Raw genomic sequence first — 69,139 nt, forward strand, 5'->3', positions numbered from 1 at the left:
ACTTTTGTCTTGAATCTTTCAGATCTGAATATTCATATCACAAGTAAGAAGAATTACATTGAAATTATGCCAACTAGCATTCCACATCAAAAATTATCATTTTTTATCATTTACCTACTCGAGGACGAGCAGGAATTAAACTTGGGGATGCTTGATACGTCTCCAACGTATCTATAATTTTTGATTGCTCCATGCTATATTATCTACTGTTTTGGGCAATATTGGGATTTATTTTCCACTTTTATATTATTTTGGGAATAACCTATTAACCGGAGGCCCAGCCTAGATTTTGTTTTATGCCTATTTCAGTGTTTCGAAGAAAAGGAATATCAACGGAGTCGAAACGGACGAAATCAATTGAGAAGTTATTTTTGGAAGAAAGCCACCAGATAGACTTGGACTCCACGTCAGGAGATACGGGAGGTGCTCACAAGGGTGGGGGCGCCCCCCCCCCAATAGGGCACGCCCCCCTGCCTCATGGGGCCCCCGTAGCTCCTCCTGACGTGCTTCCTGCACCCATATATAAGTCGTCATACCCTAAAACTTCCATAACAAAGATTAGATCGGGAGTTCCGCCGCCAGAAGCCTCTGTAGCCACCGAAAACCAATCTAGACCCGTTCCGGCCCCTGCCGGAGGGGGCAATCCTTCTCCGGTGGCCATCTTCATCATCCCAGTGCTCTCCATGACGAGGAGGGAGTAGTCTCCCTCGGGGCTGAGGGTATGTACCAGTAGCTATGTGTTTGATCTCTCTCTCTTGTGTTCTTGAGGTGATACGATCTTGATGTATCGCGAGCTTTGCTATTATAGTTGGATCTATGTTTCTCCTCCCCCTCTCTCTCTTGTAATGAATTGAGTTTCCCCTTTGGAGTTATCTTATCGGATTGAGTCTTTAAAGATTTGAGAACACTTGATGTATGTCTTGCCGTGGTATCTGTGGTGACAATGGGATATCACATGATTCACTTGATGTATGTTTTGGTGATCAACTTGCGGGTTCCGCCCATGAACCTATGCATAGGGGTTGGACAAATGTTTTCGTCGTGATTCTCCGGTGGGAACTTTGGGGCACTCTTTGAGGTCCTTTGTGTTGGTTGAATAGATGAATCTGAGATTGTGTGATGCATATCGTATAATCCATACCCACGGATACTTGAGGTGACATTGGAGTATCTAGTGACATTAGGGTTTTGGTTGATTTGTGTCTTAAGGTGTTATTCTAGTACGAACTCTAGGGCTGTTGTTTGACACTTATAGGAATAGCCCAACGGATTGATTGGAAAGAATAACTTTGAGGTGGTTTCGTACCCTACCATAATCTCTTCGTTCGTTCTCCGCTATTAGTGACTTTGGAGTGACTCTTTGTTGCATGTTGAGGGATAGTTTTATGATCCAATTATGTTAGTATTGTTGAGGGAACTTACACTAGCGAAAGTATGAACCCTAGGCCTTGTTTCCTATCATTGCAATACCGTTTACGCTCACTTTTATCATTCGTTACCTTGCTTGTTTTTATATTTTCAGATTACAAAAACCTTTATCTACTATCCATATACCACTTGTATCACCATCTCTTCGCCGAACTAGTGCACCTATACAATTTACCATTGTATTGGGTGTGTTGGGGACACAAGAGACTCTTTGTTATTTGGTTGCAGGGTTGCTTGAGAGAGACCATCTTCATCCTATGCCTCCTACGGATTGATAAACCTTAGGTCATCCACTTGAGGGAAATTTGCTACTTCCTACAAACCTCTGCACTTGGAGGCCCAACAACGTTACAAGAAGAAGGTTGTGTAGTAGACATCAATCGACGCCCAATCGGATTCGCTAGGAATGGGCGCAGGCGGTTTGGAGTCTGTGGCTGGAGAGGGATCCGGCAGTCTGATAACACGGCTCTTGTGCAGGGTAAGGTTGATGTTCGGCTCGATCGCCGCTGATGGTAAGGCCTCGTGGCGGGGTCTATCCATCCATCCATGGATGGCGCAACTGGCTCCGAATTGAGGGTCGGAGCGGCTGCCGGTGCGATCTCCCGGACGCTGTCTGATGGTAGAGCTAAATCGTACTCATCGTGACCGCGTGACGCACAAGGCAGAGGCTCGAATCCGTCGAAGATCAAGTCTCCGCGATATCGGTTGTGTAGTTTAAGCTTCCAAACCTGAACCTGGTGGCCAGGGGCGTAACTTTCGATCTACTCCAGATGGCCAAGCGAGTTTGGCCCGCAGTGCAAAGCTGCCGAATACAAAAATCTGTCCGGGGAGAAAATTCTCACCCTAGACCGCATCGCTAACGATGACCGAAGGAGCCATCAAGCCTAACGGCGATGACACAGAGGAACTCTCAATGAAAGCACCAATGTCGGTGTCAAAACCGGCGGATCTCGGGTAGGGGGTCTCGAACTGTGCGTCTAAGGCGGATGGTAACAGGAAGCAGGGGAAACGATGTTTTTACCCAGGTTCGGGCCCTCTTGATGGATGTAAAACCCTACGTCCTGCTTGATTAATATTGATGATATGGGTAGTACAAGAGTAGATCTACCACATTAATATTGATGATATGGGTAGTACAAGAGTAGATCTACCACAAGATCAAAGAGGCTAAACCCTAGAAGCTAGCCTATGGTATGATTGTATGTTATTGTGTGTTGTCCTACGGACTAAAACCCTCTGGTTTATATAGACATCGGAGGGGGCTAGGGTTACACGGAGTCGGTTACAAGGAAGGAGATCTACACATCCGTATTGCCAAGCTTGCCTTCCACGCCAAGGAGAGTCCCATCCAGACACGGGACGAAGTCCTCAATCTTGCATCTTCATAGTCCAATAGTCCGGCGAAAGGATATAATCCGGCTGTCCAGAGACCCCCTAATCCAGGACTCCCTCAAATACCCCTCTGATCTTGAGCATGATATTCTTTGTGAGTAGTTACCTTTGTTCTTGAGGTCACGGGAGAAATCATGTTGCAAGTAATCATGTGAATTTTATATGTGCTTGATATTTTGATAGTATGTATGTTGTGATTCCCTTAGTGGTGTCATGTGAACATCGAATACATGCCACTTCACCATATTTGGGCCTAAGGGAATGCATTGTGGAGTAGCAATTAGATGATGGGCTGCGAGAGTGAAAGAAGCTTAAAACCCAGTTTATGCGCTATTCCGTAAGGGACCGATTGGATCCAAAAGTTTAATGTTATGGTTAGAATTTATTCTTAATACTTTTCTCGTAGTTGCGGATGCTTGCGGGAGGGTTAATCATAAGTAGGAGGATTGTTCAAGTAAGAACAGCACCTAAGCACTGGTCCACCAACATATCAAATTATCAAAGTAGCGAACACGAATTAAACCAACATGATGTAAGTGACTAGATGAAATTCCAGTGTACCCTCAAGAACACTTTGCTTATCATAAGAGACCATTTTGGCCTGTCCTTTGCCTTGAAAGGATTGGGCTACCTTGCTGCACTTTTTTACTATTATCATTACTTGCTCGTTACAAACTATCTTGCTATCAAACTACTCTGCTACTTACAATTTCAGCACTTGCATACATTACCTTATTGAAAACCACTTTTCATTTCCTTCTGCTCCTCGTTGGGTTCGACACTCTTACTTATCGAAAAGAGCTACAATTGATCCCCTATACTTGTGGGTTATTAGTGACAAGGACATTGCTGATGACGGGCGAGCAAAGCATCACGAGGGCGCCGACAGTTGCCGCGCACTTGAGCTGGTCGGACGAGCTGAAGGTGATGGTGCACTTGGACCACCTGAGCGGATGTGTGGCCTTGAGCCTGGGGAGGACCGCGTTCACCGCGCGAGCGAACTGCTTGAAGATGGGCTGAGAGGCTGGGGCTTGAGCTCCGCCCAAGATGCAAGCAATGGCATGTGGCTCCTAGAAGCCCCCAGCCCCCTCGTCCTGGTGGTGGTGGTCGTTCCTTCTTGGTGGCTGTGGTAGTGGAGGGAGGTCGACGTTGCCCTGAGGACGGTCCTCACGAGGCTGGTCTCTCTAGGCGCCCTCGCGAGGCTGGCCCTACCAGCGGTCCTCACGAGGCAGATCTCGCCAGTCCTGGCGGGGGCCGCGGCGTCCCAGCGTCCTCCACTTTGACCTCCTCGACTGTAGTAGCCTCGATCGTTGCACTCGGGGCATCGACCGAGGCGCCCGTCGCGTATGGCCCTGAGCTCCTGACAGTCATTGGTGTTGTGGTTGTGTACCTTGTGGAAGACGCAGAACAGACGACTGCCCTTGGATGACTCTAGGTGGTCACAGCCGCGCTTCATCTCTGGTTCAGCCGCGAGCACAGCCGCCCCTTCGTGCTTCACATCCTTAGCCTTGGCCTTCTTGTCTTTTGGGTCACCTGCTGGGAGCTCGAGGAGGGAGAGGCGCCCTTCCTCAGCTCCCGCACACTTGGTTGCCATGTTGAACATCTTCAGACCCGTGCATAGGTCCTCATGGATGGCGAGCTCCTCCTTTATCTTGACATCACGGACGCCATTGGAGAACGTCGAGATGATAGCCTCGTCTGAAACCTTGGGGATCTTGAGGTGGACATTGTTGAAGCGTTGGATGTACTTCTGCAGGGTTTCCCCTGGCTGCTGCTTGATGTGTCGTAGGTCACCCGCGGCAGGCGGGCGGTCGCGAGTTCCCTGGTAGTTGGCGACGAAACGCTCGCGCATCTCGCCCCAGGAGGAGATCGATCCCACGGGCAGGTTCAGGAGCCACGAGCCTGTGCCATCCTTGAGAGCCATGGGAAACCAGTTCGCCATGACCCTCTCGTCGCCGTTGGCCACCTCGATGCTCAGCTCATAGAGCTGCAGGAACTCCGCAGGGTCGGGGGTGCCGTCGTAGCATGGAGGCAGGTCGGGCTTGAACTTGCCCGGTTAGACAACGCTGCATAGCTCGGGAGTGAAGGCTCGACAGCCCGCGGTGGTCACGGGAGCCCGTCGTGGAGGTGGAGCCTGGTCTTGGCGCTCATGCGCTGCCACCGCAGGCGGCGCGCTGTCTTGACGCGGTGGTGCAGGGAGCGCTGGAGCACCTTCTTGTGGCCGCTGGACCTCCTGGCAGCTTTCTCCTTCGCGTGTGGGTGCCCTTCCCGGGGGGTCACGCCATGGGGCCATGCGTCTTGGACCGAGGGCAATGTCCTGACGGGGAGCTAGCGGAGGTGCTCCATGGGCTACGTCGCCCGCAGTGGGCGGCGGGCTAGGCAGTGAGAGGGATGGCGCTGGGGCACCCCCAGCCGCGCTGACAAGCTTGGTGATGTGGCCAAGCTAGTCCTCATAGAAGTCGTCGACGGGGCGGTAACGCAGGAGCTCGTGCGTGATGAGCAATGCAGCCTGCGCGTCTGTTAGCCCACGACGAGCGTGAGACGACAAGCCAGCCGGAGTCAGTGACGGGGTGGCGATGAGGGCGGCTTGACGCTCGGCACGGGCTCGACAGGCATCAGCCATGGAGGCGGTGGAGCGGCGGCGGGTGGACCGACGAAAGAGAGGCTTCGACGCACCCCTACCTAGTGCGCCAAATGTCGGATTCAGGGTTCCGCATACCCTTGAGAGGTTCGAACACTTGGGTGCGTGCGAAGAACTCTCCCCTCCTAGTTTTCATGCTCAATGATTCCACGGCCTAGCTCGACGAACCCAAGGGACAAGAGACACAACATTTTATCCTGGTTTGGGCCACCTTGCAGTTTAATACCCTACTCCAGCTTTGTGGTGGATTGCCTCGAGGGGCTGAGGATGAACTAGTACAGTGGTGGAACAGCCTCAGGAGGCGAGGTGTTCTTGAGCTCGATGAGCTCGTGGATGAGAGGATGATCTCAATGACCCCCCTCTCTATGGTGGTGGCTAAGTCCTATTTATAGTGACCTTGGTCCTCTTCCCAAATGTTGGCGGGAAGGGATCCCACAATGGCAAAATTTAAAGGGGGTCAACTAGTACAAGCTATCCTGACAAAAGTAGTCTTCGCCTGCAAAAGGCTCTGGTGGTGATGCTACGGTGGAATCCGCGATAACCTCCGTCCTGGCGGCCTGGTGGCCTTCGTCTTGTTGCACTAATATGGAAACCTTTGCTTGATCCCTTGGGACTACGCGCACGCGCTTGCCTCCTTGGCACCAAAGGGGGAACTGGTACGCTGCGCCCGCTGGCACCTGCCTGGCCTTGGTCGTCATGGCTCACATCATGTGAACCTCGCGAGGTGCACCTTGCCTTGATATCTCCGCTCCTCGGGAGCCAGCCTAGCGAGGCCGCCCCCCAGGAAGGTCTTGGTGTCGTCCGCCTCACGAGGCTTAGCCCCTCGCGAGGGTCTTGAGTTGTTCTTATCGAAGCTGGGCCGTACCGGGCCATTGAAGGAGCCACGCCGTGGGCCGCAGGCAGGCAAGTCTGGGTACCCCCGTTCCCAGGACGCCGACATCACCCTCCCTCAGCTTCCCCTCAGTCGCGCACATTCGTTATTTCTCTTTAGGTCATTCACCCACGGTGTGTGTAGGCCTCCCGGCTCCTTCTTTCCGGCACACACCGGTCGATATACCTCTCTAGCCAAGTGTGCCTACCACAAACACACACTTCCCCTCTTCTCTTCTCACCGTCCATGCCCCCTATATGCAATACGGTTCCACGCGGGTGCACACTCCCACCCCTCTTTTCATTGATCCCATACTCGCACACTCCTCCCCCTCGACATAGTAGGCCTCTCGCACCACCTCCTAGCCGCACCCCTCTCCCCATGTCTGTCTCTCCGGACCTTATTTTCTTCTAACACATGCATGCATGTATACGTACCGATCTCCCTACATATAGCTAGGTCGACTATAATTCTTTTCCCCCATGCACCGACCGACTTACCTCACTAGTTATGTCTCTCCCTTTCTCGGACATACAACGATTGATATTCCTATGTAGTTACATCTACTTACCACAACCATATCATCCCCCCCTCATCATCCTTGCATACCTCCCGACCTGTCTCTCACATGCACGTGCGTAGATAGGCATACATCCCCTCTCATATTGATATTGCACTCGTACCCTCCGTTTGTCTAGCATGCATCTCCCACCATTTGTGAGAAGTAACTCCACCACCAACCCTCCGACACTCTACCTTTGTCTTTCTCCCAACCTTATTCGTCTGCTACACATATGCATGGTGTCGGTCCAACAAACCCTGGGTCTGTTGCCCAGACTGTGCACAGGCACGGGAACGAGATCACAACACCAACTCGTGCCATAGTACAAGAAACCAAGATCTTCGAAGGACCAACATTCAACTTAGAGGACCAAGCTCAAGCCAGAGAAGCGAGATGCCACCAGGAGTAAAGCCTCCCTTGCCGGGCAGGCGAGCTCAGTGAGGACGGGGTCACCCCCGAAAGAAAGCATCCAAGACGTACCGGCAAAGCCTGCCGGGACTCACAAAGGCAGAAACCACCTCACCAATTACTCCGCCACGACCCACGTCATCAATCAGTGCGGTGTCAAGCCACAAAGTGACTGAGTGGCAGCCATTCGCCACATAGCGGCCTTTCTCTACAGGAAATACCTACGAATGACACTCGTCCTGCAACGTGTCAAGCGAGCATGTGCGAAGATAGCAATACAAGCCTGACAAGGCTTGGTAGGCAAGCGACGACGTGATGTTGAGCGGTGCATTTAATGCGCCCCTGTCAGCCTGTAGAGTTAGGTATGATAGCACTATTTGCGATCTTATCAGTGCATAATGATCACTTTGCCATTGTGGTGACCCCTTAATATATAAAAGGAGGCCCATGGCAACCATAGAAAGGGTTATAAGGTTGGACACCACACACTGATACGTGTGTAGCCACTCTCGCTCCGAGGCACCCCTGCCAGGCAAGTGTACTGCACTGCACCACCATTCTTCCATCATCAATCCACCAAAGCAAGAGTAGGGTTTTACGCCTTGCGGCGGCCTGAACCTGGGTAAAATTGCTTGTGTGATCTCTGCTGCCCTGCCCCACACTCGTCTGCTCTTTGTGCAACGTGACGCCCCCCCCTGACGAACCAGCAAGGGGCCCTTGGTCCCATAGGTGGCCGTGGTTTCCCACAAAACATGGATGTCGTTCGATCTCCCTCAACACATAGCTAGGTCTCTCTCCTTCTCCACACATATAGTCAATCTACCTCTCTATAGTTAGGTCTCTGCCCCCTCCCCCCTCCCCCCCACACACTGATAGTCGAACATTGTAGGTAGGTATCCATACCACAGAGAAAAACTGCACCTCTGCCCTCTCACATTCCAGTAGGCCAGCCGCCCTGTATCTTTGACGTGGGCAAACATAATTTTGATGGTACTCTTTATCGATCGCGCACCCACACACTTCATCCATGTTTTCGATTCTATCAATATCTCACGCTGATGATCCCTCCACTCTCTTCACGTGGATCACTCCCTGTATATATGATATATCCATGACTCTGTTTCACACACATTGCATATGTTATATTTTTTGTTTGAGATATCATCGACACATTGCCTCTATTTTGCACAAACCATCTCTCTCACACCCACCCACGTACATACCTGCACCAAAAGAGGAGGTGCACGCACAACGCACGTACTCACGTCTCGTGCCCGGCCACACCCGCATGGGTACACGTTGGAGTTCATTTTTGTATGAAAAGGCAGCCCGCGTGATAATTTGATGCTCGTAGCGGTTGTTTACTCGAAGGAGGGTTGTGTACCACACCTAGACGGAACAAAGTTCGACTTGACGTGTTAGTATTAAATAAAGTTATATTCCTCAATGGCACGTACAGAATATAAAACGATTGTTGTCGGGAAAAAAGAAAAAATCCGCTCCACTATATACAATGGAGCCTGCCTGCCGGGGTTTGTCTCTCGTCACACTATCTCACACATGGCGGCGGTGGCCTCTCTCTCTCACCGTTTGTCACTGATTCGGCCGCATCCCGTCCGCCGACGGAATGGGAGGATGTGCATCCTTTCTCCGTTCAACGGTGTTTAGGCAGCATGTCCTGATCTGCAGTACCCGTCGTTCTCTCTGACGAAGCTTCGACGCATTAGGGCCTTCGCCACTTGCTCACTGTCGCAGTATGGGTAGATCCCGACCGCCGCCGCCCTCCTAGTAACATCCCGACAACCCTCAGGTACAGCTTCCTCCGGCCTTGCTCCACTGCCCATCTTCCCACGTTGCTGCATGTGGAAAATCTTGCATGTGGATCTTCTTTAGTTGTTTTCTTAAAACGTATCTCGGCCGGCGTATTTTCCATCTTGCAATCTCGTCCTCAAACCGTTTTTGATAAACCACCATGCTGCTATATTTCCCTTATTACATGGAATATGCTTCTTTTTTGTCGGCGTATGTGTCTTCAACTCGTGTTATTGGGCAGTAATTGTTTCCTTTCTACCTCCTTTTGCAAACAGGGCTATCCATTTCACCTTGTTGCTATTGCGACCTTTTGGTGAACTGCACAAATCACTTCTTTCTTAAGAGTGTTTTGTGCAGTTTCGCCAAAATGTCACATGGGCAACATTTTTACATTTCTATGGGACTGCTGAAAGGGAGATTGGTCTTGCTATCCTCCTCATCCAACTCTGTGCCTAATCTTCTCCAACAAGTAGTTAGTCCTAAAGAGAGATCGCAGAGGTGATCGACTTCTATTTGTGTGTGTTATGTTTCATCATCTAGTTCCACTATTATTGTAATCACATTGACTGGATATCTTTGCAAACAGGGATGATCATCTCGATTTTAGCGGAGCTGCACAAAATGATCGGATTGTGATGTCCTCCATACACCTCTTTTTTGGCTATAGAGCTAGGTGAAACTAGCTAACAACCAATGAACACTGTGCCCAGGAAATGGAGCCATGCCTACGAACAACATCGATCAATTATATATTTTTCTTTATTTGTACACCATCTCACAACTTTTGTCTTCAGTTGTGATGGAATATTGGCGCTGATCTGCGAACCATTGAGATGCATTAGCAGCCATGGTAGTTTCATTTGTATTTGATGGAATGTTGTAACGAGACAATCTTGAGGCAAGAGGACATATGAATCCTAAGTTGAAACCTTTTTTTCCTGCGTGAACCGAAGTTGAAACCTTCATAGCATCACCGTACAATTTCATTATGCTGGAAAATTATGCTTACATATAAACAAATCCTAAAGGATTGATAGCAATGCCAGAAACAATTCAACTTCGTTTCGCCGACATGTGGGACATCCTTCATCCGGCTCCACCTGCCATGCAGAAATATTGAGTGCACAACTGCAGGGAAGATACACCCGCCGTTGCGCCGCAGTAATAACAACTAGTGAGCAGTCAAATCATAGAGCCCCACCTTCGCCATAGTAAGTTGCTCGGATGAAGCAACCATCATTATCTCTTCGTTGAATCCACTGGTATTCCAATATTCCCAAAGTAATAAGTTGCTCGGGTGAAGCAACCATCACTTCACCTTTCCCACAGTAAGTACTACCTTCTTTTTTAGTCTAGAAACAACCATACGTGAATATTGGATGGTAGCAGCACAACAACTGAATCAAAAATCAAAACCAACAAATGAACTACTACTAATGGTGAGCGTTTGCTAGTATCATATACTCCGTCCGTCCATGTATATAGGACTTAATGCGTTCTCCGAGACTAACTTTGGCCCTGTTTGGATCGATGGGTTAGAGTTAGTTTGAGCTAGTTAGGGCTCAAATAGCCCTAAAGTATCCAAACATGAGGGTTAAATTGGAGCAAGTTGCACCAAACCCAGCAAAAAAACTATCCCACCCAAGAGGTGCTAATTGGAGATAGTTCTCATTGGGCCCACAGAAAAAATCACTTTTCTCTCTCTATCCCGCCAGCCAAGTGGTGCTAATTGGAGCTAGTTCTCGTGGGGCTCACTGAAAAATCACTTTTCTCTCTCCATCAAGTGCATTTATTGTCAATCTAACCCTGTCATCCAAAACACCTCTTTGGCTAGAGTACGTTCAGGGTTAGTCATGAGTTAGGCTAACCTCTAGCTAAGTTAGAGTATCCAAACAGGAGCAGTATAGGACATGCAAGTTGCTCAAAGCATACCATCAAATTCGTACGTGAAAGGATCTTTTTTTTGAAACGGAACGTGAAAGGATCTTCGAATGATATAATTTTCAAATTATATAAAATCTTATCAATAGTCAAAGGCAACCTCGAAGAATACATTAGGCCCTACTATAAAATCTTATCAATAGTCAAAACCAAGTGTTACTACTACACCAAACAAGTTGAAAACGAGAAACTGGACCCACTCACGGCATGGCACGTCTGTCTCATTTGGTCTGTCGGTCAAAGCGCTTCCTCTTCTTGGCATAACAATAGAGTACAGTCATCTTTTTTGGAATGCTCTCGGCATGTCGCTAACATGTGGGAGCGAGTGATGAGTTAACCGACCTCGATAGACGGCAAAATCGCTAGCCCGCTGCACTTTGAGAGAGACGAGGAGCGAGAAGCGTTATGGGCAAGTGGATTAGTAGAGCTAGGTGTCGCACGGAGGCCAAGAAATATGGTGATAGCGTGGGTTGGCCATGTATGATGTAACTACACTGGGCTGTTGTGTTTCAGACTCTTTCGGTCTATTGTGGAGAAGATTGGGTAGATTTTATATTGCCGAATAAAAATATTAAGTAGTCCAGATGCTCCACCATAAGGTTTCTTGCTCCTTATCGGTCATCGGAAAGCGTTCTTCTAAGTTTTGCCGACACGTGGGACATCCAACATCCAGATCCATGTGTCATGGAAGAAAATGGAGTGAAGTATAGTAGGAGATACTCACCAACGGTCTTGAACGTAGGTGGAGTATGTGGACGAATCACCCGAAAAAAGGAATATGAGCACGAAGAGAAGAGGTGCAGGCACTGACGCAGGTACTCTTTGCCTCTTTCCCTAATACTCATGCGCGAGTACACGGTGAGCTCATTTCTGTATGAAGAGGCAGCTCACCAGATAATTTGGCGAGTGTAGTAGTTGTTCATGGGAACCACGCGTGGATGAATCAAAGTTCGATCATGACGCGGTGTCACATTTTTTATAAATTAAGTTATTCTATTCGATGGCACGTATGCAACAGTATTTTCTCAATGGAACATGAATCGTGCATGCACTGAATGATGGAGCACGGGATGTAGCCATGCACATGGTCAACCCTTTTTGGAGACTAATACACTACTTTTGATGTGCCCCGTCAACTCACAAACGAGGAGAAGCTTTGCTTACTATGACTAGCCATAGTGGAGAGTAAGACTAGTCACAGTGGGGAGTAACTTAGAGTAGTAACATGCATATGTTACTAGTCTATGTTACCACCTTCACAATGGGTAGTAACATATGTGTTGTGTCATGCATCACTTTATTTATTAGGTTGTAGACTCATCTTTTCTTGATATGTGTGATGTTACAATAACTAACCATGTTACCACATGCATCTCTTTCTTCATTAATTGCATGCCACATCATCTATTTTTCCTAGATATGTGTCATGTTACCACCTATGTTACTCCCACTGTGGGTAGTCTAACATACACTAGTAACATACACATATTCCTAGACTATGTTACTACCTTCATAGTGGGTAGTGACATAAGTGTGGTGTCATGCCAAGGTGCATTTATTAGGTTATAGGCTAAGATACCCAAACTAGCTAAGATACCCAAACTACCTCTCTCCTCATTGACTCACTGCCACATAAGAAAATTTGCTAAGTTGGACTCGATGTTACTGCGGAAGTTACTCCCACTGTGGCTAGTCTACTATTATGACATCTCCCTCGCTCACACGCGCGCGCGGTGGCTCGTGGGACGAGGAGAAGCTTTTGCTTTACGATAGTGCGCTTAATACAGGCGGTGGACGTGCAGCAGTTCATTCGGTGTCAGATTGCCAGAAGTATCTATACTCTAGTACCATCATCATTGTTCAACTTACGGAAGAGGCGAAGAGTCAAGCGCATGGTCACCTACTCATAGTATAACCAGCCGTGTTTGCATGAAAATTTTAACGTAGGACAATCTGAGTGGATTGCTCTAGTGGTCATCATACATGAGCCAATCGATTCACACCCTTCCGCGCTCCATTTTGTCTTGTGTTCCTTCCTCCGTCCAGCATGCTGACAAGTCGGCCCCGTGCTCATGTGTGCCAACGTGGTAGTCAATTATTTTGCCAGAGTCAACTATCACACCCTTTTGATGCCACGTTAAAGTACCCACTAAAAACAAGTTAGACTTGTTCGGTTCAACCGCCTCCCTAGATGTTTGGAGAGGAATTGGCTGGCGTGAGGTGGTTCTATAGGTGGGCAGGTGCCAAAAACAGGGGGAAACGCGCGAACCAGCTAGACGAGAGATTTGGTTAATTTTATATCGCTGAATAATATAAAATATTATGAGTGCAGATGCTCCACCGTGAGGTTCCTTGCTCCTTCTCAGTCGTCGGGAATCTATGTTCTTCCACTTTTTTCGATGTGAGCTTTGTTCATCCTTTTTCCAACACGCGGGACATCTAGCATCAAGGTGCACGTGTCATGCAAGAAAATGGAGATAAGCAGTGCGTACGTGAGTCATGCACTTCGATGGGACCTAGTAATGCGCAATATTTTTCTCCTCGATGGCACATGAATAGTGCACATACTCAATGACGGAGCACGGGATGGTAGCCATGGACATGGTCGGCCCTTTTTGGAGAGGGTACGAAATAACTTGATGTGTCCCTTCAACTCACAGAACAACGAGAAGCTTGCTTACTATGCCTTCTCCCTCGCCAACGCGTGCGTGGTGGCTCGCAGCATGAGGAGAAACTTTTGCTTACAAGTGGTGGACATACGTGCAGCAGTTCATTTGGTGTCAGATTGCTAGAAGTAGTACTATTGTAGTACCATCATTATTGTTCGACTTCCGGAAGAGGCGAAGAGCCAAGCGCAAGGTCACCTACTAACCTAGTACAGTATAATATAGCCAAAGCTGGTCCACCTTTTTAGAGCATGGTTAATTAATATAGGCGGCTCTTGTAGCGGCACATCATTTAGAGCAAGTACTCTCTTTGTAGGAACTTAAAATGCATGAATAGGAAAATTATGAGGGGGTGTCTCCAACAGTGTTCCTGAGCTCGCAACAAGAATCATGGTGGTCGAACTTGGACTCATTCATCTGGTACACATGGCATCTCAGATTTGGACACAAGGTGACATTAAAAGTGCGTTATATCGATTAGAGGGGGTTCAATAGGCGATTTTTACAAATTCGTCACTTACGAAATTTAAGGTGAGGAACTTCCTTAGTCACGAACAACTAGAAGCGGAATAAGTACTCAGATGCAAGCGTAACAGAGTAATAACAGGGTCATCATGATGAAATGAAAACAAGCATACAATACAAGTAGCGTGTAAACCGGATAAGCAGGCCGAAGACAAAGTGACTGAAGAAATTGAATTCAGGAAATTGATAAAGTCTTCAGTCAAAGTCTTCGAACAGTAACGATCAAGTTCATCAACACATTAATTAAGAAATGAAAGGGTTTAGGAAATAAAACCAGGAGCTTGGTGAAGACGATGATTTGGTAGACTAGTTACAACTGCTATGACAGTTGTACGTCTGGTTGGAGCGGCTAGGTATTTAAACCTGAGGACACACAGTCCGCACCGTATACTCCTTGAGCTAAGATCACACTTACCTCGCCCAATCACCCGTGGTAAGTCTTCAGGTGACTTCTGAACCTTCACAGATTCGGCCACTCGGTGATCCACAATTTCCTCTTGGATGCTCTAGACCATGACGCCTAACCGTCTGGAGGATACACAGTCCTCAAGGGTAACAAGCATCGGTTCCACATAGGAACAATCTCTTCAGTGATGCTCAATCACTTTAGGTTTGTAGGTGTTTGGGTTTGGGTTTTTCCTCACTTGATGATTTTCGCTCAAAGTCCTCGGAGGATGGGATGCTCTCAATGACAAGTGTCAATTTCTCTCAGAGCAGCCAACCAACTGGTAGTTGTAGGGGGCCGCTATTTATAGCCTAGGGAGCAGCCTGACATGATAAGACATAAATGCCCTTCAATAATATGACCGTTAGGTGGGTAGATATTTTGGGACAGCTGGCGCATAGCACATCAACGGTCGGAAATTTGAGTATTAAATTCCTCAGGGCTATCATGCTCCTCACTTTTAGGCAATCCACACTGGCGAATTCCTAACTCCTTAGTCAGAACAAATTCCCCAGAGGCTAGAAGATCTTCGTCTCTGTCACTTAAGAAATTGACCGAACTATATGAGATTTCTAATGGTTTCACTCGAAAGGATTGGGTATGTGTAGGCTTTGAGATGAGCATCACTTGGAAACTTTTCCTTAGTTTTACCTCGACCCCCTTTAACAGTACAGTGTTTCCTATGACTCAAGAAAGAGAAAGCGAAACTACGAAAATAGAAGTCTTCACGCTTCATATTCCTCGCATGAATATCAAGTCTTCATGGTCACACAAATTTCTTCACTTTCAAAGTCTTCAGCTGAAGACATTCATTTTTAGGGGTCGAATTTCATCATAAATATCAAACTCCTCATAGACTTATAGACCTATTCACAAACACATTGGTCCCTTAACCTATAAGTCTTCAATACACCAAAATCACTAAGGGGCACTAGATGCACTTACAATCTCCCCCTTCTTTGGTGATTGATGACAATATAGGTTAAGTTTTCAATGGGGATAAACATATGAAGTGTAAATACTATTATTGAGGAATTTGATTGCAAGATATAGAAGAACTCCCCCTGAAGATGTGCATATGTGAGGAATTTGCTTTGAATAGCAAATGCACAATGTAGAGTAGAATCATGGAGATCTCCCCCTATATCTTATAATTCATACACGCATTTAACATATGATATGAAGAATTTGAAATGCATGATGAAATATGGTGTCTGATGAAATTTAGCATGCATACATAAACAAACTGGAGGAAATTGCATGCAGAGAACAAAGCAAAAGTATCAGACCACCATAGGACTTAAGTTTACAACTCGGTCAACAAACACTTTAGAAGAGGAGAGTTGTAACTTAACCAAAAAACGCCCATATATAGAGACCCGCTTGAAGACTAACTCAAATTTCTCCCCCTTTGTCATTGAATGACCAAAAGGGACAAAAAATGAGGACTAACGCCCCTGAAGAATATCATCATGATGTCTATGGAGGAGCGCCAGCGTTGTTGGGGTCGTCCGTTGGAGTATGGTCTGCCGCTGTGTCGTTCAAGTCTTCGGCTTCATCCGTCTCGTGCGATGAAGAATATGAGCTGGCAACTAAGTGAGGAACTTTGACCTTCTTGAATTTCTTCGAAGGTGGCTGAGACCAGTCAAAGTCCTGTTGGAAGCCCATATGCTTGAGATCTTCATCACCGTAGAGGTGAGAAAATACGTCCCAAGTGCGATCAAAAACTTCATGCAAGAAGTAATGGTTCTTCTTCACAATGTTTTGCGTGATCGTCATGTTGTGAAGAATTGAACCAAACTGACGCTTGACCCATTTGTGGTTGCGATCGACCTCCCGATGAAGACTGAGGAGAAGCTCATGATCAGTCATCACACGCGGAGCTGTGGCTTGAGGATATTGCTTTGAAGCATTTGCGGCGGTATCATGTGTGGTAGAGTCATCATTGGTGGAATATGATGCAGCTTTGCGAAATTGTCCATCCAATGGATGAGTGCCTTCATCAATGACAGCAGCCTTGCCCTTCTCATCAGGTGAGGAAATGGTCCTTTTGAGGACTTCAATAGGGGGCAAATAGCTGAGATGATTTTGATAACCAGCCTTGTAATGAGCTGAAGACCTTGATCTAATGAATCTCATAATCCAAGGAGCATAAGGCTTCAACTCAAAAGGTGATAGAGCTATGTTGGCGTCCTCGGAACGGGGGTCCCTAGACTTGCCTACCTGTGGACCATGGGGTGGCTTTGCTGGCAGGCCTGCACGGCCCATCTTCATCAACAAGGAATCAAGACCCTCGTGAGGGGCCAAGCCTCGTGAGGCGGACGACACGAAACCCCCTCAGGAGCGGCCTCGCCAGGCTGGCTCGTGAGGGGCGGAGGGTTCAAGGTTAGGAAAACCTCGCGAGGTTTCTCGTGACATAAGCCATGGCGATCGAGACCAGGCGGGCGCCAGCGCGCGTAGCGTCCTTGTTTCCTCCTTGGTGCTTAGGGGGCAAGCGCAGGCGCGGAGTACCGAGGCATCAAGCAAAGGTTTCCATATTGGTGCAATGAGACCAAGACCAGAAGGACGGCAAGACGGAGGTCACCACGGAGCCCAGGACGGCGTCACCACGAGAAGATTTGGCAGGGGAAGACCACCTTTTGTCAGGATAGCTTGTACTAGTTGTCCCCTTGCAAATTTGCCATTGTTGGCTCCCTTCCCGCTCAATATTTGGGGAGAGGACCAGGGCCTCTATAAATAGGACTAGCCACCACCTTAGGCAGGGAGAGAGGAACTAGGTGATCCCCAGCCACACAAGTGCACCAAGCACAAGAACACCTCAACCTCAGGAGGCTGTTCTTCCCCTTGTACTGTTCATCTTCAGCCCAAGAGGCAATCCACCACCACCACATTGGAGTAGGGTATTACACCACAACGGTGGCCTGAACCATTATAAATCTTGTGTCCCTTGTGTTGCAAGTTCATCGAGTTAGTTCGTGAGATCCAGGCTAAGTAAGGACACGGATCGATAGGGGGGAGATCTTCGCACGAACCCCGGTGTTTGAACCTTAAGGGTTTTGCCAGAACCCGTGATCCGACATTTGGCGTGTCAGGTAGGGGTGCGCCGAAGCTTCTCATCCATCGCTTCGCGTCACGTCGCTTCATCATCTCCATGGCGGACGCGCGTCGCGCCCGTGCCGAGCGCCGGGCTGCCCTCACCACCCGTGTTGCTCAGACGGCCCCCGTCGGCGGGCCACCCCATCGCTCTCCGTCGCCTACCACCAACGCCGCCACCGGCCCAATGGGGAACGAGCAACAAGCATCCTCACTTCACCCCTCGGTGCGGCAGGACGGCCACACCGCCACTCCATCGCTAACTCCTGCTGGTTTGTCGTCTCACGCTCGTCGCATTCCCACGGATGCACGGGCCGCGCTCCTCATGGCGCAAGAGCTTCTGCGCTACCGCCCAGTCAACGACCTCTAAGAGGACTAGCTTGACCGCATCGCCGAGCTTGTCCGCGCCGCAGGGGGCTCCCCTGCGCCGTCCCACTGTCTGCCTCGCCCTCCGCCAGCCACGGGCGACGCAGCTCATGAAGCGCCTCCACCACCTCTGCCCCAAGACGGCGCCCTAGCGCCAAGGCACGCAGCTCCACAGCGCGGCCCCTTTGCGTCCGGCGCCTGCGCGTGAAGAAAGAAGTTGTCAAGAAGTCCCTCGACCGCAGGCGAATGCTCCGCCACTCCTCGCTCCGCCGCGCCAGGATCGTTTGCTGCGACAAGGCCCCGCACCACTGGCCGTAGTGGCGCGCGGGTGTCAAGGCCAAGCTCCACCTCCAAGGCAGGCACCGGTGACCATGGCCGGCTACCGCACCTTCACCCCCGAGCTGCGCAGCGTTGCCTGGCTGGGCAAATTCAAGCCAGATCTGCCTCCTCGCTACGATGGCACCCCCGACCCCGCGGAGTTCCTGCATCTCTACGAGCTGAGCATCGAGGGGGCCAATGGTGACGAGAAAGTCATGGCGAACTGGTTTCCCATAGCTCTCAAGGATGGCCCCCGCTCCTGGCTCCTGAACCTGCATCCAGGCTCAATTTCCTCCTGGGACGAAATGCGCAACCGCTTGCCAACTTCCAGGGCACTCGCGACCGCCCCCCGGTCACAGGCGACCTGTGCCGCATCAAGTAACAACCAGGACAGACCCTACAGAAGTACATTTAGCGCTTCAACAATGCATGGATCAAGATCCCCAAGGTGACCGACGAGGCCATCATCTCAGCATTCTCCGACGGTGTCCGCGACGTCAAGATGGAGGAGCTCGCCATCCATGAAGAGTTGTGCATGACCCTGGAGCTGGTCAACATCACGACCAAGTGTGCTAGAGCTTAGGACGGGCGCCTCTCCCTCCTCGAGCTCCCTACTGCGGACCCAGAGGAGAAGAAGACCAAGGCCAAGGATGTGAAGCGCAAGGGAGTAGCCGTGCTCGCGGCGGAGCCAGACACCAAGCGTGGCAGAGACCAGCCTGAATCATGCAAGGGCAGCCACCTGTTCTACGCCTTCCATAACCTGCATACCCACAACACCAGCGACTGTCAAGAGCTCAGAGCCATTCGAGAAGGACGCTTCGGTCGACGCCCTAAGCGCAGTGACCAGGGCTACGGCCGAGGAGGAGGAAGACGTGGTGGCGGAGACTGGGACGACTGTGGCCCGCGCCAGGAGTGGCACGACCGGCCTCGTGAGGACCGCTCACAGGATCAGCCTCGCGACGGAGCTTGGAGGGACCAGCCTCGTGAGGCTCGTCCTTAAGGCAACACAGGCCTTCCTCCACTACCGCCACCACCCAGAAGGAATGACGACCACCATCAAGATGAGGGGGCTGGTGGCTTCTAGGAGCCACGCGCTATCGCCTGCATCTTGGGTGGAGCTCAAGCCCCAGCCTCGCATCGTATCTTTAAACAGTTTTCCCGTGAAGTGAATGCAGTTCTCCCCAAGCTCGACGCCGCATGCCCACTCAGATGGTCCAGGTGCCCCCATCACGTTCAGTTCGGCAGATCAGCTCAAGTGCGTGGCCATTGCTGGCGTCCTCCCAATGCTCTGTTCGCTAGTCATCAGCAACGTGCAAGTTACCAAGACCCTCATTGACGGCGGAGCAGGGCACAATGTCCTATCCTTCGACACGTTCGACAACCTCCAAGTTCCATATGACCAGCTTCAGCCTACCAAGCCTTTCTGAGGAGTGACCGACGGCTCTACTACCCCGATCGGGCAGGTTCGCCTCCGTGTTACCTTCGGAGAATGCAACAACTACCGCACCGAACTCATCGACTTTGACGTCGCCTACATCCACCTGCCATACAAAGCCATCCTCGGGTATCCTGGCCTGGCCAAGTTCATGGCGGTGACCCATCACGGCTACAATGTGCTCAAGATGCCGGGAAGCAGCGGAATCATCACGGTCCCGTGCGAAGAAAGAGACACGGTGTGCTCCCTTGAGCATGCCTTCCAAGCTGCAGCAATCGACAACCCCGACAGTCAGGGCGAGCGCCCTCCTAAGGCCACCCCTAAGAAGAAGAAGCAACTGCGTGACGCAGGGCCTCAGGAAAGCGGCGCCTCGTCAGGATCGGCGTCTGCGCCAGGGGTGCCTCCCTCCATCGCATAGGAAGGCGCGCCCAGCGCCCCTCTCGGGCAGGGCTCGAGGGCTCTCTTTTGGAGGGCCTCAGACTTTGCCAGCATCACGAGAGAGGCGCTTGTGCACCACTTGGAGGCGTGCTTTGCGGCACGCTTTCCTCAGGAGAACACAGGGCAAGGAGTGCCCACTGCTCAGGAGTTCATCACCAAGACCACTCAGGAACTGCAAGACGCGAAGGCCATGCGCGGCAGCCGCTGCTCACCAGGTGTAGCCCCCCATCCAGGCGAGGATGCAGGGCTGCACATCTGCATCGACATCCCAGGGCTCAATCGGGCTGCTTCTCAGGAGCTTCTCTGGCCTTCACACATGGGACGCTACGAGGGCTCACCTCACAGCTACGTTCGCATGCCTTTTGGCCTGCCGAGCATGGCGGCCGCTTATCAACGCAACCTGCGGAGCATCCTGGCGTCTCAGGAGGCCAGGCACCACGCTATGCTGATAGAGATGAAGACGGTCCTCAGGGAACCCCCTGGACCCCCAGAGCCTCCCGAGGCTCAGGGCCCCGGTGGCTCATGAGGGGCAGCCCTCTCGCCACACACCTTCAGCTACCCCAACTCTCCTTCATCAATAGAACCATGTGGCATTTTCCCAAGTTCATTCAGCTGGGAGCGCCCCCAAGGCTGCGTCATTCCCAGGCCGCATGGGTCCGTCCCTGTGGCATGTATCTTTCCTTTTATGTCTTTAGCTTACCCTGTTGGGGGCGCCCCTCGGGCTGCGTCATCCCCAAGATGCTCGGGTCGGACCCTGTGGCATGCACCTTCCCTGTACTTACCTGAGCAAGGTTGTTTTCCATGCTTAATATATCTATGACTATCGCCTGCTTGATTTTCACCCACCGTGGGAGCCGAGCACCGGCCGTCTTTCTTCAGGACCCTTCGCGTTGTCTAACTATTTTGCAGGACCAAGACAGCGAACGAGAATCAAGACCAGGTGCAGCCCGCCTTGAGGTAGGGCCTCGTTAGTCCCGCCCTGGCTCATGAGTGCCCAGATACACCTCGTCTAGCCCTGCCGTGCAATCCACGTGTCAGGGCGGGGCTGTACATGCCCCGGGGGCTCTCCGCAGTAGGGAGTCCCCACTCACGCACCAGAAGCAAACCAGCAATCACCACGGTGACCGGTGCCTTGTGCTAGCTTGCAGGAACTTCATGAGGGCCATAGCAGGCGGTACCACGGACCCTCTCTCTCTCCCCGCATGCGATTCGCTTGCATGTTAAAAGGGGGGCTCCCGAGCATCGCGCCTCAGGAGCTCTTACTGGCTCTCCAGCCCTCACCCCTGGCCTTGACCATGATACGCGACCTAGCATACCGGCGGCGGCTGAGCTCGCTTGAGGGCCGGGACCTGAGGACGTAGAGCACCAAGAAGGACATGGAGGGGAGGGGGAGGCCTGCACGGGCCAGACCTAGCCACACTACAGCAACCGGCGTGCGAGTCCGGCACGACCCGAGGAGCAGACCCCAGACAGCCAAAGATAAGTTCTTGCTCTGGATCCACTAGTCGCTTGCGGCACGACACCCTCGCTCTCTCCCTTTGCTGCGCTCCTGTGGCAACATTTTCTTCCTTTCCCATCCTAAGATAGCTGCTTGTGCGCTAAGGGGGACCTCTTGAGCATCGCGCCTCAGGAGCTCTTACTGGACCTCGGGCCGCTCACCTCCTGGCCTTGACCACGGCACGCGACCAGGCATACCAGCGACGACTGTAGCCTGCCTGGGGACCGGGACCTATCAGCGCAGAGCACCAAGCTGCAACAGGATTGGAAAGGGGAGGCCGAGCCTCGTCAGGATAAGCGCACACAAGTCTTCATAACGAGGGCTATATTGACAAAAGGCATTACAGATGCTTTACACACCCCCACGGGGTCCGTTTCTTGATTCCTCGCAGGGAACAAAAGGGAAGGAATTCCTAGGGGTTCTATCTACGCGCACCAGGTGTCACCGATGCCATCATTAATTGTGGGCCACGTCAGGATGGTGCCAACCTATCCAGATCAGCGGCGACGGCGGCTGGACACCGCGGCCCTGCTCCGGGCTCAACGGTAGCTCGGGGCACATAACTTTCATCGCTTGTCTCCGGAGACTCCAAGAGCTTAGGAGAGTCGTTGGACCACTAGGAGTCGCCGCTGTCGCTGGAGGGGCTGCAGCTGAGACCGGTGGCGAGCCCTGCGCCCCCCGCAACGTTGCCCTGGCGACCTCCTTCAGGGCAGCACTCCAGGCGGTGGCCTTCCTCGTCGAAGACCTTTAAGAACATCACAGAGGCGCCGTCATACTCGAAGTGGATCGCGAGGGCGCCCTACACGTGGCAGACTCGGGCAATCTTACCCCAGCGTCGGGTCATGAAGATCTTCCCAGAAGCGATGGTTCCAATCTCCACTCTAGTCGTCGGGGCGTCGTAGTCTGCATGCTGCAGCCAAAGTTCGCGACGGCCCCTCGGCGACATCTCGGCAGTGAAGAACGGCGCGACGCATATCCAGGTCCTCGGGGACATCGCCGCCCACAGCACGAACTCGCATGAAGAGTCTGTAGCATGGACCCCTCGGGCGACGGCGTGCGCCTCTGCGGCACGGCGACCACGGCCCTGGCGCGGGCGGCGCCGCTCACCACTCCTCCCTCCGGAATCGTCAGCGTGAGCGTACAAGGGCAGTGGCTACCCAGGAGGCGGCCTCTCATACCAAGGCCTCGACACCACCGGCCTCACGACCACCGCGCGGTGATGAGACCTCCTTTTCTTCGGCGGGAGCAGCCCGGGCACGTTGAGGGGAGCCTTACCCTTCTTTGCGGCCGAGAACCTCCAGATCGGCGCCATGTCTACACAAGAAAGAAGTGGAGCTAGGAAGAAGAAGAAGCAGGAGAGGCAGAGGAAAGATGGGCGACGGGGGCTCCGCCGCCTCCCATTTATACTAGGAGAAGGCCAACCAGCACCCCCAACGATCACAGGTAATGATGGTCTTCCTTGCATGTCGCAGGGACCCATCACGTCGGGCAGTTGCCGAGGCAGCGTGGGGAAGCGGAGACACCCACGTCCAATTAACCGCCACGCGTCGACCAAGGTCGCTGGCTATTGGGGCCCGCGGCGCTCCGCACTTGACACTTGGCTTCGCCTCAAAGCCAAGCCCGAGCGCGCCTTGGGCCCGGGGGCTACTGTCGGCGTCCTGGGAACGAGGGTCCCCATACTTGCCTGCCTACGGCCCACAGCGTGGCTTTGCTGGCAGGCCTGTACAACCCATCTTCATGAACAAGGAATCAAGACCCTCACGAGGGGCCAAGCCTCGCGAGGCGGACAACACTAAACCCCCTCAGGAGCGGCCTCGCCAGGTTGGCTCGTGAGGGGCAGAGAGTTCAAGGTCGGGCAAACCTCACGAGGTTTCTGATGATGTAAGCCATGACGATCGAGACCAGGCAGACGCCAGCGCGTGCAGCGTCCTTGTTTCCTCTTTGGTGCTAAGGGGGCAAGCGCAGGCGCGGAGTACCGAGGCATCAAGCAACGGTTTCCATATTGGTGCAACGAGACCAAGACCAGAAGGACGGCAAGACGAAGGTCACCATGGAGCCCAGGACGGCGTCACCACCAGAACCTTTGGCAGGCGAAGACCACCTTTTGTCAGGATAGCTTGTACTAGCTGTCCCCTTTCAAATTGGCCGTTGTTGGCTCCCTTCCCACTCAATATTTGGGGAGAGGACCAGGGCCTCTATAAATAGGACTAGCCACCACCATAGGCAGGGAGAGAGGAACTAGGCTATCCCCAGCCACACAAGTGCACCAAGCACAAGAACACCTCAACCTCAGGAGGCTGTTCTTCCCCTTGTACTGTTCATCTTCAGCCCAAGAGGCAATCCACCACCACCGCACTGGAGTAGGGTATTACACCACAACAGTGGCCCTAACCAGTATAAATCTTGTGTCCCTTGTGTTGCAAGTTCGTCGAGTTAGTTCATGAGATCCAGGCTAAGTAAGGACGCGGATCGATAGGGGGGAGATCTTCGCACGCACCCCAGTGTTTGAACCTTAAGGTTTTGCCGGAACCCGTGATCTGACAAGCTACATTGGCCAAAGTCCTCATGAAGAAATCGTGATAGTTGATAGGAATATCATGGATGATATTGAATAGTAGAGTCTTCATTATGCCAACAACCTCTTCTTCATCAGAGTTGTGCCCCTTGATTGGACTGAGGGTTTTGGTCAAAATGCGGTATATTGTCCTTGGCACATAGAGTAGTTCCTTGACGAAGAATGTGGTCCTTGGAACTTGGCCAGGCTTCAATGGGTTCATCAGCACTTGCATCAGATGATTTGAGAGTTCAGGTTCAGTATAGATGAGCCTTGCACCTTCAGTGGGAGGACTGACTGGGACAACGTGAAGCAATTCAGAGGCTGGAGCTTTGTAGTGAGTGTTTTCAGTCATCCAGTCCAGTACCAATGAATTCACATCTTCAATGTTGCCAGTGATGGGCAGCGTGGCATAGAACTGAAGAATGATTTCTTCATTCCAATTGTAGATGCCCATTCAGAAGTTGAGCAGCCCAGCGTCATGAAGAACACTGAGGACTGGGGTGAAGCACAGAAGAGACTCCATATCCACATGAGGAATTTTCTCATGGTCAAAAATCTTGTCTTTGTCAAACTGCAGTGAGGAATAGAAGTTCATCTGGCTGGCAGTCCAAAAACGCTTGTGACGAAGTCGAGCAGAGTCATATGGATTGTAGTCAGTGAAGAAATGATGCTCAACAAAGAAGTCGTCATCTTTGAACTTCTACTTCTTGGAGTGAGGATTCTGTGGCTTGGGTTGAAGATTTGCAGTTAAAGTCTTCATAGCCTCTTGATGCACAATCTCTAGAGCCACAAGCTGAGGAATTTTAGGAGCAGTTTCATCAGCAGCAGCCTTGGCCTCCATTTCTTCAGCACTAGCGGCTGGAACTTCTTCAAGAATTGAAACAAGTGAGGCTTGATGTCCTTAAGAGCCCGTATGAATTTCTTCACTTTGGACTGGGGACTGAGGAAGTTGTTGCAGAGGTGTAGTCAGAGGTGAATTGGGGTGATGACTTTCCCAATAGTCATCATTCAGAATTGGAGTAGTTGACCCAATGTCCACATCCTCGTCTTCTTCATCAATTTCTTCAATGCCCGCCTCTTCAGCTATGAACTGAGGCATGGGCGATGATACTAGAGTGGTTGAAGGGATATTATCCACTTCAATTTCTTCATCCAACTGCTCTGACAAAGTGGCAGAAGGATTTTCCTCATCACTGTCATTTGGAATGACATATTCCTCACCAAAGGGAACAATCTCCTTTGATGGCATGATTGATATAGGAACAACATCTATTGGGTTTGCATAAGAGCTCGTCAAAATCTTCACTTTCTTAGGAGCTGAAGACACTGATGTTGCATATGCTTTCCTCTTTTTCACTGCAGCCTTCACTGCAACTTTGGTCTTCTTCAATTCTGATGCAGAAGGAAGGTCGATTTTTGTCATCTGTGGTGACTCGGCAGGAGGAGCAGAGGAGATTGGTTTAATTTCTTCAGGCACAACTGATGTAGTTGCCCTGGAAGGTTCAGATTCCAAGAGGTGCAGTAGTAGATGCTTCAACTGGCCTGGCTTGTTCTTCAGGCGCAACATTGGTGGTTGGCCTGGCAGATTATTCAGAGGCTGGAATTTCTTCAGCAGCCTTGGTACTTTCAGAATCATCAACATTCTAATTTTCATCAGCTGTGGTTCCATGTTCTTCAGTTGGCCAAGCAGATGACTCGGCTAGAGGAATTTCATGTTGCGATGAAGCTACAACATTTGATGTAAATCCCTTCGCCATTTTGCCGAATCTAACTTTGGCTCCCATCCAATCTGCATGATATGTGTAAAATTCATCACTGAGTGCTTTGATCTCAGACTGCATAGTCACAAGTTCATCAGGATTCATCTTCACAACATTTTTCTTTAAAAAATACTCCTTCTTGTACTGAGCTTTCTGCAGTTGCCTGGCCTTCTCAAACTTCCATTTTTCTTCACCAATAAAGGCCGTAAACATATTACTTTGGTCAGGAGTGAGATTGAAATCGGGCATAGGAGTGTTAGGGTCCGTGTGCCATAGGTCGATGAAGTCGAGGATCAGCTTTGGATCCAATATCAGTGGCACATTACTGCCTTTGGCTCTAGCATCCCTTTGCTGTCGGTCGCTGATGATTTCAGCTAGTTCTTCATCATCAGCTTCGTCTTCACTATACGGTACTTCAAAAGCAACCTGCTTCTTGTGAGGACTTGGTCTTGTGCCTTTTCCAGTAGTGGCCTTTTTCTTCAGCAAGGTTGGGCCTGTTGAAGACTGTGGAGGAGCTGAAGAACTCGCATATGCTCCTGAAGCAATAGATATACCAGCAGTCCTTTGGCAAGAGGCGAGATGCATTGGTGCCGAGGACTTTGCAGCAGTGGGGGCTGGAGCTGCCTTTGACGAAGTGGCTTGAGGATCAGGCTGAGAGGGCTTTGAGGAGCTCGGCCATGAGGGCATTGTAGAGCTTGGCCGCAAAGGCATTGCAGCTGAGGAACTGGGCTTGTTAGCTAGTTTCTTTGGCATGGCCTTCTTAGGCTTGCTAGCAGAGTCCTCAGCAGCAGCAGAAGCAGAGGCTTCCTTAATTTCTTCATTGCTTCTTTGGCCATTTTGGCCAACTTAGCTTGCCGCATGGCCCATTCTTTTGGAAAATCCTCACCACGCTTGATGCTAGTGGGATCAGCTTCTTGGACTGGTACCAATGGAGGTCTTGGGCATGGAGGGTGTACGGCGAATTTCTTCATGTACTTTGGAGTTACATATCTGCACTCCCTCCATTCTCGTGCCCATCTCCTCTCTATCCTCTGAATGCGCACTATGCGCTTATTCTTCGTCCCCTTGCCATGAATTGCCTCATCAAGAGTATAGTACCCTGCATAGATATCGTCAGGGATCTCGAAAGCAGTATTCACTTATGGTCTGTTGCCTCCCTTCTGAGGTCTTTTACCATCAGCCATATTCTTCACTTGAGGATTTTGAACAATTGAATTTTCAGATGAGGTATGCAATTTGTCTTCAAGGACGCTGCAAATGAGTTAAGTTGATGAGAACCTAGAGATTTAGCAGTGGGACATGTGTACCTGTGAACAAAATATAGGTGCGAAGAATTTGGAGAGGTCATAGGCGTTCTTAGAAGTTTTTTAAAAGAATCAAGTTTGAGGAATTTGACCAGGAGTGTCTTGAGGAATTTCAGTAAGAGTTCTTGACTTAGGTTCCAGAGTTGTATAGATTGAAAATCCACACAACTGAGGAATCTTGAGGAAAAACAGTGCTTAGAGAAACAAATCAAGAACAAATGCAACTGTGGTATTTAAGAGTGTGGAAGTTGAAGAATAAACACCTTTTGAAGATTTTGTGGAAATCATCAGAATCAACAAGGGCACTAAAAATAGATTTTATTTACCCTTGACGAAGAACACGATGAACTGAGAGTAGAAGTTGAGAAGCTCATCCATTTATATCTTCCACGCCCTAACTTGGTGGTGGAAGACAGCTATGGTGGCGGCGGAGTGAAGATTTCCGCGGCCGGCACGAGTACGACAGCAAAGAGGTCAAGGCTGTGAAGCTCTTCCTCACTGGCGACGATGGAAGGTAGCGATGGCGCTAGGTCAGAGAGCTCGAGCGAGGGGAGTGAGATCGAGCGGAGTAAATGAGGTCCGAGGAAGGCGAGGGGTAATTATAGCCGAGGTGAAAAACCGCTCATCCAAGGAAAATGGACGAACGTGCCCCTGACCCTTCCCATCCTAGCGACATGTGTCACCCACGTACTGTGGAGTGGAGATCGTGTTAGATCGTGGGTGAATATATTAATCTCATCGTGGGATGTAGAACGGTTTGAGCGGCAACAGCCGAAAATTCAGGTAAGAATATTTTAAAGTTTCGTTCGCAAATTCTTCAACTGACAAGGACACAGTGAAGATTTTGAACGGGTTTCAAATCGAACGCACATGAAGAATTTGTGAACAGACTGGGTTGAGTTTAGCATAGAGGGGGACGGTCCGATCACATTCACTTAGGTAAATGTCAACTTGAAGAAATAGCAATAAGTGAATACTATAGAGGATAGAAAACTCAAAATATATATAGTTAGTGGAGAACACAGTCGGAAAGAGTGAAGACTTTGCAAAGCTGAAGAATTTGAACAACTGAGGAATTTCAAAAACTAAAGGTAAACTCAAATTGAAGATTTTCAAATTTTGTTGGTGGCGTGACCCACCGTATAAGAATGATGATTTCAAACGCCGCGTACAATTGTCGTAGGGCTGTGAGAATCAAATTCTTTGTTAATTTCTTCACACTTAGATGGTTAGTCTTCCAATACTAGGAAAAGGCCTGTTAGCGGCGCACCTGTTTTGGCCATTAATGGCGCACTATAGGTGCGCCACTATCATCACACCACTAGTAACAAGTACTAATAGCGCACCCCTGGTGCGCCATTAGTATACCAGACAATAGTGGCGCACCTGGCAGTGTGCCATTACTATGTCAAATGGTGCGCCATTACTATGCCTCCTAGGGGGCCATATTTACCTTCACATATGCCCCCAAGTGCGCCATTATTATGCCCCATAATGCGCCACTGGTATTTAGCCCTGATGTGCCACTAATGCTCAACAAGGTGCGCCACTACTATGAATATTAGGATTTTTTTTGCTTTTCTGATATTTGCACAGGTTACAAAATACATTACAACACAGAATATAAACAGCACAACATATAAACAACAGATTTATTGAATACAATAGAAGATTAGTCTCCGAATACAATCCACCATATTAGTCTCTGAATTCAAAAGACCGAACAAAGTTAGAACATTACAAGTCTCGAGACCACGAGTAGCGAGTTTGTCTTCAAATTACAAGTCGATATCTAAACTACCATCACATAGAAGAGAGCTGTGGTCACGATGAGCATCATCGCGATGAAACTGGTCTTCATCCAGTTCCCCCTCCGCTCTCTCCTCTCTCCTTCTAGATAGTGCGCGTATCTAGCTTCCACCTCCGCCCTAGTGGTGTACCCTTTGTAACTGTTACCGCTGAAACGGTGAACCTGTCTCTGACACTCCTCCCAGTCGTCGTAGACTCCGGGAACCTTACCCTTGTACACGACATACGACAGCATCTCTATGCACTAGACAAACAAAATGTTAGTAGAAATTCATAGACAATACATAAGCAATATATAAGTATGCAACAAAAGGATCGGAAGAGAAAAGCAACACATTAATAGCATGATTCATGGTCCTACTAATAAATAGCATCGATTACATATAAGTTGAACGACTATCCAAACCAAAGAGACATACAAGTTCATTAAAGTTTAACTACAACATGAGATAATCGATATTTCAGAACTACATAGCATCACAACTTTCGACTCGACTCAGGGACCGGGGCATGGATGAAGCTGCTGTCTTTCGTGATGGTCATGAAATCACGATCGTTGTCAGCCTGCATTTGTAGTGTTGTTTCTATTTCACTGTTGGACGGTTGATATTTGAGGTAGAACTGCCCCGAGGTACAAAGGACATCTTGATGGATGATTTCCGCAAACTCCGACTGGATGTGAAAGAATTCTTGTCTGAGGTCCACGTCCTGGATTGCCGACAAGCGTGCGGCCCAATCTTTGAGACTATTTGGTAGTAGAAGGTGATTATGGTCCCGTACGATCGCCCGCATGTGATGGAGGGCCTAGTAGGCATCCTTCTGACTGCCAGGCGGCTGCTTGACGCAGGGGAACATCGTTACGTGGGTGAACACGTGCTTGCCGTACCTAAAAATTGGCCTCCTGAAGGTGCCTCCATATTTGGTGTAGCCGGGGAGAACATCATCAAGAACTTTCTTGATATTTTGTAGTCTTTATTCGACTGATGGTCCAAGTCGAAATACGTGGCCATGGAATAGTTCGGGCTTAAGAGGATGAGTGTGCAACGTGTGTCACTGCACAAAACACGGAATGTTAGAAAAGAAAGAACGATTGAAATCTAAGAAATCATATGTTACGGGGCGGTGAGGGGATGACTTAGATGGGAAACTAAGGCACGAGGAAGTTATCCTTTCTGGGTTCGCCAGAATGACACCTTCGAGGTATGAACTCGTGACTTGCCGGTCCCCAGTGCTGCCCAAGATATTGGCACACATGTAGAATGGGTCAACTATCACGATGTCTGGGGTCTTGTCTCTAATGATCTGCATCTCCATACTTAGCGAAAATAGCCGAATGAAGGTGTAGTGCAGCGGATGAAGGTTAAACATAGCGAAGATGTCATCAAACCATAGGACGATCATACCCCTGATGGTGCTATCGACAAAGCCCTTGCCCTCTGGCACGACTGGCGGTGTTGTCTGTGGAGTGGTGTCCCCCGCCCCCAAACGAATCTGGCTCTTCAGCCAAAGCATGCACCAACTTATGCAGGCCCTGAGGGTCATCACATCATCTTCATCGGCCCTAGGGGGTCGATACGGAGGTAACAAGTCATCGCAACTCCGCAGCACCTGAACCAGTTGAACCCTATACACATTGGGTGGCATCGGATTACCATGGAAGAGGCGGTTGCCCGGTTAAACGATTCTGGCTTTGGCGACATTGATCAACTCGCCGTCCACGAAGTGCAGGAGAGTGCATGGAACGTTGGCGGTGCCCTGCCAAAACATGTAGGGCGTCAGGGATGCCCAGTCAAAGTCAAGGAGATGAAGTCATCGGCCAAGAGGCTTAGTTACCGTGATGGCGTCGAGCTCGGCTAATGTCGAGGCACCGCCAACAGCGGGCGTGCAAGTGACGGAGGGGCCGCTTGCTGCCGAGGTGCCGGCCGGCGTATTCTTCCCACACCCGGGCGCATTAAGGCCCAATACCGGCGCCGACGCCGGAGACACCAATGCCGCCTCCGCCGGAGACACCAATGGCGCCGTCGGTACATCGTGTGAGTTGCTGCCCGTGAAGCTGGGAATCGGGGGCGGCCCCTATTGGCCGCCTGCAATCCACGCCTGCAGCCCCTCAAGCAAGGTAGGCATAATGGCGGTGATCGTCGCTCCCAGTTAGTCTCACACTTGCTTTTCGACTATCTCCGGTATCCGCGCCACTTGTGCCTTGAGTTCTTGAACCTCGCGCTCCTGGCTTTCCGAGCTGTTCTTTCTCTCTTTCGCTCAGCGGTATAGTATTTCGACCATTTCATGGACAAGCCTTTGTCGGCCACACGACCAGCTGATGTTGGCTTACTGAGCTTATCCTTGTGTTTCATTACGTTCAATGCCCTATTTAAAGTGGTGTCCCAAGGGGAGCTCTGAGACGACCCTGCTCTACTGCTTTCGGTTTCCTGCGGAAGGAACGTGAACCATTTAGAAAATTGGCTTCATTAATTAGAATGCAACCATATGGAGCTAATTACGTGGGGATGTATTCCTTACCGGAACAAGCTCAAGTGCCTTGGTCTTCGGATCCATGGTAAGCTCCTTGGTTACCGGGTCAATCTTGTACTGGGCCCTGACATAGTTCCTGGTCTGCTTGTCACGGTATTTATCGAAGAGGGGCGGTAGGCCTTGCTCGGCATGCTCCGTGTCCTCCTTGTCCCATATAGGTTCTGCCACTCTGTAACCGCCAGGACCGAGTTTGTGGACCCCTATGTTCAAGTCCCGCATATCTTTCCCCCACTGACTTGATTCCGCGGTTGCGTTGCTCTCGCACTTGATCTTGAACTCCAGGTAGTCAGCTTCGCTGATCGAAGGATTTGTCTCCTTGATCTTCTCATAACTATCACCTTTTTCAATCCTTCTCTTCACCGCGGCTCTCCAAGTAGCCAGGGCTGTGCTCATCTTCCTGAGGGCGGCACTGTTCAATTTATTCCCTGAGAGGCGTGTGTTCGCAAAGTCACCGGGGAACTTGTATCATTCGTGCAACTTCGTGAAGTGGAGGTTGCACAAATTCCCTCGGTCACGATGCCCTAGGTTCTCGGTGTTGATCGAGACGGTGCTCCGGAGAATGCACCCGAGCTGTCCCACATACCCCTTGACTAATTCTTTGGGCGATGTTGGCTGCCCACTGGAGGGCACTTCAGTAAATTCCTCCTTGACGGTGCCGAGCATGTTCGGGCGCCAGTCCTTCTGTTGCCTCTTCGGTTGGCTGCCATCTGTGCGTGCGCTGCCATCATCAGTGGTGGCATCCTCGGCGGCACCATCAGTGGTGTCATCCCCGACGCCACTAGGGGTTGTTTAGTTGGGATCGGTGTCTTCCGCGGCGTCCTCATAGCGGTGAGGTTCTTCCTCCATCTCCTGGGGCAGCTCCCAGAATGCCTTGCCGCCCGAACCGCCAGCCTCATCGTTGTGGGCCATGTTCGCTCTAAATAGGGAAAAAAGATTGGTCAAAAAGTTGGTTATTGTCAAGGAACAAGATCTCTAAGTTGACCAAATAACCTAATTCTCAAGGAATGTCGCCAAAAAGTTGGTTATTGTCAAGGAACAATTGAGAGATGTTTGTGATATTGCCTAGGTATTTTTGGATGGAACCTGTTAGTGTGTTGTTGCTAAGGTCCAAGTCCCTTCCTAACCCCCTTCTTCTTGTCTCCTCTCACTATCTCTCTCACATACATGGCAAGCAAGGGTGTCTGAGTGTGTGAAAAAAAATACTAAACTAATCCAAGGGCTGAAAATTGATCATCTGTTTTAGATTGCAGTTTTCTTTCTTGGGGCTTCGGTGTGCGGTACAAAGCTGAATTTTGGAAATCTACAGAATGAACAAGCTAAGGGCTGCAAATGCCCTGCAAGGCTTTAAGGGTGACGACATAGACGGTTGCGAAGGTATCACCATTAGGAACATTGTTCTGCAACCTTGTGGGCAGTATTGTTGCATGTTTTACTAGTACTGGCAAACCTAGAATAATGGCTCAAATGCTGAACTGTTTGAGCTTCTCAAGTAATTTTTTATACACAATATCTCTCTTGCTTGGCACTTGTAGATGTTGATGAATGCAAAGAGAGGCTCTTCTGCCAGTGCAAGGACTGCAGCTGCGAGAACACATGGGGGAGCTACGAGTGTGGCTGCGGTGGTAGCAACATGTTGTACATGAGAGAGCGTGACACTTGCATCAGTGAGTTGCGCCTAGCCTGAATTTCCTTTTGGACCTCACTATATGATGGTCCAGGTCTCATCATATTTCTAGTTTATCTTTCAAGGGTGTTAATGTGGAATGTGCGAGTAGCACCTTCAAACAGTCCTTCCTTCGTCTACAACAACGCGCTAATTTGGTTAATCCTATCATTTAATCATGATTAGCCCATCATTTTGACCAGAGATTAGTTTTGATGTCAAGATACATGCTGATTAATTTTTGTTTCAGTTGAGAATCGGGCACGTTCTAGGTGAAGAAAATTGGGCATGACCTTTGCTAATTTTCTTGACCTAGGAGTGCCCCATTCTCAACCAAAACGAAAATTAATCAACATTTCAGGAGAAAGGGGTCATTTCAGAAGATCACAAGTAGCAGAAGCATCACAACTTGAAAAAATCACATGTAGCAGCAGCATCACAAGTAGTACAGCAGCAGCATCATCACAAGTAGTACAGCAACAACAACATCATCACAAGTAATAGACATAGCTACCAGTTCAGAAATACAACTAAGATAAGATCATCATCATCATCATCATCATCACGGGAGTAGTTTTGTTAGGAATTGTCTTAGTCAAGAAGTGCTAGCAAATGGCTTAAATGTATCAGGTCCTACTCTAGTTTACTCCAGTTTAGGTTGCAGTAAAAATGCACCACTATGGAGTATCAGGTCCCTAGCAAAAAGGCACTATAGAGAAAGCAATAATGCTACTCCAATTTTCACAGATTAAAGCAATACTGACTGCAAGCAATATTGCAAAATTACATAGAACCAAAATTGCAAAATTTAGTACTCCATAACATTACTGATACTTTACTGTGCTTGGAACTATACTGAAACTTTACTCCATATATATATGATCATTTTTGTTTGCAAAGTTTCATTTAATTTTGTGTGGAGTAGTTTTAATTAAATAAAGTTTTTAACTGCTTGAGATGAGAGAAATGAGAACAAGAGAGAAGGGCTACTGCTTGCAAGCACAGCTGCTTGCAAGTCCTACAGTAAATGGTTTCAGTTAATTAACAAAAAATGCTTGCTGAGATAATTTAAATAACACAAATGGTTTCAGTAAGAGGGAATGGATATTGTCCCATTACCAAAGGTGGTATGTTCCCTATCGAAACCATCATGCTTGTTATGAGAAGCTCTGGTTTGTGAGAAGCTTATACCCGAACCTGCCCCAAATGGGACAAAATTTTCTCCACGGCATGTTGATGCAGCTCCATGATAGCATGCCAAGTTTCATGAATTTCAGACGAGTTTTGTATTTACTAGAATTTAAAAACTAGGCATCTGAACGTTTTGTGGGCAATCAACAGTGCCATGGTGTTTGAATTTCATTCCCATCTCTTGCATGGGACCTAGAAATTCACCCAAGGACACACATGTGATTTTTCAACCAACTTTGGTGCATTGGAGCATGTGCTTGTAGTTCAAATTTGAATTATGCACCTAAAATGCCTAGAAACCACAGTTAATGTATAAAAAAAGGCCAAACGAACCCCGAAAAATTCATTCCCATTTCTTCCATGGGACCTGAGCATGCACTGAAGGGCAGAAATTTGTTTTTTCAACCAATTTGTATGCACCGAAGCATGTGCATGTAGTTTAATTTTGAATTGTGCACCTGAAATGGCTATAAAACCAGTTTAACGTATGAATTGTCCAAACAAACCCTGAATAATTCCAATTCTATTATGACACAAATACAATTGCATGTTCACTGCAGATAAAAGGTCTAGCAATTCAAACACCGTCCATTGCTGATGTGACCCCATTTTGTAATTCAAATCAAGTAGATCCCACACAGTTTATTCTCACCAACCGTGTGAGATGTAGTACAAAATATCTTGCAGCACCGTCGGTGTACAGTACCCCTATGGCTTAGACAAGAAGGTGCACCGGCTACAGTCCACAGTCGGCGTGTGAAGCACACTAGCTCGCTCCCCTAAAACTCCCGCCTCTCCATCCCTCTCTGCTTCAGTCCCTTGATTTAAATTTTTAGTTGCCCCAGCATTTTACTCCCGCCTCTGCATCCCTCTCTACTTCAGTACCTTGTTTTAAATTTTCAGTAGCCCCAGCATTTTACTCCCGCCTCTGCATCCCTCGTAATCTCAAAAATATCTGCTCGCCCTTGATCCAAATTTTCAGTAGCCCCTCCTTGTTACTCCCGCCTAGTAAAATTTTCAGTTGTCGCAGTATTTCCTCAAACACAACCTCCACTCACACAGACAGACACAACCCTTGAAACCATTGGTAAGCAGCCGCCATCGCCGGCGCCTCCATCCTCAACCTCTGCTTGTGTGCTGGGGAGCTCGAGTAGCCAATGGCCAAAAAGAGGTTTATCGCGGCCTTTTCGCCCGACGCCGGTGAGGAGGCCGCCGAGGTGTCCCCGTCGTCCTCCGCGGGCCCGATCCGCCGTCTCCGGTCCCCCGATCTGCCCACCACCGCGCCCCTATGCCGGTTCGAGGACTTCCCCGTCCTCCCCCGGACCCGGCAGCCGACGAAGTCCTACCTTGGGGTCCGGCAGCGGCGGTGGGGGACGTGGGTCGCCGAGATTACAGATTGAGAGACCCACACCCGCCGGTGGCTTAGTAGCTTCCACACGGTCGAGCTCGCGGCCATGGAGTAGGACCGCTAGCAGGTCCGCTACCACGGCGCGGCGGCTAGGCTCAATTTCCCCTTCAGCACACATCCGGTCCACCTCATTCTGCCGGAGCCAGGGGTGGTGAGCTTGGCTATGGCGTGGGAGGACCGCGAGGCGTGGGAGCGTCTCGAGGCCGAGGCCGCCGATGAGGCCTACATGCAAGAGCTCCGCCGGTAGCACCCGGAGCTCGTGGAGGTGGAGCGGGCGATCTTTGCCGGCGCAGAGGGCAGTGAGGTTATCGCGCTCTACTCCGATGATGAGGTCGAAGGCGGCAAGGACGACGACGCGGAGGGCGGCGAGGTTATTGCGCTCTCCTCTGATGACGAGGTCGAAGGAGGCGGCGATGGCGGCACGGAGGGTGTCGAGGTGGGCCTCGAGGACGAGGAGATCAACGTCGACGAGTGGGGGAGTGCCTTCCCCAACAACCCCGACGACGGTACTGGCCCGGACCCAGCTCGCGGCACATCGTACATGACGAGGAAGGATTGGCTCGACCTCTAATTCGACCGAAAGTAGTTTAGCTTAGTTTAAATTTATTTTTTATGTTCGATTATGCAAAACTATCTAATTTATGTTTGAATGCATGCTACTTTCGGTTGAACCTGCTTTGAACTTGATCAAATTGAAGTTTACAACCTTAAGTTTAAGGGATCGACTAGAAAAGGCCAAAAATTGCTGGAGTATATATATATCCACTAAGGGTTTTAGTCCTTCAACTTTTTAAGGATCGCCTAGAGATGTCCTTATGACTTGTTTATTTCAGTTCTTCACAATGTGATGCTCTATATGTGCAACTATTTGCGTTTTCGTTTTTGAATTGTGGTTTAGCAACATGCATTGTACTGAATGACTAAATATGCAATCCTATGCTACATAGCAACAAGGAAGAGTGTTACCTTAATGTTCTGATGATGTCTAGATATACATGTAATAAAATCTTATATAATGGGATGGATGGAGTGTTGTACTACATCATTTTTCAATTGTTGTTTAGATTCTAATATTAACTTGGTGCTTTTAGGTACATATATCTTTGCCAAAGATCCACACTTCGACCCTTCCTGCGTATGGGGCAATGAGATATTCATGAACCAGCATCAAGTGAGGAAACTGATAAAGATTGTTACTAAAATGGGTCAAAAGATGTCAATCGAACTATTTGTTTACACTTTATGCAAGACAACAGTGAACTGCAGGATGGTAAGTAAGAACCCTGTAGCCTTCTTTTTATTGCCCGTAATGAGTTGTGTTAGATGACAATATCTAAATCTTTTTTCTTTTGCAGTGGATCCTGAAGCAGTTTACTAAAGATTAGCTCACAAGGGGTTGGACTAGAGTCCTGCATGCCTTTTGCATCCAGCAGAGCACAATAGGGCCATTCCGCTTGACCTTGTTCAGCAACTGGAATGTCTGTCGCCTCTTCCTTTACCATCTGTAATAGTACAAGTATAGAACCCTGGTACATCATTCTTTATTTGGTGCTTCTGTAATTCTTAAACATATGTACCTGTGAATCGAATAATGCATTGGTTGTTTGAACCTGATGGATATGAATAAAGCTATAGCCTACTTAAAGGTAAAAATTAGGTACAATTTTAAATAGCAACAATTAAATTAGGGCAAAATTACGTTGTGCGGGTCATTACGGCACACACGGTTGAAAAAACACAAACGTTTGCGATATACACCATAATCTAAGATGGTTCACAGAGAGGAAATATGTGCAAGCATGCACACAGTTGCCGTCCGCAAAGCATGTGTGATGTCAGACACTATCACATACGGTGTCGGAAAACTAAATGTGTGTGATTGTCTACCTATCGTACATGGTTTATAATCATAAACCGTTTGGGATGGCCAGGCATCGTAAATCTCCCGTGCCTGGAATCTTCCTAGAATCTGCTTGGAAAGCTCCTGTGCCTAGAATCTTCCTGGTTTTAGGCAGAACCACAAAACTCTGACTGTGATGGCAATGCGAGCAAAAACGAGTCGCAAGGATGAAGCGTCTGGGATATTCGAGATATCAGAAATGGTTGTACAGGGACAACTGTATGCATCAAGGCTCCCTATCCCCGACGGTTTCTGGGTCGTGTGGGAAGGACCCCCCTATCGCCCACACTCACTTGGAGACGGTTCCATATGCCCTCGCGGAAAGGGGTTAAAAACTGTTTGTTTAGGACCGACGCGCACCAGTGACTTGCAGACGTTACCTAACTGAAAACCACCTGCAGACACTCTTACTTATTGAAAAGAGCTACAATTGACCCCCTATACTTGTGGTTCATCAAGGCTATTTTTTGGCTTCGTTGCCGGGGAGTGAAGCACCTTTGGTAAGTGGAATTCGGTAAGGAAACATTTATATAGTGTGCTGAAATTTATTGTCACTTGTTACTATGGAAATCCTTTGAGGGGTTTGTTCGGGTATCTTCACCTTGTCCGGAACCACAATTAGCTACCCCTCAACCTACTACACCTACTGAAAATATAGAATATGGAAGTCCTTCGGGTATGACAGAACAACTGCTAGCTAATCCTTATGCAGGAGATGGAACCGAACATCCTGATATGCACTTGATATATGTAGAACAAATTTGTGGATTGTTTAAGCTTGCAGGTTTACCCGGAGATAAAGTTATGAAGAAGGTTTTCCTTTATCTTTGAAGGGAAAAGCATTGGCATGGTATAGGCTATGCGATGATATTGGATCATGGAATTGGAATCGTTTGAAACTGGAGTTCCACCAAAAAAATTATTCTATGCATCTAGTTCATCGTGATTGGAATTATATATATAATTTTTGGCCTCGTGAAGGATAAAGTATTGCTCTAGCTTGGGGGAGGCTTAATTCAATGTTAGATTCATGCCCCAATAATGAGCTCTCAAGAGAAATTATTATCTAGAATTTTTATGCTCGGCTTTCTCGTAATGATCAAACCATGCTTGATACTTCTTGTGCTGGTTCCTTTATAAAGAAGACTATTGAATTCCGGTGGGATCCTTTGGAAAGAATTAAATGCAACTCTAAAGATTGGGAACTCGACAAAGGTAAAGAGACAGGTATTAAACTTGAATATGATTGTGTTAAATCTTTTATGGATACCGATGCTTTTCAAAAGTTTAGCACTAAATATGGACTTGACTCTGAGATAGTAGCCTCCTTTTGTGAATCATTTCCTACCCATGTTGAACTCCCTAAAGAGAAGTTTTTTAAATACCACCCACCTATTAAAGAAGAAATTAAATAATCGATACCGGTTAAAGAAGAAACTGTACTTTATAATGTTAACGAAAGCTATATTAGAACACCTAAACCTGATGAACAAATTAAAGTTGAACCTAGTATTGCTATGGTTAAAGATCTCTTAGAAAAAGATATGGATGGGCATGTTATTTACTTCTGTGAAGAAGTTGCTAGAATTTCCAAACCCAATACGAAATATAAACATAGACCCATTGTTGGCATGCCTGTTATCTCAGTTAAAATAGGAGATCACTGTTATCATGGTTTATGTGACATGGGTGCCAGTGTGAGTGCTATTCCTTACACTTTATATCAAGAAATTATGAAAGACATAGCACCTGCAGAGTTAGAAGACATAGATGTTACTATCAAACTTGCTAACAGAGACACTGTATCACCATTTGGGATTGTTAGAGATGTTGAAGTCTTGTGTGGGAAAATAAAATACCCTACTGATTTGCTTGTTCATGGTTCCCCACAAGATGACTTTTGTCCCATTATCTTTGGTAGACCTTTCCTGAATACAGTTAATGCTAAGATAGACTATAAGAAACAAACTGTTGGTGTTAGATTTGGTGATGGGTCTCATGAGTTTAATTTTTCCAAGTTTAGTAGAAATCTTCATGAAAAAGAATTGCCTAGTAAAGATGAATTAATTGGTCTTGCTTCTATTATTGTACCACCTACTGATCCTTTAGAACAATATTTTCTAGACCATGAGAATTTTTTTATATGCATGAAAGAAATGAATAGATAAAATTTTCTTTGAACAACGTCCTCTGCTTAAACACAATTTGCCTATTGAAACTCTAGGAGGTCCTCCTCCACCTAAAGGTGATCCTGTGTTTGAATTAAAACAATTACCAAACACTTTGAAATATGCTTATCTTGATGAAAAGAAGATATATCCTGTTATTATTAGTGCTATCCTTACAGAACATGAAGAAGAAAGATTATTGAAATTCTAAGGAAGCACCAAGCTGCTATTGGATATACTCTTGATGATTTAAAGGGCATTAGTCCCACTCAATGTCAGCACAAAATTAATATGGAACCTGATGCTAAACCTATTGTTAATCACCAACGTCGGTTAAACTTGAAGATGAAAGAAGTGGTAAGAACGGAAATATTAAAACTTCTGGAAGCAGGTATAATCTATCCCATAGATGATAGTAGATGGGTAAGTCATGTTCATTGTGTTCCTAAGAAAGGAGGTATAGCTGTTGTTCCTAATGATAAGAATGAACTTATTCCACAAAGAATTGTCACAGGCTATAGAATGGTAATTGATTTTAGAAAATTAAACAAAGAAACTAGAAAAGATCATTACCCTTTGCCTTTTATTGATCAAATGCTCGAAAGATTATCTAAGCACACACACTTTTGCTTCCTTGATGGATATTCTGGTTTTTCACAAATACCTGTTTCTCAACCTGATCAAGAAAAGACCACTTTACTTGTCCCTTTGGAACTTATGCTTATAGACGTATGCCTTTTGGTTTATGTAGTGAACCTTCTACCTTTCAAAGATGTATGACTGCTATATTCTCTGACTTTTGTGAAAATATTGTTGAGGTTTTCATGGATGACTTTTCTGTTTATGGGAAGTCTTTTGATGATTGTTTAAGCAATCTTGATCGAGTTTTGTAGAGATGTGAACAAACAAATCTTGTCTTGAATTGGGAGAAGTGCCACTTTATGGTTAATGAAGGCATTGTCTTGGGTCTTAAAATTTCTGAAAGAGGTTTTGAAGTGGATCAAGCTAAGGTTGATGCAATTGAAAAAATGTTGTGTCCTAAAGATATAAAAGGTATTCGTAGTTTCTTAGGCCCTGCTGGTTTCTATATGAGATTTATCAAAGACTTTTCAAAAATTTCTAGGCCTCTTACTGATCTCTTGCAGAAGGACATTCCTTTTGTTTTTTTATGATGATTGTAGAAGCCTTTGAAACACTTAAGAAAGCTTTAATTTCTACACCTATTGTTCAACCACCTAATTGGAACTTGCCTTTTGAAATTATGTGTGATGCTAGTGGTTATGTTGTTGGTGCTGTTCTAGGACAAAGAGTTGATAAGAAACTCAATGTTATTCATTATGCTAGTAAAACTCTAGACAGTGCTCGACGAAATTATGCTACTACTGAAAGAGAATTCTTAGTAGTTGTGTTTGCTTGTGATAAATTTAGACCTTATATTGTTGATTCCAAAGTAACTGTTCACACAGACCATGCTGCTATTAAATATCTTATGGAAAAGAAAGATGCTAAACCTAGACTTATACGATGGGTTCTCTTGTTACAAGAATTTGATTTACATATCGTTGATAGAAAAGGAGCTGAGAACCCAGTTGCTGATAATTTGTCTAGGCTTGAAAATGTGCTTGATGACCCACTATATTGATGATAGTTTTCCTGATGAGCAATTAGCTGCAATAAATGTTTCTCATAGTACTCCTTGGTATGCTGATTATGCTAATTATATTGTTGCTAAATATTTACCACCTAACTTTATATACCAACAAAAGAAAAAAATTCTTCTATGATTTAAGACATTACTTTTGGGATGACCCACATCTTTATAAAGGATTAGATGGTATTATTAGACGTTGTGTACCTGAGCATGAACAGGGAAAAATCCTACGGAAATGTCACTCCGAGGCTTATGGAGGGAATCATGCTGGAGATAGAACTGCTCACAAGGTATTGCAATCTCGATTTTATTGGCCTACTCTCTTCAAGGATGCCCGTAAGTTCGTCTTATCTTGTGATGAATGTCAAAGAATAGTTAATACCGGTAAGCATCAAGAAATTCCTATGAATTATTCACTTGCTGTTGAACCATTTGATGTTCGAAGATTTGATTACATGCGACCTTTTCCTTGCTCTAATGGGTATACACATATTTTGGTTGCTGTTGATTATGTTACTAAATGGGTAGAAGCTATTCCAACTAGTAGTGCTGATCACAACACCTCTATTAAAATGCTTAAGGAAGTTATTTTCCAAAGGTTTGGAGTCCCTAGATATTTAATGACTAATGGTGGTTCACACTTTATTCATGGTGCTTTCTGTAAAATGCTTGCCATGTATGATGTCAACCATAGAATTGCATTACCTTATCATCCTCAGTCTAGTGGTCAAGCTGAACTTAGCAATAGAGAAATAAAATTAGATTTGCAAAAGACTGTCACTAGGTCTAGGAAGAATTTGTCTAACAAATTAGATGATGCACTTTGGGCTTGTAGAATAGCTTATAAAAATCCTATGGGTATGTCTCCTTATAAAATGGTTTATGGAAAAGCATGTCATTTGCCTCTTGAGTTAGAACATAAAGCATACTGGGCAATCAAAGAACTCAATTATGACTTCAAACTTGATGGTGAAAAGAGCTTATTTGATATTAGCTCATTAGATGAATGGAGAACCCAAGCTTATGAAAATGCAAAATTATTTAAAGAAAAAGTAAAAAGATGGCATGACAAAATAATTCAAAAGCGTGAGTTTAAAGCCGGAGAATATGTTCTTTTGTACAACTACCGTTTCAGATTCTTTGCAGGAAAACTCCTCTCAAAAAGGGAAGGCCCATACGTCGTCGAGGAGGTTTACTGGTCTAGAGCCATCAAAATAAATAATTCTGAAGGTACTAACCCGAAGGTTGTCAATGGGCAACGAATAAAGCATTATATCTCAGGTATGCCTATTAATATTGAAAGTAATATTATCCAAACTATGACATCGGAAGAACACATAAAAGAGTCCTTCTGAAACACTCCAGAATCGTGAAAATAAGGAGGTACATGATACGCTAAGTAAACGGACTCCGAAAATCCGCAAAAATATTTTTTATCAGTTTTCAAATATTTTAGAATTTTGGAAATAAAGAAACTTCCAGGAAGTAGCCTGGCGCGCCCAGGTGGGTTGTGCCCACTTGGGACACCTTGCATACTCTGTTTTTCTACCATATACTTGTCCTCCAAGATAAAAAAATCTATATATACTTCCCAAACCTGTTGATCATCGTATCACGGAGAAATCCTCTGTTATATTTTTCCTTGCTATTTTCTGTCAGGTCCCATCTACCATGGCCTCTTCAAGCTCCTCCAAGGACAAGTTCTTCAAGAACATCATCAAACCATATCTTCGGGAAGTGGTGCAGCACCCTCAGGTCATCCGGATGCATGAGGGGGTGCTTCAGCTCCGCGATGTGCCATGTCCCAAGGGGACGGGAACCGTGGAGGCCAAGCTTGAAGCTGTGGAGCAAGACATCTTCCGGTGCAAAGGGATGGTGGAGCGTGGGCTAAATGCCTATCACCTCATGATCACAGACCTTTCCCGTGATCTCAAGGTGGATGGAAAGCCTGTGAAGGACATCATCTTCACCCTCAACGAGCAAATCAACTTTTTCCAAAGCCAGATCTATGATCTTCAAAACCAAGTCTTTGAATATGAGGCAAGGTTTAAAGGTATGAGTTTGGCTGCTAGTTGCAGGTCTCGTGAGACTCAGTCCTCCTCTTACGATGGTGGACCTCTGCCATGGAAATCCGAAGACAAGATCTCTTCTTCTTCACCAACATCAGCTTCTTCACCACCAAAGGAGAATTGAGTATCGGGTATGGGCACTCCCCTTGGCTTCTGCCAAGCTTGGGGGAGGTTCCCCGGTATCGTATCATCCCACTATCTTTTTACTTTCACTTATTTTAGTTCGACCCTTTTGCTTTAGATGAATAAAAGTTTAGTTCGATCCTTTCTTCTTTGAGAGTTTGCTTAGTGATATATCCTTGTAATCATGTGCAAGTTATATAATAAAGTTTCGTATGAGTTTTGCTTTCTTCACTTTCATGTTCCAAATAAAGAAAAGAAATAAGAAAGGAAACAAATAAAATAAAGGAATTAAATAAAGAAAAGATTATATACTAATCCTATGGTAGGTGATGGCACCACATAAGGAAAGTATAAGTAGAAAATTTTATTAGAGATTGACAAACATAGCATTAGTCAGTGATGCAACTCATGAAAGAATTAATAAGGGAAGAGAAGATTCACATATAAATATACTATCCTAGAAATCTTTTGTGATTGTGAGCCCTCATCAAAATATTATATGCCAAAACTGTTGACGTTGGACAAGGAAGACAACCTAATGATTTATGTTTGTTCATATTCACATAGAAGTCATATTGTCATAGATCCTTTAACATGTGGTGCTTGCCCCTATCTTTGCTAGCCCAAAACTCTGCACTAAGTAGAGATACTACTTGTGCATCCAAAAACCCTTAAACCCCAATCTTATTTTCAAGTGTCCATGATACGACTCCAACGTATCTATAATTTTTGATTGCTCCATGCTATATTATCTTCTGTTTTGGACATTATTGGGCTTTATTATTCACTTTTATATTATTTTTGGGACTAACCTATTAACCGGAGGCCCAGCCCAGAATTACTGTTTTTTTGCCTATTTTAGGGTTTCGAAGAAAAGGAATATCAAACGGAGTCCAAACAGAATGAAACCTCCGGGAACGTGATTTTTGGAACGAACAAGATCCAGGAGACTTGGACCCTACGTTAAGCAACCAACAGGGAGGCCATGAGGTAGGGGGGCGCGCCTACCCCCCCAGGCGCGCCCTGCACCCTCGTGGGCCCCCTGTTGCTCCACCGACATACTTCTTCTTCCTATATATACCTACGTACCCCCAAACGATCAGATACGGAGCCAAAACCCTAATTCCAGCGCAGTAAATTTCTGTATCCACGAGATCCCATCTTGGGGCCTATTCCAGAGCTCCGCCGGAGGGGGCATCGATCATGGAGGGCTTCCACATCAACACCATAGCCTCTCCGATGAAGTGTGAGTAGTTTACCTCAGACCTTCGGGTCCATAGTTATTAGCTAGATGGCTTCTTCTCTCTTTTTGGATCTCAATACAAAGTTCTCCCCCTCTCTGGTGGAGATCTATTCGATGTAATATTCTTGTGCGGTGTGTTTGTTGAGACCGATGAATTGTGGGTTTATGATCAAGTTTATCTATGAACACTATTTGAATCTTCTCTGAATTCTTTTATGTATGATTGGTTATCTTTGCAAGTCTCTTCGAATTATTAGTTTGGTTTGGCCTACTAGATTGATCTTTCTTGCAATGGGAGAAGTGCTTAGCTTTGGGTTCAATCTTGCGGTGTCCTTTCCCAGTGATAGTAGGGGCAGCAAGGCACGTATTGTATTGATGCCATCGAGGATAACAAGATGGGGTTTTCATCATGTTGCATGAGTTTATCCCTCTACATCATGTCATCTTGCTTAAAGCGTTACTCTATTCTCTTGAACTTAATACTCTAGATGCATGCTGGATAGTTGTCGATGTGTGGAGTAATAGTAGTAGATGCAGGCAGGAGTCGGTCTACTTGTCTTGGACGTGATGCCTATATACATGATCATACCTAGATATTCTCATAACTATGCTCAATTCTATCAATTGCTCAACAGTAATTTGGTCACCCACCGTAAAATACTTATGCTCTTGAGAGAAGCCACTAGTGAAACCTATGGACCCCGGGTCTATCTTCATCATATTAGTCTTCCATTACTTAGTTATTTTCATTACCTTTTATTTTACTTTGCATCTTTATCATAAAAATACCAAAAATATTATCTTATCATATCTATCAGATCTCACTCTCATAAGTGACCGTGTAGGGATTGACAACCCCTTATCGCATTGGTTGCGAGGATTTATTTGTTTTGTGTAGGTGCGAGGGACTCGCGCGTAGCCTCCTACTGGATTGATACCTTGGTTCTCGAAAATTGAGGGAAATACTTACGCTACTTTACTGCACCACCCTTTCCTCTTCAAGGGAAAACTAACGCAAGTGCTCAAGAGGTAGCAAGAAGGATTTCTGGTGCCGTTGCCGGGGAGGTCTACACAAAAGTCAACATACCAAGTACCCATCACAAACCCTTATCTCCCGCATTACATTATTTGCCATTTGCCTCTCGTTTTCCTCTCCCCCACTTCACCCTTGCCATTTTATTCACCCTCTCTCTCTCTCTAACCTCCCTCTCTTTTCCGTTCGCCTCTTTTCCGTTTGCTTGTCGTTATGGCTAGTCCCTTTTCTTATCCGTTGTCTCCCGAGAATGAAGTTCTAAATTTTAAGCAAAGGGAGGGAGAAAATCTAAAAGACGCTTGGTATAGAATTTGCAATGCTCAAAATAGATCTACCAGGAAGCAATCTACTTCCGTTCTTCTTCGCAATTTTTATGTAGGTGCTATTCCTTGGCACAGATATGTCCTTGATACCATTACCGGGGGAACTTCTTGGGTAGCCACACTTTTGATTCCTATAATTCTATGATAGATTTATTTGGCTCACCTCCTCTTTTGGTTAATGCAACTATGTTAACTTTGGAGCATGTAATGCAAAAACTTGAAATTATTGAAAATAAAGTTGCTACCATTGAGTTAATTGAAAATTTCGATAAAAATATCCACAACCAAATTACCCAATATGGATCCAAAGTAGGAGTAACTTTGAAAAATATTAATGAGAAGGAACCTATAATTAATGAAAGAATAAATCATGATTCCACTAGAATCGATAAACTTGAGGGCATTATTACCAACTTGGGAACCATTTTTTCTTCCGTAAAGAATACTCCAAGTCTTCCCACTAAAATTTCCAAGGTTATGTATGTTCCTAAAAATAAGGGTTAGTCTTCTAGTAAGGAAAGTGCGGATCTCAAATCTATAAGTATTCATCCCAATCTTTTTTCTATCATTAAGGAACCATTTGTTTCAAATGAATTTTTCGATCTTGTGCCTAAAAGTTTGATAATCAATAAAAATAAAGAAATTCCTAAGGATGGTAGATGCCTCATTGAAGGATTGCCTACCAAAGAAGGCAATACCTAGATCTATCCTTGCCTTTTATGCCTAGCTAGGGGCGTTAAACGATAGCGCTTGTTGGGAGGCAACCCAATTTTATTTTTATTCCTTGATTTTTTCTCCTGTTTAGTAATAAATAATTTATCTAGCCTCTGTTTTGGTCGTGTTTTTTGTGTTTAATTAGTGTTTGTGCCAAGTAGAACCGTTGGGAAGACTTGGGAAAGTCTTGTTAATCTTGCTGTAAAAAAACAGAAACTTTAGCGCTCACGAGAACTGCTGCCATTTTTATTTGGAAAGTGATATTTAGTTAATTCTTTTTTCAGATGATTAATAGATACATTCCTCACGTCCATCAGTTTATTTTAGAATTTTTGGGGTTCCAGATCTTGCGCTAGCTACAGATTACTACAGACTGTTCTGTTTTTGACAGATTCTGTTTTTCGTGTGTTGTTTGCTTATTTTGATGAATCTATGGCTAGTAAAATAGTTTATAAACCATAGAGAAGTTGGAATACAGTAGTTTTAACACCAATATAAATAAAAAATGAGTTCATTACAGTACCTTGAATTGGTGTTTTGTTTTCTTTCGCTAACGGAGCTCACGAGATTTTCTATTTTGAGTTTTGTGTTGTGAAGTTTTCAAGTTTTGGGTTAAGTTTTGATGGATTATGGAACAAGGAGTGACAAGAGCCTAAGCTTGGGGATGCTCATGGGACCCCAAGTTAAAATTCAAGGACACCCAAAAGTCTAAGCTTGGGGATGCCCCGGAAGGCATCCCCTCTTTCGTCTTCGTCTACCGGTATCTTTACTTGGAGCTATATTTTTATTCACCAATGATATGTGTTTTGCTTGGAGCGTCTTGTATGATTTGAGTCTTTGCTTTTTAGTTTACCACAATCATCCTTGCTGTACACACCTTTTGAGACAGACTCACATGATTTGAAATTTATTAGAATACTCTATGTGCTTCACTTATATCTTTTGAGCCATATAGTTTTTGCTCTAGTGCTTCACTTATACCTTTTAGAGAATGGTGGTGGTTTTATTTTATAGAAATAATTGATCTCCCATGCTTCACTTATATTATTTTGAGAGTCCTTTAGAACAACATGGAAATTTTCTTTTAGGAATAATATAAAAACTTTCATAGAATTGCATTGAATACTATGAGAAGTTTGATACTTGATAATTGTTTTGAGATATGGAGATGGTGATATTAGAGTCATGCTAGTTGAGTAGTTGTGAATTTTAGAAATACTTGTGTTGAAGTTTGTGATTCCCGTAGCATGCACGTATGGTGAACCGTTATGTGATGAAGTCGGAGCATGATTTATTTATTGATTGTCTTCCTTATGAGTGGCGGTCGGGGACGAGCGATGGTCTTTTCCTACCAATCTATCCCCCTAGGAGCATGCATGTAATAATTTGTTTCGATAACTACTAGATTTTTGCAATAAGTATGTGAGTTCTTTATGACTAATGTTGAGTCCATGGATTATACGCACTCTCATCCTTCCACCATTGCTAGCCTCTCTAGTATCGTGCAACTTTCACCGGTACCATAACCCCACCATATGCCTTCCACAAAACAGACACCGTACCTACCTATCATGGCATTTCCATAGCCATTCCGAGATATATTGCCATGCAACTTTCCACTGTTCTGTTATTATGACATGCTTCATCATTGTCATTATTGCTTGCATGATCATGTAGTTGACATCGTATTTGTGGCAAAGCCACCGTTCATAATTCTTCATACATGTCATACATGTCACTCATGCATCATTGCACATCCCGGTACACCGCCGGAGGCATTCACATAGAGTCATATTTTGTTCTAAGTATTGAGTTGTAATTCTTGAGTTGTAAGTAAATTAAATAAAGTGTGATGATCATCATTATTAGAGCATTGTCCCAAGTGAGGAAAGGATGATGGAGACTATGATTCCCCCACAAGTCGGGATGAGACTCCGGACGAAAAAAAGAGAAAGGCATAAAAAAGGAGAAGGCCCAAAAAATAAGAGAAAAAGAGAGAAGGGACAATCCTACTATCCTTTTTCCACACTTGTGCTTCAAAGTAGCACCATGATCTTCATGATAGAGAGTCTCCTATGATATCACTTTCATATACTAGTGGGAATTTTTCATTATAGAACTTGGCTTGTATATTCCAATGATGGGCTTCCTCAAAATGCCCTATGTCTTCGTGAGCAAGCAAGTTGGATGCACACCCACTTAGTTTCTTTTGTTGAGCTTTCGTATACTTATAACTCTAGTGCATCCATTGCATGGAAATCCCTACTCACTGACATTGATATCATCTATTGATGGGCATCTCCATAGCCCGTTGATATGCCTAGTTGATGTGAGACTATCTTCTCCTTTTTGTCTTCTCCACAACCACCATTCTATTCCACATATAGTGCTATGTCCATGGCTCACGCTCATATATTGCGGGAAGATTGAAAAAGTTTGAGAACATCAAAAGTATGAAACAATTGCTTGGCTTGTCATCGGGGTTGTGCATGATTTAAATATTTTGTGTGGTGAAGATAGAGCATAGCCAGACTATATGATTTTGTAGGGATAACTTTCTTTGGCCATGTTATTTTGAGAAGACATGGTTGCTTAGTTAGTATAGTTGAAGTATTATTATTTTTATGTCAATATTAAACTTTTGTCTTGAATCTTTCGGATCTGAACATTCATGCCACAATAAAGAAAAATTACACTGAGAAATATGTTAGAAAGCATTCCACATCAATTTTTTTTTATCATTTACCTACTCGAGGACGAGCTGGAATTAAGCTTGGGGATGCTTGATACATCTCCAACGTATCTATAATTTTTTATTGCTCCATGCTATTATATTATCTATTTTGGATGTTAATGGGCTTTATTTTACACTTTTATATCATTTTTGGGACTAACCTACTAATCAGAGGCCCAGCCCAAATTGTTGTTTTTTTGCCTATTTTAGAGTTTCGCCGAAAAGGAATATCAAACGGAGTCCAAGCGTAGTGAAACCTCCAGGAACATGCTTTTCTCAACAAACGTGATCCAGGAGACTTGGAGTGGGCGTCAAGAAACAATGTAGGAGGCCACGAGGCAGGGGGGCGCATACCCCCTGGGCGCGCCCTCCACCCTTGTGGGCCCCTTGTTGCTCCACCGACGTACTTCTTCCTCCTCTATATATCCACGTACCCCCCAAACATCCAGGAGCACCATGAAAACCTAATTCCACCGCCGCAACCTTCTGTACCCAAGAGATCCCATCTTGGGGCCTTTTCTGGAGCTCCGCCGGAGGGGGCATTGATCACGGAGGGCCTCTACATCAACTCCATGGCCTCTCCGGTGATGTGTGAGTAGTTTACTTCAAACCTATGGGTCCATAGTTATTAGCTAGATGGCTTCTTCTCTCTCTTTGGATCTCAATACAAAGTTCTCGTCGATCTTCTTGGAGATCTATTCGATGTAATCTTCTTTTGCGGTGTGTTTGTCAAGATCCGATGAATTGTGGGTTTATGATCAAGTTTATCTATGAACAATATTTGAATCTCCTATGAATTCTTTTATGTATGATTGGTTTATCTTTGCAAGTCTCTTCAAATTGTCAGTTTGGTTTGGCCTACTAAATTGATCTTTCTTGCAATGGGAGAAGTGCTTAGCTTTGGGTTCAATTTTGTGGTGTCCTTTCCCAGTGACAGCAGGGGCAGCAAGGCACGTATTGTATTGTTGCCATCGAGGATAAAAAGATGGGGTTTATATCATATTGCATGAGTTTATCCCTCTACATCATGTCATCTTACTTAAAGCATTACTCTGTTCTTATGAACTTAATACTCTAGATGCATGCTGGATAGCGGTCGATGTGTGGAGTAATAGTAGTAGATGCAGAATCGTTTCCGTCTACTTGTCACGGACGTGATGCCTATATACATGATCATACCTAGATATTCTCATAACTATGCTCAATTCTATCAATTGCTCGACAGTAGTTCGTTTACCCACCGTAATACTTATGCTCTTGAGAGAAGCCACTAGTGAAACCTATGGCCCCCAGGTCTATCTTCCAACACTTAGCTATTTCTATTGCCGTTTATTTTACTCTGCATCTTTATTTCTCTTTATCATAAAAATACCAAAAATATTATGTTATCATATCTATCAGATCTCACTCTCGTAAGTGATCATGAAGGGATTGACAACCCCTTTATCGCGTTGGTTGTGAGGTTCTTATTTGTTTTTGTAGGTGCGTGGGACTCGAGCGTGATCTCCTACTGGATTGATACCTTGGTTCTCAAAAACTAAGGGAAATACTTACGCCACTTTACTGCATCACCCTTTCCTCTTCAAGGGAAAACCAACGCAGTGCTCAAGAGGTAGCATGGGGTGACACGGTCAGTCGGAGACGAGGTCGACGTGACCCTGCTCGACGCTCTCATCCTCGCTGTCGCTGCCCTCCTCATCGCTCTCGCTTGAAGAGGATCTTCATCGTTGCAGGAGCTCTTCACGCAGCACTTCAGGCGAGTTCCGAAATATTCAAAGACCTTGATGGAGAGCAGGTTGTGGATGCGAGTGAACGTCTTCCATCCGCGGCGGAGGTACATGACGTGAGGAGCGGGGAAGTTGAAGTCGACCCGCGTTCCGCTGCTCCCGCAACCCTTCATGTGCAACTAGAGGGTCTGGGGTGGATCGAGCTCCATCTCCCGAGCGAATGCAGCAGGGAGACGGAGGCGGCGACGCGGTCTTTTAGAGCACGGCGGTCTAAAAGATTTTCTTTCGCTAACTGAGCTCACGAGATTTTCTACTTTAAGTTTTGTGTTGTGAAGTTTTCAAGTTTTGGGTAAAGATTTGATGGATTATGGAACAAGGAGTGGCAAGATCCTAAGCTTGGGGATGCCCATGGCACCCCCAAGATAATCTAAGGACACCTAGAATCCAAACCTTGGGGATGCCCCGGAAGGCATCTCCTCTTTCGTCTACTTCTATCGGTAACTTTACTTGGAGCTATATTTTTATTCACCACATGATATGTGGTTTGCTTGGAGCGTCTTGTATGATTTGAGTCTTTGATTTTTAGTTTACCACAATCATCTTTGCTGTACACACCTTTTGAGAGAGACACACATGATTTGGAAATTATTATAATACTCTATGTGCTTCACTTATATCTTTTGAGTTATATAGTTTTGCTCTAGTACTTCACTTATCACTACAAGGAATATGTCAACTTATGACCTTCTGTCAGTGACCCTCGAAGAATTGGTCATAAATTTATGACCATTTTAGACCAATTGGTCAAAAGCTGTTCAGGGGGCTCCAAACCCTAAACCATTGCGACCATTTTGGTCAGAAAGGTCGTAATTTCCTTACACGAAATGGTCACAAAGCAAACAGTGCTAGTCCGCTGCCTTATTTCTAGTTGTTAATGACCAATATAGATGGTCATAGCCTTGTAGATTGTGGTGGGTTGTGATGACTAGGCGCCATCTCATCAGTTTTGCCTATGTGTCATGTCCATGTGGCAGTTTTTGCCCTAGGTTGTGAAGCAACCTATATTTCTATCATTCCCAAAATTCCCAAAAAAACCTCATATATTCTTTGGGGCATATCTTCATCAAATATGTAAAAATCCTTCCTTGCCTAGTTCAAAACTAATTCAACAATATTCATTTTCCTATTCTGTTCACAACAACACTTTATGAAGGAAGTGCTATTTATATATTGTTGATTGCCCTTGGAATTTGTGGGCACTCTTTCCTATCCAAATCATTACCGCATGACAAAATTCAGCTCCATTGGCCTAGCAAATCTTCTTCGGCAAATTTCCAAAGTTTTTGTCCACCTAGAAGCATTGTGAAGGAAGTACCTTTTTTATATCTCTAAATGACATGAAATTTACACGGTTCCTTCATATGCCCAAATTGCAGCTCAGTCAAATCATCTATGTGAGCCCAGGTTCAATTTATATTTTATGGCCAAATTGGCACGTTGCAAAGCAAGTGTTATATAGACCCCTCCTATTACCCTCAAACTTTTCGGACACTCTTCCATACCCAAATCATTGCCACATGATAATATTCAGCTCAATTTTCCTACTAAATCTTTCTCGGGAAATTTCTAAAGTTTCTACCTCGAGAGAAGCTTTGTGAAGTAAGTACTAGCTAGGCTTACCCAAATGATCTGAAAATTTACCAGAGCATGACCATACCTAAGTAACTTATCTACACCAATTTTGAGCTCATTTCATTCATCCAATCTCTCTCACTAGTTTTCCCAAGTTTCTGTCCATAGAAGAGCATTGTGAAGGAAGTACTACTTTGGCATGTCCAAATGGTATCAATTTTCTAAAATGCTTTTCTATGCCCAAATAACCATCCTCCACAAAATTTGAGCTCACTCCATTCATTATTTTGAGCCCAGCTTCAACATTCATATTTTTGTCCAGCGTGGTACTTTGCAAAGCAAGTACCACCTAGGATCCTCCTTTTGAGCTCAAAATTTGTGAAGACATTCTCCTTAGTAGATGATCATCCTCAGCCAAAACTCACGCCCATTGGCCATGTGCATTTCCTGTACCGCTAATCAAACACTTGGCTGCTAATTCATGTTTGAGCACCGATTGGTCTCCTCGTGAGAATCTTATGTTGTAATTTTCTTCCTAGAACCAACCAGGGGAGTGCCCAACCCACTAGACATGCCTAGGCCGCTCAGAACACATGGCAACATTACGGTCACGCGGTGACCACGCGATGGGCATGCGAGTTTACGCGCTCTAGAGTTGGGGCCCTCGGCCACCGCCCAAACCTCGACGTATCACCACCAAACCATGTATTTATGATTAAATAGGTCCTTATGTAACTAGAAATGATTTTTGGAAAAAATAAATAGCAAACTATGACGCAGCTGCAGTTCAAATTTCACCCGCTTCCAACTGAATCGACGGAAATTTGTCTTTTTCACGAGAGGTGGATCAAAAACTTTTACACCCAACCATTTTGTCCATTGTGCATTAAATATGGCCTAGTATTTTATAAAAATGATTTGGTCCAATTTTGCTACAATTATTTGGTAGTTCCTTCACAAAAAAACCTCCTTTCGGGCACTCGGAAAATGGAAAATAGTTTTTTCGTCCAACGAAAATGAAAACTTCCTTAGGAAACATTGTTTGCCATTCCAATATGTACCCTTGTGCACAATAGGAGATCATTTGAACAAACTATGCCATGAATGTGGGCATAGGATTGATCATTTGGCTTGAAAGCCATTGATCTCCACACATGATAGCTCGTTTCTGAGAACACTTTTTTAAAGTAATTGTCGTATTACAAGTTTGCTATTTTTCCTAGTAACTTGGTCATACATAATGATACAATGCGAAGGTTTTCCAATTTTTTGATTTTTTTTAAATTTTTTATGCCCGTTTCAAAATGCGGTCAAAATGGAGGGAATGACCGTTCCTAGCTAGTGGTTGAATCTTGGAATTTTTTTGGTATTTCTCTGATTAAATAGATACTTATGTACCTATAAATGATTTTTGGAAAAAATAAGGAGCAAACTACAAGGCAGCTACAGTTCAAATTTGACCCACTTCCAACTGAATCGGCGGAAGTTTGTCTTTTTCACCAGAGGTGGATCAAAACTTTTGACACCCAACCATTTGGTCAATTGTGCATTAAATATGTCCTAGTATTTTATAAAATTGATTTGGTCCAAATTTTCAACAATTATTTGGGAGGTCCTTCACAAAAAACCCTCCTTTTGGGCACTCGAAAAATGAAGAATGTTTTTTTCGTCCAAAGAAAATGAAAACTTCCTTAGGAAACATTGTTTGCCATTCCAATATGCACCCTTGTGCACAATATGAGAGCGTTTGAACAAACTATGCAATGAATGTGGCCATAAGATTGATCATTTGGCTTGAAAGCCATTGATCTCCACACATGATAGCTCATTTCTAAGAACACTTTTTTAAAATAATTACCGTATTACAAGTTTATTATTTTTCCTGGAAACTTGGTCACATATAATGACACAATGCGAAGGTTTTCCAATTTTTTGATTTTTTTTGAATTTTTTATGCCCGTTTCAAAATGCGGTCAAAACGGCGGGCTTGACCGTTCCTAGCTAGTGGTTGAATCTTGGAAAACTTTTGATGTTTCTCTGATTAAATAGATACTTATGTACCTAGAAATAATTTTTGGAAAAAATAAATAGCAAACTATGAGGCAGCTGCAGTTCAAATTTGACCCGCTTCGAGCTGAATCGGCGGGAATTTGTCTTTTTCACCAGAGGTGGATCAAAACTTTTGGCACCCAACCATTTTGTCAATTGTGCATTAAATATGGTCTAGTATTTTATAAAAATGATTTGGTACAATTTTGCAACAAATATATGGTAGGTCCTTCACAAAAAAACCTCATTTCGGGCACTCGAAAAATGGAAAATGAATTTTCCGTGCAAAGAAAATGAAAACTCCCTTTGGCAACATTGTTTGGAATTCCAAGATGCACCCTTGTGCACAATATGAGATCATTTGAACAAACTATGCCATGAATGTGACCATGAGATTGAGCGTTTGGGTTGAAATCCATGAATCTTCACACATGATAGCTCATTTCTAAGAACACTTTTTTAAAATAATTACCGCATTACAAGTTTATTATTTTTTCTGGAAACTTGGTCACATATAATGACACAATGCGAAGGTTTTCTAATTTTTTGATTTTTTTTGAATTTTTTATGCCCGTTTCAAAATGCGGTCAAAACGGCGGGCTTGACCGTACCTAGCTAGTGGTTGAATCTTGGAAAACTTTTGATGTTTCTCTGATTAAATAGATACTTATGTACCTAGAAATGATTTTTGGAAAAAATAAATAGCAAACTATGAGGCAACTGTAGTTCAAATTTGACCCGCTTCTAGCTGAATCGGCGGAAATTTGTCTTTTTCACGAGAGGTGGATTAAAAATTTTGACACCCAACCATTTGGTTATTTGTATATTAAATATGGTCTAGTATTTTAGAAAAATGATTTGATACAATTTTGCAACAAATATTTGGTATGTTCTTCACAAAAAAACTCATTTTGAGCACTCGAGAAATGGAAAATGAATATTTCATGCAACGAAAATGAAAAATTTCTTAGGCAACATTGTTTTCCATTCAAGATACAATCTTGTGCATAATGTGAGACCATTTTTTGATTTTTTTTCATGTGTAAAAGTAGAAGAAAAACAAAAGAAAAACACAATTATATGTGCTCTATTCTCATTGGTGGGTTTAGTTGTCACACGGATCGATGACATGGCGCCCATCCATCCGTCCAACTCTCCACCTCTCCATCCAGCCATCCATCCGCAGCCCAAACCCTAACCCGCACCCACACTCCTCCTCCCTCAGCTCCTCACCGCCGCCACCTCCTCCCAGATCCCCCTGTCCCCGACCCAGACCTCCCTCTCTCTGCCATCCCAACCCCGCCGCCGGCCTACCCCAACCCCGCCGCCGCCGACCTCCTCATCACCCCCAGCACCGGCCATCCTTCCTTCCACCACCCCTCCTGTCCGAGTCGCCCCCTCGCGAACAAATCTCGCGAGCCAATTCCCCTCCCCTTCCCATACCCCCACGCGCGTGATCCAGGCGGAGATGGACGCCGCCGCCACCGTCGCCCCCCATCCCCATCGTTGATGGCCACCACCTCCTCTCCTCGAGGCCCAGTTCGAGCAGCAAGGCAGATTGGTAACCTTGGCCACACTGATCTGGCGGACACAGCCTCGATCCGGAGGGAGGGATTTGGCAGCCATGGTGATGGGGGTCGCCTCCCTCCCCCCTCCCCTCGTCAGAGCTCAAATCGCGGGGCCATTTGGGCCCGAGATCAGCCCCCCTTCCATCGGCTCAATAAACCCGCAGAAAGGAAGTCCCGGAATCTGCCGGAGCTCGCAATTCCCCAACACAGCACAGGTCAGTCTCCTCCTCCCCTCCCTCGCGCAGATCTCTCCCGCCTCCGCCCTGGGGCTGGATCCTTCCTGGTCCTTCTCGGCCCTCTCTCTCCCGAACCCCGCGCCCCGTTCGCGGCCGGGTTTCTAGATCTAAGAGCCGCGCTGTCCGTCCTCCACCGTGATCTGATTTCTTGAACTCTGATCTACTAGCTCGAAGCGGAGGAAGCAAGGATGCCAAAGGCCGCGGGGGATGCCAAGCTCCTGGTCCAGTCCCTCACCAAGGCCTACGCCTCCACGCCCACGAATCTCAAGGTAAATTTCGTTCTCTTTCCCTGGTAGTATTTTCTTTCCTCTGCCGCTGTCGACTGCCGGGTTACTGATGTGCTTCTCCTGCTCCGCATATCATTGACCTGTACGTGGTTTTCGCGGTCGGCACTGCCCTGGTTCAGGTAAAATTTGACACTTTGACGAGGGATACAGAAGCTAGCACTGATTTGGGATGGAGAAGTGTTGGTCTAGTGTAGCATAATGGTCTTGTAGGAAGATAAATTATGCTGTTCGGAACCATACCTGGTGATCTCCTAGAGCTATCTACTGATTCAATCGAGGGCAGATATCTTGTCTGTTTGTTTTACCACATTTCCGACTATTGGTTTGTTGAGTAGGAGTACGCTATCGGGTTGCAAAAATCCGATGCGCCTAGTAGTGCATAAGAAGGTCCGATACGAGTTATCCAGCCAGATTCTTAGGTTTGAGCACTTGTTTTTACTGGCTGACCGTTAGCCAGATTCTCTAGCCAGCAGGTTCTCTCTGAGCACTTCATTTTTTCTGGCTGAGGATTAGCCTTGTGTTCAACTCAAAAGTCAAAAATGGCCCGACAGTTGCTTCTTCTGCATATGCTTGCAACCACAGGCGCAAAAAGGACCATATACATACCTGTCTCTCTAAAAAGAGTAACAAGCATACTAATGCTTTAAAGGCCAAAAAGAAATCAGTTAGCATGTATGTATCAGTATATACAGCTTTTGTACACTTGTCGTTTGCATATTTAGTTCTGTTTGATTTAGTTCTGTTCTATACTATTGATAACTATCCTGTCAATACATGCTTGTTCTATAACTTGTTGTCTCGATTGTTCAAATGATAATTACATTGTGTTCGATTGATGTCCTGCTAGCTGCTACTACTAATTTTTACTGCCATGATGTTGATACTTCTTAGAATATGTTCAGTGCCTTAATTCTAGTAGTATTTGTTATCGAAAACATGATTGTATTGTGAGCCATCAAGCTCTTGGAGTCTTCTTAGAGCTTGCTGGTATTTACCTTTTTCCACCAATATAATATTTGCTACTATTTACTCCTCATGGTTGCTACTGTTATCCATGCCCTCATGCTTCAGGATCGACTCCTAGCTGCTTGTGTATCTATTTATTATTCTGTTAATTATTCTTTTCCTAGCTGTTCTCTGTTGGAAGGTATTGCTTTCATTTTGAATTGGCAGCCATGATAACGATCATTTTCATTCTTCTACAGGAGCTCTAGGTTGAAGAAGTTAAAAGAAGGGAACACTTCATCTTTGATATGGAAGGTAAATGCCATTTCAGAATCACTGCTATAATTTTCATTTTTCAAGAAGAATTGGTTGATCTGCATGGAAAATGTATGATGATTAGGAATATGATCATGTCTCCTGTAGAATTGGATTTCTCTGGCCATTCCGTAAACTAAATTTGGTTTAGTTAAAAAACTGCACTACCTGACAGTTTTGGGCAGCGAGCTTCTAACTGAAAAATGAGTTTGTTATGCTCATTATTTCAAGTTGGCCTCTACATATGAGTTGTAAAGCATGCTCTAAGGTTTCCGTAGAGTACTCGTTTGTTTCGTTTGGATGTATGGTTTGAGAGCAGCCGTCTATTTAGTTTGCTGTCCAGAAATATAGTACAGTTTAATGTCGGTGGTGGTCTTGTCTTAGATAGATTCTGTAGTGTATTAATCTCACTAGGTAGAGTGGCCTACTTGCACACTTTTATTGACTCGTTGGTTACTGATTACTTTCGAGCGAGTAGCACATGTCTCAAGCAACTGTAGTATTCCTTTCCCTGAATTGCTCCCTTGTTTTGCTGTGGCCGTATGCTCCATGGTCAATGATGCATGCTGTATACATATTAAAACCAAAATTGGAGTTGTTTTAGTTGTGCATATTAGAACTGAATTATGCTCTGTTTTGTTGTAGTTGTATGCTCTTATTGCTAAATTGTTTAGTGGGTTGTTCAAACTAAACTCGTCCAGTCAGCTTGCTATGATGTATTGTATATTACTGTACTTCAGACGTCTTGTAGAATTTGGTGTGGCAATACATCTGAAGTACAGTAATATACAATACATCATAGTACAGTAATATACAATATCTTGCTATGAAAGATTGTAGAATTCTTTTAGTTGCTGCTTCTCATGTATACATCAGTTGTTGTGATTACATCTTCACTACATTATAGACATCTGCATTTCTGTGAAATTTTGTTAAATATATATTTTCTAGATTGTCTATACACTAAACCTGGAGGTTTGAATATCTACTCCAGGAATGAAGATGGTACTCTAATGCCTTTGTGTTCACCCTTTTACAGGAGCTCCAGGCCTAGGAAATTTCAAGTTCGAAGCGGCGTGTAGCCCTAGCAGCAAAGATTTGTTCTGTTTGACTGTGATAAACTGTAAATATTATAGTACTGTAATAGTAGGCATATCTGGGTTGTAATAGACTATGCACAAATTGTAATAGACTTTGTACAGTAGCTCCAGGCCTAAGAAATTCTACATTTTTTCTGTTCTATTTAAAATATGGATTATTTGTGTGATTTGAAGACGTGTGAAATGGAAACCTGATTAGTGGGCCCATTTGTGAAAATAATCTAAACAATGCTCACATTTTTGACATGTGGGACCAATATAGGAGATTATGACAAGTGGGACCCATTTGACTTGTGGGACCAGATTGAAAAATATATATTGAAAAACTAAAAAGGCCATGGCCCAAAATATAAAAAAGGCCAAATTGTTGGGCCAGGCCCATGTAGCTAGACAAAATTCATAGAAAAAATATACAGTAAAAAGGCCGAATTGTTGGGCTAAGCCCATGTAGAAAACCGAATTGGACCGGGCTGAATCTTGTGCCACATCAGCTTGCCACGCTGGGTGCCTACGTGGCTTGGGGAGGTTGCTAGTGACCAAAACGCCACAGTAGACATATTTTTGTCATAAACGTCTACGACCTTCTCACAGAGAAGGTCGCTATAGTCAGTTTACGACCGCCAGCTTTTGACCTTCTGTTTTTGGTCACAAAAAGGTCGTAAATGGAAATTTGTGACCTTTCGGTGACCAATAGTCAAGGTCACAAGTTGACATATTTCTTGTAGTGTATATCTTTCAGAGCATGGTGGTGGACTTGTTTTATAGAAACTATTGATTTCTCATGCTTCACTTAGATTATTTTGAGTCTTAAATAGCATGGTAATTTGCTTAAATAATCCTAATATGCTAGGTATACAAGATTAATAATAAAATTCTCTTATGAGTGTGTTGAATACTATGAGAAGTTTGATACTTGATAATTGTTTTGAGATATGGAGATGGTGATATTAGAGTCATGCTAGTTGAGTAGTTGTGAATTTGAGAAATATTTGTGTTAACGTTTGGGATTCCCGTAGCATGCACGTATGGTGAACCGTTATGTGATGAAGTCGGAGCATGATTTATTTATTGATTGTCTTCCTTATGAGTGGCGGTCGGGGACGAGCGATGGTCTTTTCCTACCAATCTATCCCCCTAGGAGCATGCGCGTAATACTTTTCTTTGATAACTTGTAGATTTTTGCAATAAGTATATGAGTTCTTTATGACTAACGTTGAGTCCATGGATCGTACGCACTCTCACCCTTCCACCATTGCTAGCCTCTCTAATACCGCACACCTTTCGCCGGTATCATACACCCACCATATACCTTCCTCAAAACAGCCACCATACCTACCTATCATGGCATTTCCATAGCCATTCCGAGATATATTTCCATGCAACTTTCCACCGTTCTGTTTACTATGACACGCTCCATCATTGTCATATTGCTTTGCATGATCATGTAGTTGACATTGTATTTGTGGCAAAGCCACCATTCATAATTCTTTCATACATGTCACTCTTGATTCGTTGCATATCCCAGTACACCACCAGAGGCATTCACATAGAGTCATATTTTGTTCTAAGTATCGAGTTGTAAGTAAATAAAAGTGTGATGATCATCATTATTAGAGCATTGTCCCAAGTAAGGAAAGGATGATGGAGACTATGATTCCCCCACAAGTCGGGATGAGACTCCGGACGAAAAAAAAGAGGCCATAAAAAAGGAAAAGGCCCAAATAAAAAATGATAGAAAAAGAGAGAAGGGACAATGCTACTATCCTTTTACCACACTTGTGCTTCAAAGTAGCACCATGATCTTCATGATAGAGAGTCTCCTTTCTAATCACTTTCATATACTAGTGGGAATTTTTCATTATAGAACTTGGCTTGCATATACCAATGATGGGCTTCCTCAAAATGCCCTAGGTCTTCGTGAGCAAGCAAGTTGGATGCACACCCACTTAGTTTATTTTTGAGCTTTCATATACTTATAGCTCTAGTGCATCTGTTGCATGGCAATCCCTACTCACTCACATTGATATCTATTGATGGGCATCTCCATAGCCCGTTGATACGCCTAGTTGATGTGAGACTATCTTCTCCCTTTTGTCTTCTCCTCAACCACCATTCTATTCCACATATAGTGCTATGTCCATGGCTCACGCTCATGTATTGCATGAAGATTGAAAAAGTTTGAGAATGTCAAAAGTATGAAACAATTGCTTGGCTTATCATCAGGTTTGTGCATGATTTAAATACTTTGTGTGGTGAAGATAGAGCATAGCCAGACTATATGATTTTGTAGGGATAACTTGCTTTGGCCATGTTATTTTGAAGAGACATAATTGCTTAGTTAGTATGCTTGAAGTATTATTATTATTTCTATGTCAATATTAAACTTTTGTCTTGAATCTTTCAGATCGGAATATTCATACCACAATTAAGAAGAATTACATTGAAAATATGCCAAGTAGCATTCCACATCAAAAATTCTGTTTTTATCATTTACCTACTCGAGGATGAGCAGGAATTAAGCTTGGGGATGCTTGATACGTCTCCAACGTATCTATAATTTTTGATTACTCCATGCTATATTATCTTCTGTTTTGGACATTATTGGGCTTTATTATTCACTTTTATATTATTTTTGGGACTAACCTATTAACCGAAGGCCCAACCCAGAATTGCTGTTTTTTTGCCTATTTTAGGGTTTCGAAGAAAAGGAATATCAAACGGAGTCCAAATCGAATGAAACCTACGGGAACGTGATTTTTGGAACGAACAAGATCCAGGAGACTTGGACCCTACGTTAAGCAACCAATAGGGAGACCACGAGGTAGGGGGCGCGCCTACCCCCCAGGCGCGCCCTCCACCCTCGTGGGCCCCCTGTTGCTCCACCGACGTACTTCTTCCTCCTATATATACCTACGTACCTCCAAACGATCAGATACGGAGCAAAAACCCTAATTCCACCGCCGTAACTTTCTGTATCCACGAGATCCCCTCTTGGGGCCTGCTCTGGAGCTCCGCCGGAGGGGGCATCGATCACGGAGGGCTTCAACATCAACACCATAGCCTCTCCGATGAAGTGTGAGTAGTTTACCTCAGACCTTCGGGTCCATAGTTATTAGCTAGATGTCTTCTTCCCTCTTTTTGGACCTCAATACAAAGTTCTCCCCCTCTCTTGTGGAGATCTATTCGATGTAATCTTCTTTTGCGGTGTGTTTGTTGAGACCGAGGAATTGTGGGTTTATGATCAAGTTTATCTATGAACAATATTTGAATCTTCTCTGAATTCTTTTATGTATGATTGGTTATCTTTGCAAGTCTCTTTGAATTATCAGTTTGGTTTGGCCTACTAGATTGATCTTTCTTGCAATGGGAGAAGTGCTTAGCTTTGGGTTCAATCTTGCGATGTCCTTTCCCAGTGACAGTTGGGGCAGCAAGGCACGTATTGTATTGTTGCCATCGAGGATAACAAGATGGGGGTTTCATCATATTGCATGAGTTTATCCCTCTACATCATGTCATCTTGCTTAAAGCGTTACTCTGTTCTCTTGAACTTAATACTCTAGATGCATGCTGAATAGCGGTCGATGTGTGGAGTAATAGTAGTAGATGCAGGTAGGAGTCGGTCTACTTGTCTTGGACGTGATGCCTATATACATGATCAAACCTATATATTCTCATAACTATGCTCAATTCTGTCAATTGTTCAACAGTAATTTGTTGTCCCACCGTAAAATACTTATGCTCTTGAGAGAAGCCACTAGTCAAACCTATGGCCCCTGGGTCTATCTTCATCATATTAATCTTCCAGTACTTAGTTATTTTCATTGCCTTTTATTTTACTTTGCATCTTTATCATAAAAATACCAAAAATATTATCTTATCATATCTATCAGATCTCACTCTCATAAGTGACCGTGTAGGGATTGACAACCCCTTATCGCGTTGGTTGCGAGGATTTATTTGTTTTGTGTAGGTGCGAGGGACTCGCGCGTAGCCTCCTACTGGATTGATACCTTGGTTCTCAAAAACTGTGGGAAATACTTACGCTACTTTGCTGCACCACCCTTTCCTCTTCAAGGGAAAACCAATGCAAGTGCTCAAGAGGTAGCAGTCCACCATACCTACCTAGGGATTGAGCAAGATCACTCAAGTAATTTGTCATCGGTGCAAAAAGGCAATAAAAATTGCTTCTGAAAGTGTGAGATCATTTAGTGTAAGAGAAAATTGAGCGTTGCATGAACTTGTGATGATGAAGAATAAACGCGACAGACTGCATAATAAAGGTCGCTATCACAAGGGGCAATGTAACGTGATGCTCTTTTACACTAAGGGATTGAGCATACAAACAAATAAGAGTATGGCAACCTCTGCTTCCCTCTGCGAAGGGCCTATCTTTTACTTTTATGCAAAGAATCAAAGCTATTCTCTCTATTCCTTTTATTTTTCTCTTTTGGCAAGCATCATGTGGTGAGGAAAGATCTAGGCACATATGTCCAGTTGAATATGGGTGGCATGAGTTATTATTGTTGACATCACCCATGAGGTGAGTATGTTGGGAGGCAAAATCATAAGCCCCTATCTTTCTATGTGTCCGGTTGAAACGTTTTGCTCATGGGTATGTGGTGAGTGTTAGCAATCATAGAAGACTATATGATGGTTAAGTATGTGGACTTGCCTAAAGGCTCCGACACGTGAATCTTCCCGAAAATATGATGAATTGTAGTCGCAAACTTGACTGAGAACATAGTTCGTTGGTTTCTAATAGAGTGTTTGATTTATACTTCGATTGTGTGGTGAACTATTACTTACTCATGAGAACTATATGATAAAAGTCCTATGTTTAATTTTGTTGTTGTTATAATAATCAACATGATGCTTCTGTGTCCGTATTTTGTTTTAATCGACACCTCTCTCTCAAAGCATGTCGACATGTTTTCGATTAGGCTTTCGCTTGAGGAGAAGCGAGGTCTAAGCTTGGGGGAGTTGATACGTCCATTTTGCATCATGTTTTCTTGCTGTTATTTATAATGCTTTTATCCATAATAATGCTTTTTGGAGTAATTATAATGCCTTTTCTCTCATAATTTGCAAGGTATACACCAAGGGGGAGAATTCTGGCAGCTGGAAATCTGGACCTGGAAAAGCTACGTCAGGCCACCTATTCTGCACAACTCCAAACAAGCTGAAACTTCATAGGGAATTTTTATGGAATATACAAGAATTATTGGAGCTAATAACTACCAGAGGGGGCCACCAGGTGGGCACAACCCACCTGGGTGCACCAGGGCCCCCTGGCGCGCCCTAGGGGGTTGTGGCCTCCTCGGCCCACCTTCGGTGCCAATCTTCTGGTATATAAGTCCTTTTGACGTACAAAAAATAAGAGGAGGACTTTCAGGACAAAGCGCCGCGGCCTCAAAGTGGAACTTGGGCAGGAGCACTTTTGCCCTCCGGCGGACCGATTCCGCTGGGGGAACTTCCCTCCCTGAGGGGGAAATCATCGTCGTCATCATCACCAACAACTCTCCCATCTTGGGGAGGGCAATCTCCATCAACATCTTCAACAACGCCATCTCCTCTCAAACCCTAGTTCATCTCTTGTGTTCAATCTTGTTACCAGAACTATAGATTGGTACTTGTGGGTGATTAGTAGTGTTGATTACATCTTGTAGTTGATTACTATATGGTTTATTGGGTGGAAGATTATATTTTTAGATCCAATATGCTATTGAATACTATCGGTGTCAAAACCGGCGGATCTCGGGTAGGGGGTCCCGAACTGTGCGTCTAAGGCGGATGGTAATAGGAGGCAGGGGACACGATGTTTTACCCAGGTTCGGGCCCTCTTGATGGAGGTAAAACCCTATGTCCTGCTTGATTAATATTGATGATATGGGTAGTACAAGAGTAGATCTACCACGAGATCAGAGAGGCTAAACCCTAGAAGCTAGCCTCTGGTATGATTGTATGTTATTGTGTGTTGTCCTACGGACTAAAACCCTCCGGTTTATATAGACACCGGAGGGGGCTAGGGTTACACAGAGTCGGTTACAAGGAAGGAGATCTACATATCCGTATTGCCAAGCTTGCCTTCCACGCCAAGGAGAGTCCCATCCAGACATGGGACGAAGTCTTCAATCTTGTATCTTCATAGTCCAACAGTCCGGCCAAAGGATATAATCCGGCTGTCCGGAGACCCCCTAATCCAGGACTCCCTCAGTAGCCCCTGAACCAGGCTTTCAATGACGATGAGTCCGGCGCGCAGTATTGTCTTCGGCATTGCAAGGCGGGTTCCTCTTCCGAATACACCACGGAAGAATCTGAATACAAGGATAGTGTCCGACCCTGCAAAATAAGTTCCACATACCACCGTAGAGAGAATAATATTTCCACAAATCCAATTTGCTGGCTTGTTTTGGCAACACGACATTATGCCATGGCCCGGTGATTATTTGAACCGTTTCCTTTAACTAGCCTCGCACATAACGCGAGGCAGTTTTCTGACACGTCTTGTCAAAGCAGAGATCGTGTCCCCTTATCACGGGATTCTCATCAATACGGGCGTGGGTAACCCAACCGCGCCATCGATTATGGCGCTTGGGGGATAAGCGAGTTTTACCAGGCTAGTGGGGGCGCATAGTTTCAGCTGCCCATATAAAGGGATAAGGATTCATCTTTTCATCCACGCCTTCTTCCTCCTTTGCTCATCCATTTTCGCACACTCGAGCTCCAGCGCCCAAGTCCGCATTTCCCACCTCGACCTTCCCCAACCATGTCCGGAGCGGGAGGCAGGTGGATGGTCTCCTCCATCACGGAGGGACACATCAAGAAGCTGAGGAGAGCCGGATACCTTCCCAACGACATCGCACACCGGCTCGCAGATGAGGGGCAGCTCATCCCCACCCCCAGGCCCCATGAGAGGGTAGTGTTCCTTACCCATTTCCTCCGCGGACTGGGATTCCCTCTCCACCCATTCATCCGGGGGCTCATGTTCTACTACGGCCTGGATTTCCACGATCTGGCCCCGAACTTCATCCTCAACATCTCAGCGTTTATCGTCGTGTGCGAGGCCTTCCTCCGCATCAAGCCCCACTTCGGCTTATGGCTGAAGACCTTCAATGTCAAGCCGAAGGTAGTGAGCGGCCACCAGGCGGAGTGCGGAGGCGCCATGGTGGGCAAGATGCCCAACGTCACATGGCTCGAGGACTCCTTCATGGAGACCATAAAGGGGTGGCAATCGGGGTGCTTCTACATCACCAAGCCGCGTGACCCTAAATGGGCAGCGGCCCCCAAGTTCCGATCTGGCATCCCCACGCGGCTCACCTCCTGGCAAGAGAAGGGCCTGTCCTGGGGTAGTTCAGGAGAGCTGACCGGACTCCAAACATGTATTCAAAACATGATTAACAAGAAGCTCAAACTCGTCAACATAGTCCAGGTCATGCTCATCCGCCGGATCCTCCCGTGCCAACAACGGGCTTTCAACTTGTGGGAGTTTGACCCGGCCCAGCACCAAACTCTGAACAGGCTCGTTGACACAACTCACGAGGATGCCTGGAAGGTGCTATTCAAGGGTGCCGAGGTTCCCCCTCCCACTACCGAGGATCGCGGATTCTGCGCAAAGCGCCAAGCCAGCGCGGTAAGCTGTTTTACCTCTCACAGGATACTTGTTTTTCATAGTTTCACTCTATGCGGGATCTAAGCTTCCGTACCTTTGACAGGACTGGCAGGAGACGGCCGGACAGATCGACTGTCCGGCTCCTTTGCCCGAAGGCCCAGCAGAGGCTCTCCTGACGAAGATGCTGACTCCGGCTCCTTACAAGGTGCTGGAGAAGACCAAGAAGGCCAAGGGAACCTGAAAGAGTTCCCGACGCCAGGCGTCATCGGACCCATCGTCCGATAAAACTGCGACACACTCCTCCCCCGAATACGAGGAGGAAGAAGAAGATGCTCCCCCTTCAGTTGGGGGAGACAAGAAAAGGAAGGCCGCCCCAACCGGGGAGGCCGAAGGGTCCAAGAAGGGAAGGACTCTCCTTCCGGATAGTTCCACCACCACCGCCGAAGGCAAAGACGAGTGGCTGCTCAGGGCCAAGCCCCTGGCGAAGTCGTAAGTATTCAGATACCAGAGTAACTCATAGCATTCCTTTGTCGCACTGCTTCCCCTAACGCCAAATATGATTATGCAGGCCGCCACGAGCCCGTATCGATGTATCGTCGGACGGCTCCCTGGGCTCGTCGGATATGGATAGCGATCCACTTCCGACTGCCACCTCCCCTTGCCCTGCGGACGACGCCGAGGTATTGTCTCAAGAGGCACCGGGTCGAGGGGAGACAGTCCTAGAGGCGCCTCAAGGCGACCTTCCGGACTCCGGGAGCAGAGGGAACAAGGCCCCTGAGGGCTTCGAGTTCGGCCCTCAGCCGAACACCACACCGGAACCTCCAATGGTTTCGGACTCAGGCAGGCGGCCTCCTTCCAAGAGGGGCAAGATGCCTGTGCCGATGACCTCTGTCCATCCAGAGGCACCGGACAATCTGCTGGGAGCGCTTCGTAGCGGTTCCATCGACGAGGAGCACCGTACTATTATGAGTGCGATGGTCCAGAAGGTTCAGTCCGCCAAGAGCGGATTGACTGAAGCCTGTGCCAGCCTTCTAACAGGCTTTGAGGTAAGTGTTTAAAATATAGGAAAAATATTACTGCATAGACAGTAGCCCCTGATGCTCTGTTCGGTGTTCACAAACAAAAGCCAAACAGAGGATCAAACAATATCGCAGGAGTCTAATATAAGTATGTCAATATGCGTATGCAGGCTTCGCTGCTGGCATCTGCCGCACTGACTGCGGAGCTCGCCACACTGAAGCGGGACCTTAAAGGGTCCAAGGACGAGCTTGGCCTTGCCAAGAGGCAGCTCGAGGAGAACAAAGGTAAGTAGTACCTAGTCTATGAATATGTATAAAAAGAATGCGATTGCAAAATGACAGGATCATCATGAATTTGCCAGGGGCCACGACCGAAGTGGAGACCCTAAAGAAAGCGTTGTCCAAGGCCGAAGACAAAGCGGCCAAGGAGCGCACTGAGCGGGAAAGGCAAGAGGCTCAGGTGGGCGAGGTGCAGCAAGAGCTCCAGGCACTCGTGACGAAGCACGAGGAATTAGGGCTTGACTCGAAGACGCGAGAGTCTGAGCTTGCCGCGGCCCTCGAGAGCGCAAAGAGTGCCAAGGCCGAAGCCCAAAAGGCTCTCCAGGAGATTGACGCGATGAAGAAAATAGCGGCG

At 45.8% G+C, this 69,139-nt stretch overlaps 1 protein-coding gene across 2 annotated transcripts; it reads left to right on the forward strand.

The window, feature by feature from the left end:
* The first annotated feature begins 56,626 nt into the window (after positions 1-56,626).
* On the forward strand, positions 56,627-60,026 carry LOC125548378. Of its 2 annotated transcripts, XM_048711993.1 has the most exons (4): positions 56,631-57,209; positions 57,398-57,499; positions 58,723-58,777; positions 59,817-60,026. In XM_048711993.1, the coding sequence occupies exons 1-3, from the start codon at positions 57,051-57,053 to the stop codon at positions 58,729-58,731; spliced, it is 270 nt and encodes an 89-aa protein (XP_048567950.1). In that variant the 5' UTR covers positions 56,631-57,050; the 3' UTR covers positions 58,732-58,777; positions 59,817-60,026. The 2 variants fall into 2 exon arrangements, with proteins under 2 accessions (XP_048567949.1, XP_048567950.1); XM_048711992.1 differs by lacking the exons at positions 58,723-58,777; positions 59,817-60,026 and adding an exon at positions 57,637-58,699 and having other exon boundaries at positions 56,627-57,209.
* Positions 60,027-69,139: the final 9,113 nt, after the last annotated feature.

The sequence above is a fragment of the Triticum urartu genome, chromosome 3 (assembly GCF_003073215.2).
Source record: "Triticum urartu cultivar G1812 chromosome 3, Tu2.1, whole genome shotgun sequence".
NCBI lineage: Eukaryota > Viridiplantae > Streptophyta > Magnoliopsida > Poales > Poaceae > Triticum > Triticum urartu.

Coding starts and splice junctions, on each gene's coding strand:
- LOC125548378 (XM_048711992.1), top strand. CDS start 57,051: ATGGTGATGGGGGTCGCCTCCCTCCCCCCTCCCCTCGTCAGAGCTCAA. Junction 57,210..57,397: donor AATTCCCCAACACAGCACAG/GTCAGTCTCCTC, acceptor CTGATCTACTAG/CTCGAAGCGGAGGAAGCAAG. Junction 57,500..57,636: donor CCACGCCCACGAATCTCAAG/GTAAATTTCGTT, acceptor GCCCTGGTTCAG/GTAAAATTTGACACTTTGAC.